At 39.9% G+C, this 72,089-nt stretch overlaps 2 protein-coding genes across 3 annotated transcripts in view; one reads left to right on the top strand and one right to left on the bottom strand.

The window, feature by feature from the left end:
- LOC111600424 overlaps positions 1 to 21,145 on the top strand; it is a 23,852-nt gene extending 2,707 nt beyond the window's left edge. The window contains exons 1-5 of one of the 2 annotated variants that reach the window (XM_023316508.2): positions 16,411 to 16,490; positions 16,558 to 19,464; positions 19,521 to 19,658; positions 20,224 to 20,431; positions 20,491 to 21,145. In XM_023316508.2, coding sequence (XP_023172276.2) covers positions 16,488 to 16,490; positions 16,558 to 19,464; positions 19,521 to 19,658; positions 20,224 to 20,431; positions 20,491 to 20,801 — 3,567 coding nt within the window. In that variant the 5' untranslated portion in view covers positions 16,411 to 16,487 and the 3' untranslated portion in view covers positions 20,802 to 21,145. Of the gene's footprint in view, positions 1 to 16,410; positions 16,491 to 16,557; positions 19,465 to 19,520; positions 19,659 to 20,223; positions 20,432 to 20,490 lie in introns of those variants that run through there. The other variant, XM_023316507.2, reaches the window with a different exon arrangement.
- A 2,680-nt stretch (positions 21,146 to 23,825) lies between these two features.
- On the bottom strand, positions 23,826 to 57,954 carry LOC111600412 (glycine, alanine and asparagine-rich protein-like). The gene is made up of 5 exons (XM_023316492.2): positions 57,592 to 57,954; positions 27,063 to 27,617; positions 26,696 to 26,896; positions 25,364 to 26,045; positions 23,826 to 24,316 (listed from the first exon to the last, which is right to left on the bottom strand). Exons 1-5 carry the CDS (start codon positions 57,628 to 57,630, stop codon positions 23,826 to 23,828), a joined length of 1,968 nt encoding a protein of 655 aa, XP_023172260.2. The 5' UTR covers positions 57,631 to 57,954.
- Between the last annotated feature and the right edge of the window lie 14,135 nt (positions 57,955 to 72,089).

Below are 72,089 nucleotides of genomic sequence, written 5' to 3'. Positions count from 1 at the left end.
GCAGCAGCAACAGCTCAATCATGCTGGGCCAGTCTCAACTAAATGTGAATCGAGTTCAAAGTAAAATCAAAACCGAGGGCTAAGCGCGCGAAGAGCTGCCTAATTGGCTTTGCGTCTGATTAGCGTTCAATTACTTGATTTATTTGTGGGCTTCAATTTGATGCATTGCAAAGCAATTGAAATCGATTTGACGCCATTTGATTTAGTGTGGCGCCTGTTAACGAACTTCAACTAACAAAACCGACGTCGTATCCATATACAATTTGTATAATTGGGCGCGTGGGCTAGTTGAACTACTCCAAAATTCTAGTTGCCAGGCAACTTTCATTTTTTAACACACAAATCCATTAACTGTTTGTCACAGCAGCAGCAGCAACAATTTATGTTTTCGATAAATATGCAACCAAAATATATTTGTATAAAAGATCTCTCGATTGACCCACTTTCCACATAACAACAACAGCAACAAAACCTGCTAGAATGACAAGCTCCGCTCTGCAACAACACACGCGCAAAAAAATATATAAAAAAATAAAGAAACAACAAAATCAAAAGAAATTACAACTTGAAATTCATACAATAAATCGCAAACAGGTTGAAGGGCCTGTCAAGCGCGTATCTCGCAGATACAAAGATACACAAAAGTATCTTAAGCCAGTTGCCGCTGCCTGCAGCACTGATTTCAATGTACCAACATAACTGCTGCTCATTATTATCATCATTATTTCTCTTATTATTATTATTGCCAGCAGCCAATTAAAGATGCTGAAGCTGCTCAGCCGTAAGCCTATTACAATGCTAATGGCATATAGTTGACATAGACCCAGATATTTATAGCCTGCATTTTATTTAGCTATTTCAAAAAGATGTCTTTAATTTCAAATTGCAGAAATTATAATAAAATAAATGTAATGTTTATTAATTGCGAGGCAGCTAGACTCATTATGCACTTACTAAAAGAATCCTAGGCTTTCTTAACTCTTCTTGGCTTCCTCGCTGCCAACTATTTAATTATATATTCACGCATCTCATACACAATCGAAAGTGAAAGCAAAAAATATTGAATATTGAGGAGTCAACAGAGATGTGTAAAAGCATTAACAAAAATTTAAATTAAGACGAGAAATTGAAAACAAAAAACACCAAAAAAAGACGCTAAAGCTATGCCAACTATTTGGCAGTGAGGCGACAGAAAAGCCACCGTAACATGGCAAACCAATTGGACGCTGGGAGAGCATTGGACATGGTTTAGATGATGGGCGACAGATGTTGCCTGGATTGTTGTAAGGCCTGAACAGTTGTTGGCCGTTGCTGGTCTGTTTGTCGGTGGCAATTTCTGTTTACACGACGCAAAAAGGCAACTGCAAACGCAGAGCTCACACACACACATGCACATACTTTGATATCAGGCACAAAATTAAGAAATACCAAAAACAAAAAGGCAAAAGCATCGCATAAAAGAAACTCCAGCGTCAGCCGACAGCCACCAGCCGACTTGGTCTTTAAACTGTGACCAGTTCCTGTACGTGGACAAAAGGAAGATGATGATGTGGCTAAAAGAAAAAAAAAATTAAATAAAAATACGAATTTTATTTTTCTTGTTTACCAAAAACTTTGCAATGGGTTGTTGCCTGTTGTAATCGCAGGCCGTTGCCGTTGCTGTTGCTGTTGCCACAGCCAGCTTATGTCAATAGACAGAGATAGAGACAGCGACAGCGGCAGAGGCAGAGGAAGAGGCATAGACAGACGGCAGCAATCTGGTCTGACACGTTTTTCTTTGCAACTTGGCAACTACCAAAGTCTCCTATTGGAAAATTGTGCAAGCCAAATAAGGCAAACGAACAGCTGCACAAAAGGTTAAGGACAATGTCCAGCAAAAGAGTTCAGCTAGAGCAGAAACAATCTGAAGAAAAGCCAAAAATGAAACTAATACAAAGCAAGCTATGACAGCAACACTCTGAATTTCTTAGAAGTTGAACACAATTAAAAATAATTCCAAAATAAAATAGAGAAAACATATATATATTAGCTTTCAATTAGTTTTGCTATAGCTGTATTATAAAGCAGTTAACTTTCGGCCTCTCTTTGCGCTTCTCATAAATCAAATATACAGAAATACAAAATTAACTGTCTAGAAAATATATATAACTTGTCATTACAATAAAGATAAAGTCAATATAGCCTCTAACAGTCCATCATTAACTATGAAATTTACCTATCTATATTTACAAAAGTAGAAGCTAATTCAATGAAAGTCCCCTCTCACACAGCCACTCTCAAGCGTCCAGCAATGATTTCCTCATTTATAACTCGTCTCCCTCAATTATTAAGCCATTATGATCTCTGATCTACAACCTGTATTAGTTACGCCCATATTTATATTAAAATATCTATATATATATAAAGACACACATAAATTGTGAGCGAAAAATTTCACATGGCCTGTGGTTGGGGCAGCTCATTAATGCTTCTACTTTGGGGGCAGCTTTTGGACGCTGGGAAAAGAAAGTAAAAGGGTCTGCGACATAACTCATCGCTGGTTATTGACAGGTTGCACGGCGACGCTTTTTCTCTACCCGCGTCTCCGTCTCTTCATCTTCATTTAATTTTGTTTTTTGTTTTTTTTTTTTTTTTTTTTTTGCCATCTTCTTTGGCATTTTCAACAAATTTGTTGCGAGTGCATCATTAATATTGGAGGCTGGGGCTCAAAAACCAAATGAGTTTTGCCATCTTTTCGCCCAGGTCCAATTGGACGATGCACGATGTGCCGCGGAGGGGAGCTGATGAATGCCGCAATTAGTGCTGCAATGTGCAGTAAATATATCAGAGTGCAAATTTTACCCAGCAGCGAGCGCAGCAAGGCAAGTGTCAACTTCCGCATTACTCATACGCCATGTGAAACGGGTTTTCATTTGCAGTTGTTGTAGTTGCTGCATCTTCTCGCCATAACTCAACACAAATATGGCCAAAAAGTCAAACGATCCTCGTCGCCGGTCACGTAAGCGTTCGACCAAGCCCACAGACCCAGACGATGCTGCTGCTGCAGTTGCTTCTCTGTGGCATGCAGCAACTGGTTGCACTTTCGTTTTTGTTGTTGCTGCTGGGTGAAAATGAAGAAGCGTTTGTTGCTGTTGCTGCTGCCGCTGCTGCTGCGAGAGAGTTCCAAAACAAGATTCAAGCAATGCGGCCTCAAAGATCTGGCTGGGTCGGTCGCTTGGGTTGGTTGGCCTGCCTCGAAGATGTTGCAAGCCAGCGCAGCAGTTGCATAATTTGTTTTTGTTTTTCTACAACTGCCTAACATGGCAAGCTGCTATTGCTGCTGCTGCTGCTGCTGCTGTTGTTGTTGTTGTTGTTAGTGGGTGTCCAAGCAGTTGCAAAAGCCAGTCTATCGATTTGCACTTTGAATTCGCGCCAAACAATTATTTAATGACATTTTTGCGGTCTTTGACGTTAAAAACATAATAAAGATTTCAATAAAAAAGAAAGCTTTCAGCAAGCTACAATAGAAAAAGAAAAGCGTTAATTTTTAAATAATTTGTAGAGCTTATGCAATAGTTAGATGAATATTAAATATATTAGAAATAACTTCATAATCTGTGCCTGATATAATCTCAGAAATAAGCCCATAAAACTTAAGCTGATAATTGATATTGATCGATTTTTCAGCCAAGCTTCGAGCTATCGCAAAACACAAAACTTTCATTATAAAATAATGCAAAAATATTGCACGAATTGAGGTAATTGAAAAAAAAAACTGAAAGGTGAAAGGTTATTTGAGTAGATATTCAAATATCCAAATTATGTAGCTGGCTAATGGATGTTGTTCGATTGCTGCAGAGGGGGTGGCCAAGAGAGTTACTCAAATTATTCGTAGCACTCGCAAATTTCTACTCTACATTTCGTAAAAGTTGCTTTGGAGCTTTTAAGCGATTTTCACTTCGATGAAATCGAAAGCCGAACTCATATTTTGTCGGCTTGCATGCTCAGCTGATGCACTCAAATGCGCAGCAAAAACAAATTAAAATGTGTTATTCGCCAACTGTGGAAAATGCAAGAAGCCAACAGGGAATGGAAATGAAAATGGAAATGGGAATGGGCATGGGCATGGAATGGTTGTTGTACAGTGAAACAACAAATAACTAAACCCCACACAGAAGAAAAGCTTCTGCGCCGCACAAACTCAGCGAAGCTTGCAAAAAAAGTGTTTTTCTGCCAGCTGAAAACTGAAAGTGGAAGAAAAACCAAGACAAACACAGAGGCTGCAGCTGGAGTAGGAGTCGTAGTTGTAGCTGTAGCTGGGGCTGCAGCGAGGGCAAGGAATGGTAGCTGCTGTCAGTTGGTCGCCAGTTGGGCACAGTCTGCTCTGGCCGCAGTCTAGTGTGAAGTGGGTTACAAATGTTGGCTGGGTGGAACAGCCAGGCAGGCGCCAACTGCAAGCGAGCGGGTGCTTTGACTTCTGCGTCGGCGCAGCCGTGAAATGGGCGCTCAACATGTGTACCCAGTGCTAAAGCACACAGTTACATCAGACTTTTTAGTAAATATGATAATTGTACTTCAACATAAACTTAGAGTGGCGAAGTCAGCTTTGCAGTTCGGCTGGACAAATGTTATGCAAAGATACACGTGATGCAAGAGTAGAAAAGCAAAAGACTTGAGCTAAGGATGGGACTTAGGGGACTGCTAGATCCAATGCAAACCTAAAGAAAGTGAGACCTGCAGAACGCAAGAAACACAGATAGATACAACTGGAATGACAGCTTTACAGATACGTGAATCAATGTGAGTGCTTCAGGCACAACGTTGAAGAATGCATTTCAGTGTTAAGAAAAGGCAGAAGCTGACGTAAACAAAGAAAAGACTTGAGTGCAATAATTATGGGCAGATAAGGCTAGGCATTCTAGACAAGCATTAAGTTGAGCCAGCACACAACTATCTATTACTCCAATCACAACTTCCCAGTTGCCCATGAAATTGTGCAGTTTCCCATGAGAAATTTCAACTGAGGCAGGCATTCTGTCCAATCATAACAGTCAATTTGCTAAACAGTTCGCTTGCTGGCCCGGCCCACACGGGTTATTAACCCGTTTAACAATGGTCAGTTCGCTCGTCGAGTGCGATGACAAAGTCGCGTCGTTCAGGCAATTGTTAAAAACTGTCACGAAATGCGCAAAAATGCGAAAGTTTACTGACTTCGAGGCATAAGCTTTGACTGCTTTGACTTATGCAGTGCATTTCCACTTACTGCCGTTGCCATTGTGACTATGGTCAGGCCACAAAGCCGAGACATCTACAAAACAAAACTAATTTGCATGTCGGGGGACAGCTCTTAATAGCGTTTCGCGGAAAAACGACGCAAGTGCAGAGTTTGCGTGACCAGCAGCCAGACACGAGAGCCACAGCAGCAGCAATTCCAACAACAGAGTTGAACAGAAGCGGCTTTAGGAGCCTGCCTGGTTAATTAGGCTGTCGATATGATCTGAAAATGACTTAATTGTTGAGCTTTGGCAAATAGTGTAAAAAAAATATATATATAAATGAAAACGAAAAGAATTCTGTTTCGTGTTGTCAGATTTCGACTTTTACCTTGCGCACTGCTAACCTATAAATTATGAATTCCACCTGAAGAAATATGCACACAAAAGTTTTCATTTCATTTCGGCAAACAATGGAGGAGCTGCAATTGACACAGAGTCAGCCAGCTCCAGGCGGGCGGCCGAGCGGCCCGAGGCTTGAAAAATGCAATCGCATGTTCAAATGCATTCAACACGAGGCACAGTCAAAGCAACTAAAAAAACTTCAACTGCGGCTAATGCTAATGTGTAATTAATGCATTAAAATGAAATTTCAAGAAAGATCTAAACCGTAAAGTTGCAATTTAGGTATGCGAGCTGCGGTTTTGGCTGAGCGACTGGAATGCTTGAGTAAGAGTTGGAAACAAAGTAAATGTTGCAGCCGGGAAGAGCCAAGAGACTACTTTGCTTTGCTTTTATGTCTGATAAATGTATATAACTTTATAATCATATCGTGGCATTTATATATATATATAAATTTTCATCTATAAAATTGAAGCAACTATGGAAGATCTAATGAGCCAACTGGCTAAGCTTTACTTTTGTGTCTATCAAATATATATTTATATATATCTTTAAGCTTTAGTTTCATATCTGACAAATATATATATATCTTTAAGCTTCACATTTATATGTATGAGATATACACATGCATCTATAAAATTCAAGTAGCTATTTAAGATCTGAAGACCTTTTATCTCAGCAATGTAAATATTAATATAAAGAAAGGTCACTAGTATTCAAGACAGCTTATAACAGTAGTAGTAGTAGCTATATATTGCAATAATTTGTCTTGAAAAGTCTGCCCAAATCTATCGATTCACATTCTTTGACTTTTGCGCACATTCAGCTCTCTCGCCACAAATCCCACACAAATGATTCAGCCTCAAAGTCAACTCAATATATGAAATTTCTAGTTATTCGTAAAGCTCGACAAAGGTCAAGTTTGCAACTCATCTGAACAAATATTGTTGTATAGCTCAGCATATAGAGACGAGGCTTATTTGTGACCCATATTCAATATTGGACGTGGCGTTGATTGCAATCGAACGCCTCAATTGAAGTGACAGCCCGTGAGATGAGTGGACAAATAATCAGCATTGAATATCTTTGAATACAAAAGTAAATACGACTGCACGTACTATATAAATAATACATATATTTTTGCTTTTTGCAAAGATTGTAGAAAGAAAAAAAAGCAAACATTAAAATAATGCTTAAGAGTTATGCAAAAGGCTTCGCAGACAAATGCGCTAAACTAGACAAAAGACTGTATAACTTATTGTGATGAGAGTTGAGAGTTTGGGCGTGTTGGCTGTGTCTGTCAATGAAACTATATTTAAAGTTATGAAATTTGAATTTCTGTCGGCGCCAGATGAATGCAAAATGTGCGCCGAGGCAGCGCACTGAAAGCGTAATTGTTGACGGTTCTCTTAACTTGGCCATTGTGTTTACGTTTTTGGCCAACGCTCCAGCCCAAACTCGAGCGCGAAAGTGAGGCATATAAATCTTGGCCAACTGTCTGCTTCAAACAACTGAAGCTGCACAAAAGACCAACTGCAGATACTTCGTACAACTGGCCAGCTGAAGATACAGATACAGATACACACGCGAGACACGCAACGTCGCGTACTGCGTGCGCTAAATTTATTGAATTGGAAAGTAAAATTGCAGTTAATTTTTTGTATATATCTATTTAAATTTATTTCTACAAATATATTAACCGCGGCTCTAATGTGCGCCCAGCACGCAATTTGTCTTGCCATAATTATGGGTATTTTTAAAGGTTATTATTTATTATTTATTATTTATTATTATTATCATTATCATTATTGTTTTTAGTTGTTATTTGTGGGCTGTTGACTTGCAAATTGTAAGCGTGTGTTGTTTCTGTGGCTGTTGCTTTTGCTATTGTTGCAATTGAGTGTTTGCTTGTCAGCTTGATGAAGTGTTAGATCTTTTATGATGTTTCAATAAGTGCTGAGTTGAATTAAGCAATAATAACTGGGCGGAAAAACAGCTTGAGGATATTTGTGAGCCACTCTGTACTTTTTTGTGGTGGTTTGAATTGTTTGCTAACAGTTAAACTGAATAATTTTAAGCAAGTCGACACCTTAATTAACTTCTCTGTTAAGCTTTGCTTATATACACATCTTTAACTCTGACAAAATTGCATTCAGCTTATCAATATAACTATTTTATATGCATTTCCTCATCTCTTCTATTTTTTATGTTTTAAATCAATATTCTATATATATCATATATCAATTTATATATATATATATATATATATGTATTTGACCTAATTACAGTGTTATGTCTTATTGATCTACTACAGAAACCTACTTATGCATATGCACTTATCTCATTGATTTCAGTATAACTTCTCTTTCTTTCTTTATTTCTCTGTCTCTCTCTTTCTTTATCTGCCTCTCCTTCTCTCACTTTCTTGCAACTATAGCCTCGTAGATGGCGGCTTAGCTGCTATACGAGGCTCTCAGCATCCAATGTAGTTTCTTTAGTTGTACAGTGGTTTAGTGGGTACAGCTCTGTGTACCTGTTGCGGTGCTCCATGCTGTCTTCTAAAGCCAATATGAAGGTACGGAATGGCATCCCAGTTGTCAGTACTTGTCCAATTTACGTTCGAATACTTTGAAGAGTAGTTGCCAGTACTCTAATAATCTGTCGATACGAAAATCACAGAGACCAACGTTTGGCTGGCAATAAATTGAGGCAACTTCTATCGCACCAATGGATGCAGGCAGACTACTAACTGAGATCTGCATTGTTGCACTAGAAAATGAATAATGTTGTGTGCGCTATTGTTGCATATTTGTTTAGTGGGGTACTCATGAGTTTCTGATGTTAACATGAACTCAATGTTCTTTTTTTATTTGCGTGATTTTAGTACTGGAGTAAAGGCCTTCAAAGCAAACTCTTTATGCCTTGTCCTCCTTAAGCTGTTAGCAGCGAAACTCCAATTCAAACTTTGCCAAATGCTCTATAACGATTATGATCTTTGAGTTAATACTGCAATATCTTTTCGACTTTGTATAATGAGATAAGACTTTGCGTTGATACTGATCAAACGATCTAGAGAACAGAGTCAATTCTTATTAAAATTCTCTAACTAAACATAAATATGTAAACTCTAATTTTTTGTATGCTTTAGTTTGCTTAGATCACCTTTATGAACTTTCTAACTAGCTGAACTCTTGCACTGCGGTACTTCCCCTCTTCCTCACTCTCTCTCCCTTTGTTTACTTCTTTTTCTTAATATATCCGCTAATCAAAAGCCGTTTCTTTCATGTTTTCCTTCACAGCTTAGTTAATAACTCTTTCTCCAAGACGAAATCATCTCAAGCAGACTTGAAGTAAACAATTGCAATTAACCATTTGAACATTTAAATTAACTGGCACATAAACCTCGATTTTCACATGCAGCTTAAGCCTGACCAACAAAGCCAAAAAAGTGGGTTTATTTAAATTACAATTGCTGAAAAGCTGAAGCGCTCAGACAGATACAAAGTCGACGCTAATGATAGCATAAATCTCGCGTGGCTCGTAAAGTGTCGGAGTGTGTGTCAAATTAGGCATGCCACACACTAGACACTAGAGATATGCAGGTAGCAGCAGCTAGTGGCCACAACAGCAGCAACAGCAACAGCAGCAGCAGCAGCACCAGCAGCGCGGCGCGTAGGTGTTGTCAGGAAACTGTTTGCAGCTCACTCTTGGCCATTGGCATTTTAGCCCAATTCCAGCTAATTTACATGCCACACATTCAATTAGTCTGCTCAATGCGCAACACACATTTCGCCTGCCACTTCTTGTGGCAAGCGTTAACGTTTCTGATTGCGTTAATTGCTAGCTGCAACATGTTGTTGTTGCCACAGGCAACACTTATGCAATCTGCATGCTGCACAGGTTGCGCCACAGCATTCGCATCTTCCAGATGCAAAAGTTGCCATTTACCAACTGCTGCAGCAACTGTTGCTCAAATTGAAGCCAATTTGACAAGCAAAACCAACTGTTGCTGCTGCTAGTTGAGCATCATTTTCCTTAAGTTTAACGGAATATATCTGACAGTTGATTGAAGCTATTCAAATAAACTCTGCAGCTAAACTGAGCAGGTTTTTATCTATATTCAAATGTGATTGATTAGACTGGAAATATTAAAAATAATAATATTTGAAACTAGAGATTCTAAGAAAGCTAACTTACTATTAAATAAATTTTATTTTTATTTTTAAATAAATTTGTATGGCTATATTCTTATAGATTTGGCCAATAAATACATTAGACCCAAACACCCTACCACAAATGATTTGAATGTAAAGCTTTTAGCTTAGGCAATCAATTGGCTTCCAGTATCAGCATAATTTCAGGAAACATATGTATTCAACACTCTAAGAAATGGCTAAGAAGTGCATTAAGCCATATCTAAACCTAACAAAAGTTGGCTTTCATAGTCTAAGCCACAGCATTGACTATTTTCTTAGCCACATTCTTTAGGCTTATTCCACTGCAGAGCTTCAATAAAAATAAGACCCAACTAAAATTGCTGGCACTACCTCAATTTTCACTTGTTGTTGTGAACAGAAGAAGAAGAAGAACAAGACAAATTGTGCTAATTTATAAACAGTTTTACGAGCATTTTCCTACTCTAGCATCGCTTGCACTGACGCGACGCGACGCGACGATAATATCAAGCACAACTTTTGACCAAGTTTCTTTTTCAAAGCGTTTGGTTAAATAACTTTTGTTGTAGTTGTAGTTGTTATTGCTATTGTTATTGTGGTGCTTACAATTGTTTCTGTTGCTGGCGGCAAATATCGTTGTTGCTGCTGTTTTTAGGGTGGCTTTCATGTGACCGACTGGCGTTGCGCCTCTTGGCTTAACTGGACGCAATTGTAGGTGTTGCTGAAAGGCATTTTTCGCTGCTGCTTCTTGCCCCTTTTTTAGCCAGAAAAATTTCAGTTAATTACACAATTTTATGTAAATTTCTCTTTCAGTTGCTGTTTCTGTGTCTGTTGTTGCTGTTGTTGTGCATTCTTTTTGTGCGGCCACGAATTAATTACTTATTTGCGTAGAGCGCAGACTATTTTGTAGGCAATTAAAATGCCTTTAGTTTCGGACAGGGCTTGGTTCGCTAACTGCAGCCATTTGTCGATACAAAAGTGAAAGGCCAATTGCCAAATCTTCAAGATTGGTCAACAGGCAACACCAAAAACCAAAGCAAACATCAAATGCTTATTATGCACATTTTTGATGCCGTGTGGCAACGGCCAATGAGGCGGCCAGTTTGCCAGTTCGCTTTGCCAATTGACAACAGATCTCAGGCTGCTGTTGGCTCTCGGCTGTCGTCGTTCTTTGCAGATCTCCATTTAAATGCATATTCATTGCAGATTCAATCAAAATGATGTGTGCACGATCTCTCAGTTAAGTTCGGGCTTTACGATCTGCGATAAGCCATTGAGTACAAGTTGAGTCACTGTGATTTAGATTAACAGCTATTACACAAGCTATCGAATGTGAGGTGGAATGAGAAAATGATTTTTCAACTCGCAGCTCACGTGCAATGAGAATGAGGTTGGCAGAGGTTTGTTGGTTTGATCCAATTGGATAGCACATAAAATATTAAGATTTGCGTGTATAATGGATAAAGCAATATAAAATGGAATTAGTAGCAAATGAGAGCAGAGTTTGTGTGTTAAGCTAGCAGAACTTTCAAGAAACATTTACTGCGCTCTCAAGAGGAAAAAGACCAATGGAATCGCCATGGAGTTACAATTGCAACAAGCAGCAACTGCAGATACAACATTCATTACAAATATCTATTTCAACTTCAGGTTGTTAGAATGTGCAAACGTGTGAATAAAATATCGAGAAAAGATTCACGAATGAAGCACAATAAGAGTGTCATAATCAAAGCAAGAGCATGAAGAAGCCTATGAAATATGTAGCCAGAATTTCATTAAAAAAATATATACGTGAGAACAAGAGTTAAGAAAAAATTTTGTTCATAAGCAGTAGATATACAAATTGAACGAGTTGTCATGGAAATACTTACCTAGCTGCAGCAGTTCATGCACGCCTTCAGCTACTAAACGTGACTGAGTTTAAGCACTTCGCATTGACAGACCCAATAAATCAGTTAGCTTCAATTATTATTAATAAATGGATTCAAATCTACAAGTACATGCGATGACAGCAGTCAACAAGCTTTATTCAGAGCAGCCAATTAGCAGGCCCAAAAAAATAATACAAAAAATGAACTCAATTTAGCACCAAACACACAAAAAATAAGCTCATTAATACTGACCAAAAAAAGAAATCGGTTCTAGCACTGACATGTGCATCTGTAGATTACAAAATATGTCTAGAAGGCAGCTGCGCAGCCTCAGCGCTAACTGAGCAGAAAGAACCTTGAAATCTCCGCGAGTGTCCAAAAATGCAGGCGCCCTAGAAAAAAGAGACCCCAAAAAAAGAGAAGAAATATAAAAACAGCTAAAAGTAGTCAAGTCAAGCGCCAAAGAAGTAAACAAAAATCCAATTCAGCACAGCGCAGTGCAATGTTAGGAGCGGGGCCTGTACAGGAAATACGAAAGGCAGCCGCCGCAGCAGCAGCAGCAACTAACGAGGCCAGCATTGGCTAGTCGCACAGTTTTTGGATGCCATTGGCCGACGGAGTTGACGACTTGTTGGCCTGCAACTGAAGTTTGCGTACCTGAAGTTTTTTTTAGCTCTAAGCCAAAAGCATTTACTCATGGCCCATTGCGCAACAATACCGTTAAGTGATTACTTTGAAGAATTTATGGCCAAGAGGCAATTAATTAAATAAGACAACATCCAGTGTGGACTTCTACCACTCTCCTGAGAGCTGAGGCGAGCTTAGAGATGTCTGAGAGCGCATTACGATTCTGATTAACATATAGCGCATTATAGCTCAACAAGTGTACGCAAATCACTTTCACTCCAAAGCCACAAAAGCGAGGCAGAAACAGAAACAAAAAAAACCGAAAAGAAATTTCGATTTTGAGATTTCGCTTTCGTTTGACCGACTTAACATTTTTGTTTCTGAGACTCATCTGGCGCGGCGTTAACTAAACAATTTCTGTGCTGTTGTTGTTTTTATTGTTTTTTATTGCCGATGTGTGATGCGAAATCAATTATGAGTTATTAACAAATTAGCCGAAGCTAAAGAGTCGTGTAACTGACAGTTATAACATTATGACTCCACGCCCTAATACGGACTAAGAAAAAATGTTTCTTTCAAACTTGTTTTCACTTCTTCTCTTGCGGCTACTTCTGCCGCGTTTTCTTCTACGTACACGTTCCCATCTTAATGTCTGATCTTTATTCATTAGCATAATGCTCATTTGATATGACAGCTCTAATATGCAACGCTTTCGTAATAAACAAAAAAAAAAACACCTTTTAGGGCTGGGCTTTACTTTCTTTGTTGTCCAAATAGTTATGTTATTTATCGACTTTAGTTATTAGGTAAATGTTATAGACTCAGCAGATAAATGTGTGAAAAGAAAAGTGAGCTTATGAAAGTTATGCTTTTCCTTGCGGTACTTTTCGACCTAACCTAACTTTATTCGTTGACCTTCGTAAAGATTTGAAAAGCGAAACTGATTGTAAAGTTGAAAGATATACAATAAACTAGATATATATAGTGGAAGCCTTTCTAACTAAATAGAGAAAGAGTATGTAATAAAATTAACCCATCAAGCTAAAGACAAAAAGATTTGCATGGATAGAAATAATTCAATTATCTCACATTTTTCTGATATCCCTTCAAAATGATCTCAGTGTCAGCATTCAGCTATCTTCTTTGTGTAATCACATACATTAATTATGATTTTTTAACAATTCGAAAATATTTACAAAAGAAATTAAAAATAAATCAAAAGCAACTTTTCCCTTACTCACGAAGATCCAACCAAAATGCGCTATAAATAATACGAATTAGAAATGAGACAAAAATCCATATAGAAGCAGATAATATTAGACAAAAGCTTTTATAAGCAGACAGACAAATGGCTAATTCGTTCGACCTCATGAAAATCCCAACTGCCAATCATTGAAATCAAATTTCACTCGAACAGACAATCAAAAATGTGAAGATTAATTGTCTTTTGGTTTTCGGACATGGCCACCGTTTTAGCTGATGCTCTGATCATTCGGTTAATTTCGAGAGACTCCAACACTTCTCTGATTGTCACACAATTGACACCTTCAGTCAAGCAACAACGGCCCACTACAAACCACATTGCAGCGCTAATGTGGGTCTCGTGTTGGCATGTGACAACCACAACGACCGACAACACAGTTACACCTGCCCCGGTATATAATATACAAGGCGCATGCGTAGCGCCCATTCATGAGACGGCCGGGCAGGGCAGGGCCGGGCACGGAGTGGAGAAATGAAAGCCGCTTTGCATGTGTGAGCCGTGAAATTAACATGTTTGCAACGTGTTCCATGCCCCATGAAATATGACGCAAAATTATGGAACCCTTTCAGTTGAGAGTTCATTGAGTCTGTACAAAGCCAGCGTCCGGCAAGTTTGGTTGGCTGATTACAGTGCCAATGCTTATGGGCACTTGATTGATGACTGATTGATTGATGTTTTCACCAGCTGTGCAATTTGTCAAAAAAAAAAAATATTTTAAATAAAAAAGCGAGGGAAACTTTTATGTCGAAAGCCAAAGAAAATCTTGAAAGAGATATCTTTTGTGTGAAAAATATATATATTTCATTTTTAGCAAAAACAGATGCCCGGAAAGTCATTGAACGCCAAGCCACAAGGTCTTGAACTCAATTTTAATAGATTAGCTTTCGGTTTCGGTTAATATCGACAATTGTAGACTTACTCAAGTCGATATCCAGTAAGAGCTCTCTAGTAAAAGAGTGCTGCCGTACCAGAAAAACTGAATTTCATGTATAAAATCATAGGAATAAGCTTTACAAAACTGTTCTCAGTTCAAGAAAAGAATCAAACTGGCGACAATCCGCAAAGTCCTTTGGAAATCCGATTCACTCAACAATTTTGTTCGGCTTCACAGCCATACAAAATAAAAGTGAGAAGCTGCTGCTGCTGTTGCTGCTGCAGTATGTGGGACTGTTGCATAATCAGCTAACGCGAATGGCAGCTTTGACGGCGGCGCCGATGATGAGCTGCATCATTAGCGTCAACAACATAATTACAAGTACTATGCGAAAAGAAAAAGCCACTGGGGCTAGCGTCGACGGGGAACAGTGGAATAAATAAAACTTTGAAAATCTTGCAGACGCATCCCAAATGTCGCAAGATAATGCAAAAGCCATAAGATTTATGGGCTCCGAGCAATGAAAATTATGCATGCTGCTAAGCATTTTATAAGTCTTTGTGTACCTCCTTATCCCTCAGCCAGCAAACACCTGCATACGCTGTCCGCTCATCTTCTCTGGTTGAATAACTGTTTATCTTCTTTTTTACTGCGTTTTGTTATGTCTCTCTTTGTGCCGCATCATTCCATTTTATTCCAATCCAACTGGAATGCGTGTGCGGTGCGTATGACAAGCATTTTAAAACTTACCTCAGACTGCTTAAGTTTTGTGGAAGATCCCAGGCGGCGCTTTACAATTGCAACAATTGAAAACAAAAGAAATGTTGGGTATTGCAACACAACTTTTTTCAGCAGCAGCAGAGCATCAATTGTGCGGAAGCAAATGGCGTCAATCAAATGTCTCAATTTGTAAACTGCGACGCAATTTGACGGCTGCTTCAAGATCTCTCTTTTGAATTTATCTTCAATCATAATTCCGACACACCTTGTTACATTATACACTCCCAGCTGATTATATCTTTATTATCTTACATTTATTATACTTAAAAATATCTTACCATTTCAATAACAAAACAAGCAAGCGCCCAGGACGATACTCTATCCTTAACGCAATAGTTATCGATAACTCAATATGCAACTCAAATTGGGTCAAGGCTAATAAGCTGATTAGATATATTGCAAGCAAGGTTAATTGGCAGAAATCATTCATATTGTATTTCTGACAAAGAAAATCTCACCCAATCAAATTTTAGTAATAATCAATTAATTATTTTGTCCACAATTTGTTTGTCAGACACACGAAAGGAGACAATTAAAACAAAAACATACCAACAATAGAATTGTGATCAGCATACGCCGTCACAGTGAATAGCATAGAACAAATAATGAGCGCAACTCGAATTGAGTGCGTCTTCGTCTACTCTTTCGATTTCGAAATTCGTAGTTCACTTGAATTGAGTGCGTGTTCGTGTGCTCCTCTTTCGATTTCGAAATTCGTATTTCCCTTGGTAAGCGGACAACTTTAATTGTTCTGCCTTTCGCTTGGTCTCTTTCTGTTTACAGTGGAATGCAAAAGAACGCAATAAATTTATTTACTATGACGTCACTTGCGTACTTTCGCCTTACTTTTGCTGTAATCCGGTTTAAGTAACATAATTGCGGACAAGTTCATGGCTTTGACTAGTTTTTTCTTCACTGACTTTGACTCTATTTTTTAAAGGACTCCACGGTCGACGCACTACTGTTGTTGTTGCTATCAAATATGGAGCAGACATTGGCCAACAAACAAAACTGGTTCATATGAACGATGTGGCGGTTGTTTTGTGGCGTTGAAGAGGGGAACCAGCCCACTTTTGATCAGTCAATGAATAATTTTCTGTTGCCAGTTTTCAATTTCGTTAGCGATAAATCTGGTTTTTGCTTTGGGAATTAATGTCGATAGCGAGTTATGTAACAACATGTAATACCGTTATTGTAAATGGTCATTACCCTATTTGTGTCATGTGTCTATGTTTGCTGCTGTTCATTTGATGCAAATTTATTTTTATTACCAACTCCTACAGAAAATAGCAACTATATGCCATGGTTAAGATATCTAATTTATTAAGCTAATATTTGCTCAACCTAATAAAATCATGCTTATTTCTTACAGCCGCCGCATCCGCATCCGCATCCCCATCCATTCCATAATGGCCATCGTCGTCAGCTGAATCTGCAGCAGCAATATAATCAACAGAACTTTGTGCAAGCTGGCGTGGAGCTACCCATTCCTCCGCAACAGCAGCATCGTCAGCAGCATACACACCATCATCATCACCACCCACAACAGCAGCAGCACCACATCCAGCAGCCACATCGCTTCTCGCAGCAATTCCCGCAGCAGCAACAAGTGCAACACCAGCAGCAACAGCAAACTCCTCACATTAATCAGCAGTTCCAGCGCTCCACGCAAACCCAACTGCAAACTGCGCCACAGTACCCGCAAGCACCACTGCAACAGCAACAGCAACAGCAGCAGCAGCAGCAACAGTTGCCCTCAACTGCCAGCAATCTTGACCTGCACCATCAGAACTTTTTGGATTTGCGCAACTATGCTAGCTCGCAGCAGCAACAGCAGCAGCAGCAGCCCCTGCGCCACAAGCAATTTCCTGACTCACGACTACAATCGACAGCATTTCCAGCTCAGGCTTATCAGCAGCAGCAACAGCAGCAGACACTGCCACAGCAACAGCAGCAATTTACTTACCAGCAACCCCAACAGTTTGGCCAACAGACCACACAGAAGCTACCCAGCCTAGCGCCCGTGCCCACTTTCCAGACGTTGCAGCAATCGTCGTTGAACTATCAGCAACAACAGCAGCAGCAGATACAGCAGCAGCAGCAGCAGCTACAGCAGTCACAACAGCAACAACTGCAGCAACCACAGCAGCAGCAACAGCAATATGCATTGACACCACAGCTGGGTCTGCCTTTGCCGCAAATCTTTAACAATCTGCCTTCGACAGCTTTTCCTGCTCAGCCCTCTCGTGAGACTTTCCAACAACAGCAGCAGCAACAGCAACAACAGTTCCCCCAACAACAACATCAGTTCATCAGCAATGGACCGCAGGCGCAGCCAGCCGATCAGGAATACAAACAGAAGTTGATACAGAAACACGAGCAATTCGTGGCGAAGCAGTACGAGAAGTCGCAGCACAAGGTGCGCCAACAGCACGAGGAGTTCGTTGCCAAGCAACATGCCATCAAGCAGCATGTTCTGCCCACCATCATTAGCCAGCATAACAACTATCCACCACAGCCACAGTATGTGCAACCGCCACGTGGCCGACCCGTTGCCCATCCCACGGAATACAACCAATTCAACAGCGCTCTGCAACAATATTACAAAGAGCATCCTACAACAACCACCACAACCACTACAACCACCACCACCACCACAGAGGCTAGCACCACGCCCAAGAAGAACATCTACTCCCAAGTCAAGGCGGAGCTGGGCAAGTATAGCACCACGAAGCTGGGCAGCAAAAAACCCGTGAAGACAATTGCACGCGAGGATCTGCTTAAGCAGCTGAAGGCGGCTTTGTCGGAGGCGCCTCAACAGCCACTGACCGGCAATAAGACGTACGATGAAATGGATCTGGTGCTGCCTAATGGTCAGCGTGTGCAGGTCATACGCACCACTGACCCAAACCTCGTGCAAGGACAACAGGCCTATTCTCAGGATCAGCTGCAGGCGCTGCTGGCACAGCAGGCGCTCGGCACGGAAGCCAAGCTTAGTCTCAGTGATGTGGCGCCAAGCAAGAGTAAGGATCTGGTGCTGCCCGGCGGTGGCAAGGTGCAAATCTTACGCTCACCCGATCCACAGGAATCAGATACGCTACCCACTCAAGCACTGCCCGGCGGAGTTGACTTATCCAGCCTGGCTGCACTGTACGGCGGTGGCGCTGGTGATATCCAGGGCGTGACAAACGGCGCCAACAGTATTGCCAGCTCAGCGGTCATCACCTCCGATTCGGATAGTCCACCCACACTAGAGGAGCTAGCGAAACGTGGTCTCATACCCGATGGCTATGAAATCGAGGGATTGAGCTCGGACTCTGGCAAAGCCACGCCAGCACCGCCCACAGCACCACCCAAGAAGAAGGCAACATATGTGTATCTGGAGGAGCAGGCCGATGGCAGCTTTAAGATCCAGGGCGTCAAGGCCAACGGCGAGAAGGAGACCAAGCAAACGGGCGCCGAGGTCGAGAGCATTCTGGAACGCATTCGCAGCGGAGAGATTAAGCTGCCTCCATCTGTCTATCGCTTGACACTACCCAACGATGAGGTCGTCGAGATTAAGAGCGGCAAGATTATACAGACCACCACTACGACAACGACGCGCGCACCACCCAGCACAACCACAGCTAGAATAGTCTATACAACGACCTCCACGACTCCAGCGCCCTTCGTCTCGAGGAACACGCCCAGCAATCATCGCCAGTATCATCCATCGCGCACATCCACCACAACCAGCACCACGCCCATCAGCACTACCATCACCACCAGTACGCCCTATACGCCCCGCTTCACGGGTCTCTATGAGAGCAGCAGCACTGCTAGCGCTGCTGCCGCCAGCTTGATACGCACCACGCCTGGACCCGTCTATCACGCTTCACCTGTCACTCAGTCACCGTATGTGGGCGGCGTCTCCACACATCTGCCGGTGGTAACGGAGCGTCTGTCGGACATTACGCAGACGCCAGAGCAACAGACGCCCCCACAATATGCCGATGCCTTAGTGCAGGAAACTGAGAATACAGAGAAGGCTGCCTCCACAGGTGGCGCGTCGGTGCTCTCGAACCCCAGTGAGGATCTGCTGCAGATACTCAAGAGCAATGGACTTTTCGCCATGGCCAAATATCTGCGTCAAAGCGGCCTGGACAGCATACTCAACGAAACGGGTCCCTATACGATCTTTGTGCCCACCGACAAGGCCTTCAAGAATCTGCTCGTCCAGCTTGGTGGACCCGAGCGGGCCGAGGAGAAGTTCCAATCGAATCCTCGACTGTTGAGTGGCGTAAGCGGTGCCTCAATCTAATCTGTTTGTATACTCACCTTTATTGCCCTTTGCAGCTGCTTTTGCATCACGTCATTCCTGGCGCCTTTGAGATCGCCACTTTGCAGGACGAGATGACGGGCGTGTCCTTGGCAGGCACACAGCTGCGCGTCAATCAGTATAATATGCACGATCAGGAGTGGAACGATGTTACTGTAAGCCTAAATTTAGATAATGAATCCCATTACTGGGATGGAAAGCCAGTCTGAAGAGTCGTGGGGCGAGAGCTTACAATTATGATATTACGATGAGATGATTTGCTGATAAACAGACAGAGAGATTGATTGATTGATGTACTCTTCACAGCCCCGATTGGCAGAGCTAACTGACTGAAAAGCAGGCTGAGTGATAAACCTTTTGGCCGTCAGATTGATTGATGTAAGCCATCATTCATAGCTGAAGCTTTAAGAGCAAGCGACTGGCCCAGCTTACAATAGCTCTACAATATGATTGACTGACTGAGTGATATGTAGAGGGACAGGCAGACGCAGGCAAACTGGCTGATAGAGTGGCTGAATGAGTCGCTGACAAACTGACATAACTGATAAAGTGATTGATGTTAGAGCTATAAGAGTAAGCCAATCGATGCTGTGTATAGGAATTTTCTCATATGACTAAATAATTGACTTATTGAAAAGGAGTTTTAGTCTTTTATTTAGCATGATAAAAACTTTTCATACATTAGAAATACATTTGCAATGTTTCCTCATTCCATTTTAGCTCACCACCATTAATGGAGCAATGGTTGTGCTGAACAAGAAGGACATTAAGATACCGCAGGGCGTGGCACATGCCGTGGATCGTGTTATGTTCCCCCTGCCCGTGGGCGATTTGCTGCAGACATTGCAATCGGATCGCGAGGGTCGCTTCTCGAACTTCCTAAAGATTTTGTACACCTCTGGCATGTCCGAGAAATTGCAAGGCAAGGGTAAGAACTATGGCACTTACGACGTAAAGTAATAGAAATTAATTAAACTTCCCTTGCAGGTGTCAAGACGTACACAGTCTTTGCGCCGGTGGACAAGAGCTTTAGCGAACTGGACTCCGATACGCTGGAGAAGCTGTACACAGACAAGGAGGCAGCCGAACAGTTCGCCATGAAGCACATTGTGCCCGGGGCACTCTTCTCGGCCGGCATGCGCTTCTATCAGGTGAAGGACTCGCTGTACACCGGCAAAACGGTTGTGCTGCAAAAGACCTCAGCTGGCAAGATCAAGGTGAACGATGCCCAGATGGTCACCTCCAACATACCAGCCACAAATGGTGTCATCCATGCATTGGACGGCGTGCTGGCGTAGAGAAGCTCGAGCCTGCGACTGCAGCCCCGCTTTGATAGTGGGCATTGGTTTTCTGTTGCAGCTTCTTAGTCGATTAAGTTTTTTTGCGTAATTTTTGTTTTGGTTGCGTCGACCAAACTTTTCGGGGGGTAATTTTCTTTGTAGTTTACATACGAATCAGCAGCAAATTGTTAGTGAAATCTTGCCACAAATATCGCGATCGTCTACAGAATTGGTGCAACAACAATAATAACAACAACGAAATATTAGCAGAAAACAAAAAGTTTTGGTGCTTCCATTAAGGTTATTTCTGTATTTTCTTCTTTCGCTTTCATAAACAGTCATTAAAAATAGAAATAGTTTAATTTAAGTGAAAGAGAAAAACGAACAAATACCAAGAGATGTGTGTACAAAAGTTATGTTTTGTTAAAAAACGCGAGGGGAGGAAAGAAAATGGGTTAAGATTAAGACAGTTTTTATATACATATCTAATTTATTGTTTGGTCGTGAAATCCAATCTAAAATTATTTACAATTAAGAATTCTAATTAAGACAATGCGAAGCGTTATATGTTTTATATAAGAAGTATATAAAAATAAATATTAAATATATATAAATGAGCATTTATTGTTTCAATCCGTTAAATGATTTATACAGTTTTGGGGCCACTTTGCGTTGGACTTGAGCATACGAAATAAGGTTTAGTGAAAACTGTGTCAAACTTAATTTCTACAGTTTGTTGTAATTGAACGAAGCTACGCTGCATTGTGTGAGGAGCAGTTGTGCTCACGATATCTCACACTTTAAGAGCAACTGAAAAATGCTAACTACAGTTATGGAGCTATTGCTAAATAGTTAAGGGACAACTGATAAATGCTAAATACAGTTACAGAACTATTGTTTAAAGACTAGCTGTAGGCAACGACAAGCAAAGTGACACACACAGTTGTGCGGCGACTGTTTAAAGTCTAGCAGCGAAAAATTTGCGGCAAATTGACCCCCGACCACATTGTGCTAAAGGTTTGAGTCACTGCTAAGTTGCACAGTTTGATGAGCACTGAAAGTGTATAAAGAAATTAAATAAATAGCAACAGGTGTTTGGTTTTTTAATATACATATAATTCTCATAAATTCTTTATTAAGTCGACTTTTAAAATGGTTTGGTTTTTGTTGGTTTTTTTTTTTGCTTTCGGACTTTCTTTTTAATTAGTTTAGTTTACTTTACTATGCAAATACCAATCCATTATTATAATAATTAATAAATTTTCGTTATTTTTGTTTTTTTTTTATTATAATTATCGTTCTTCTTTTTTGCGAACTGAATTCCCTTCGTTTCGTATAATTAATATTCATTTATTTGCTGATTAAATACCTTTTCTTTCCCTTCACTTCCTTTTTTTTTTGTATTTGATTTATATTATTAAATTCTATAATTTGCTTTGCATCTGGATCTTAAATTGTTTGGTTTTTCTTTAATTTTGAGTTGCTTCTTTTGTTTATTCGTATTGTTATTTTTACATGCACATTTATAGTTGCAAAAAACATTAATGGCTATTTTGTATTTAAATATTTTATTCTCGTATTTCATATGCATATTAAAAAATAAATTAATGTATTCATTTATTAGATATGGAAAATAATCAAGAAGTCAACAGCAATATGAAATCAGGTTTTTTGTTTACGTGAAAAAACCAAAATTCAAAACATAAAAAACTAAATGCTAAAAATTAATTTTACATTTATATATATTTTTTAATTTTTTATTTTTAATTATTTTTTTAATACACATATACCAACGTCTATGCCATGCCTCTTGCCTTATTTTTTTACACATATTTAATTTTTTCCTTTTTAATTTTTAGCTTAGTTTTTTGTTTTGTTTTGTTTTTGTATTAATTTCTGAAAGTATCACCCTGTGTTTTCTCATAGTTTCCCATATATTTTAAATAATGTTTTTTTTTCGTGTTTTGTTGCCTTAAAATGTGTTTTTTTTACTCTCTTTCTTTCTCTCTCTTTCTTTCTCTCTCTGCTGATACGCCTTAAAATTTACAACAATACTTCAACTTAATTACATACAATAAAATATTTTATTTATATTTTTTTTGTATTTTTTGTATTTATTTTTTAACAAATCGCGCACTTCAAAATGGGCCGGAAATTTCAGCTCTGTTTAGAGCATTCAAAATTGATTTAATTTTTTGTTAATAATTTTTCACTTTTCTAAAATCTCAACAAAAACTATGTGTGTGTGTGTGTGAGAATGTGTTTTGGGCGTGGCTATTGTAGTTTTACTTTTAGTAGACACTGTAGTTAGTTAATTTGTTGCTGATTTCTTAATTATTTTATTTCGTTTTTGTTTTAACAGTTTGAATTGCTTTTTAGTTCAAGCACTCGCTACAAATGTAGAACAAATAAATTGAAAATATTTAAAAATTTAAAAATGTATTTAAATACTTAAAAAATATATTTCTTTTGTTTTGTTTTTAATTTTCTATTAAGTGAGAAATTTGTGAATTTGTTTCGCGAGCTTTTGAACTAGAAAACAATTAAACAATTAAATTTGCTGCTTTGATAAATTGCCATATATACTGACTCGTAGTTTACGGTATTTTTGTGGTATTTTTGTTTTTGCTGGGTATTTCATTTGTTTACCGTTAATTCTATTTTGTAATATGCTGTACGTAGTTTGGAGGAAAAAACACTTAAAATGTTTGTTAAAAACGAACTTTTTGACTATTTTCTGATTTCTCTTCTGCTTCTGCTTCTTCTTCGTCTGCTTGTTGTTTTTTATATGTTTTCTGCATCTATGCTTTGACTATTTGTTTTTGCTTGCTAATTTGCTTAGTTGCTGTGTGTTGTTGTTGCTGTGTAATTCAATTAAAATTTAAATTTATATAGGAACAATCCAAACGCGCGCTACGCGTCGCTTGAATCTAGAAAGTGACCCACCAAGGCTAACGCCACCTGCACCACCTGCACCACCTACACCACCTGCAGCACCAGCAAGAGCAACGTGAGCGGCGCTTACCATGCTTGCTGCCACGCCTACTGCTGCTGCACCAGCAGCTGCTCCACCTGGTCGGCGGTGCGCAGCAGAAACGCTGCGCTCTCCCTATACGCAGAGATCACCTGACGAGCGGCGGTCACCTCGTTGGGGCTCAGCTTGTGTGGTAAAATGGGCGCCACACGTGAGCAATTGGCATCGCCAGATGCTGCTAGCAGCTGTTGCTGCTGCTGTTGTTGCTGCTGTTGTTGCTGCTGCTGCTGTTGCTGCTGTTGCTGTTGCTGCTGTTGCTGCTGCTGTTGTTGCTGTTGCTGCTGCTGCTGCTGCAACTGCTGCAGCTGCTGTGTGGCTGTGACCAGCGCATTGTTGTTGCTGGCATTGCTCAGCGTTGCCAGATTGGCGGCACTTAGCTGTGCGCTGACTGTGTTGCTGTTGATGTTGATGTTGTTGTTGTTGTTGCTGCTGATGCTGCTGGCCAGGCTGCTGCCAGCGCCCAGCGCCGTTGGCTTCATGGAGAGATCGGTGGGCGTGACTGCAAGCAGAAGATGAAGTGCAGGATGAGTTAGTGTTTTTCCCGAAGTGTGAGAAGTGTTGCTGAAAGCTGAAGCACAGCTTGAGAAAGGTGAATATTTCTGAGAACTTTTCTGTTAAAGTTTTTTTCATAACATTTTCTATATATGTTTTTACCTTCTATAGAAGAGTTTTAAATATATTCTTTAATCCTCAATTCTAAAGCTTCTAAAAGCTCAAGCTTTTGGCTTACCTTCTTCAAGTTGCGCTTGCTTTTTAGCTTTTGACGTAAGCTTAGTTTTCTAGCTTGCGATGCTTTTGCTAGCTCAGTACTTAGAGCTTTCAGATTAAGGCTATGTACTGCAACTTGTGAAGCTACTAGTATGATTCTAAGAGAGTTTTGTAGAGCTTTATGAGATAGTAATCAAAGTTACTGGAACTCTTTGCTCCATCTATATCTATCTATAAGAATATCTGTGATATCTAGATCTAGAAGCTTTTCGTAGTCATCTTTTCGGTAATTGACAATGACATGCCCAGCTTGTTGTTAAAAGCTTTAAGACGCTTTTAAATTAAAAAGTTTTAAACTATGTATAAATGAAGAGCTTTTAACTAGCTGACACCGTTATGAGAAGCTTGTTAAATGGAATTTAAGTATGTAAGCAAAATATAATTTGAAGTCAGATATTGTAAATATAAGTGAGACACCTAGAAGAGAAGCTTTTCGAAACTAACTTTAATGTACTTTCAATAACCTTGATTTTTGTATATAGTAAAAGATATTTTGCACTTATCTCACATCAATTGAATTTTGTTCTATTAGTAAAAGTATCTCAAGCTTTAAGATGAGAGCTTATATGTGCTTTCAACTTCTTTAAGCTCTATAAAAATAAATGTTGCCTCATTTTATTTTCATTTAAAGTTGCTGCTTTAGCTAATTCTTAAATTGGCCTTTCTAGACTCCTCCTCACTTTCACTTTACAATAATATTAATTAATAAACCTTAAGCTGGGCTCATTTAGTAAAAGGAAGAGTTATTTAAGCACAGTGCTTGGAGATGTATACTTACCATTACCCAGGCCGGCGACGCCCGGAAAATAGCCTGGGTAGCTGGGCGCACGGCCGGCTGCCACAGCCGCTGCCGCTGCAGCTGCCACAAAAGGCGAGGCCGCCGAGGGCGAGCTGAAGTCCGTGGTATAGGGGCTGCTGGAGGGCAGGCCGGCGCCATTCGATGCCCCAGCGCCGCCGTTGGCCAGCGCCAAGCCCGTTACGCTGGCGCCACCGACGCTCGCATTGGAGCTCAATGCCAGCGGAGAGCTGCGCGCCGAGCTCATGCCACCTGTACCGCCGCCAGCTGCACCGCTGGTGCTATTACCGCCTGCACTGCCGGCGCCCGCAATGTTGGCCGCCCCGCCGAACGCTCCGTCCGCATGCTCCGAGTTGGGCGTGGAGCGTGCAAAGCCGACGGCGCTCACAAAAGGTAGCGCAGCGGCGGCCGCGCTGCTCAGCCCAGCCGCATCGGCTGCGGTGCAGGTGACGGTCGCCGCATTGCTTGCGGATGTGGTGCTGGTACCAGCCACAGCTGCGGCAGCCGCTGCTGCGGCCACAACGCTGCCCGGCGCTGGCACCGCATGGGTGATGGGCTCCAGGCCAATGCGCATACGCTTCGCGTTCATCGATTCATTCTCACAGGCGATGGCCAGGATTTGCTCCGCCTGCACGGAGGTCAAGTGAGCGGGCGTCGGTCGAGTCTGTGCGCAGAAACAACAAATGTATGTTATAAATACAAACTCTTATAAATGTCAGCTATGACAGCCTTAGCTTGCCTCAACTCATCTGCGAGTTATATGAAAAAGGATTCATTATAAACTATGTTTACTTTACGTGAAGCGCTGCAATCACTTTGATCAGCCTAGTTCTTATAGTTCTCGAGCTATGCTCCAGAAACCTATTCATTTTAAGCTTGGTTATTTATTAATAGATTTCGAGATGGACTTAACTATGTTCTGTGGCTTAGAGAAACTTATTTCAAACTTTTTATTACAAATAATTATCATAACCATAGCAGATATTTAGAATCTAGCAAAGGCCTAAAAACTTTCTAAACTAAAGAAGTTTCTATTTCATCGTGAAGAGTCACGGGTCTGGTCTGAGCTGGAACTTAGCTTTTTAAAGGAATCAATTTAATATAATAAGCTGCAGACATAAAGAAAGTCGTCAGAATAAATGAACTTTAAGATGACCTAGCTGCTAATAGTGCTGATATAATTTGGAATGGTTGGGAAAAAGTTACAGATAGTTCTTATGAAGATCAGCTTTATCTTCTAGATATCTGTCTTCAGTCCTACACAATATACTCAATTATGAATCCATCCGAAGTCGAGGTCCTTTCATAACTTACCGTATTCTCCCAGCCGTCTCGTGTCTTCTTGTTGCGACGGCACGATTTGAGATAGGTGCGAATACGTTTGCGGGAACGATCGCTGAACTCGGGAAATTGTCGAGCGCACGAATCGATGATGGCTTGAATCTTCTCCTTTGGCTGCTTCGAGATGGGTATAATGCGATCCAGATTCTCGTCCACAAACAAACGGACAAACATCTGCAAGGCAAGTGGAGAGCATCATGAGTATTATTTATGAATTCGAGTATGTCGAAGGCCATACTCCATTGGCAACATTGGCAACGTTCGCTTTACATTCAACATGAGAGAGAGATGAGACGCGCTCTCTCTCCCTCGCCCTCTCTTACTCTCGCACTTTACTCACATTGAAGGCCTTGAGGCGCTCAGGATCGTGTGGGGTGGCCAGCTTCTCATCCAGTTTGTCATCGGAATCGTCTTCAGAAACCTCGTCCTCCTCCTTCTGCCCCGACGAGTTGGTCTCGTCCTGCGCTTCCATTGGCGACGGCGCATCCTGCCTGGGCACCGGCGACAGCGAGCTGTCCATTTTGCTGTTAGCCGCTGCAACCGCTGCCGCATTTTGGGCCAAAGCATTCTGGTACTGCGCCCAAAGGCCGCCCACAACGCTGAGGTCGGGCCCCTCGGTGCCATTGCGCACAGCCGTTGAGTTTTGGTAGTTCCAGGCGAGCAGCATTAGTTTAAGTTTGTCCGCATCCTTCATGAGGCCCGCGTAGGCCTCTGACTCGTTGGTTATGCCACCTCCACCACCGCCGCCGCCCAGGCTGCTGGCAATATCAACCAGTCCGGTGCCGGCACCGCCAACACCACTTCCAACGCCGCCGCCACCGCCGCCGCCGCCGCCTCCTACACCAACAAGGCTGCTGGTGTCGGTGCTTGTGGCCGGTGTTGCTGGTATGGTTTCCTATAGAATAAGAGCAGAAGTTGGGTTCGGTTACGGAATGTTGGATTGAGCACAAGTTCAATTTTGGAGAACTTTCAATGACCGCACAACAAAGTTTTTTGGGACAGCGTTCGATATACCAAAATCCCAATGATTAGTCGAGGTTTCTTCTCGACAGACCTCAAAGCTCGTTAGACCATTCAAAAGTATGCGCAAAAAGCGTCAAAGAAGCGACGCCCCTTTGCCGCCTCTGCCCTCTTCCTTTGCCCCGCACTTGCAGCAAAGTTTTTCTTGCCCAAGATGAAAGTCGAGCCGGGGTTTCTTTTTTTTTTATCCGACGGATTGATGTTTTCTTTTTTTTCCTTTCCGCAATGCTTGGCTTTTATGCTGCGCTGCAAATTAGTTGGCAGGATTTGCGAGAGGGTTGGGGCAGGGCAAGTTTTTGGGGTACGTCCTGAGTCTCTGTTATTTGTGGCCAACATTGCTCTAATGAAACATTTCGTTCGACTCCAAGACGTTGCTTCATCTCAGCTTACTCCCTCTCTCTCTCTCACTCACTCTGTCTCTTGCTTTCTTTCTTTCGGTTGTGGTTGCAGGACAGCGGTTGCCCGCATGTCCGTTGCTCAACGGCTTCGTAGGGGGTTCAGCTGCCAGCACAAATGAAGTTGAAGCATTGCCCGGGCAGAAAAAAAGGTAGTAGAGACGCAGTCCAAATGAAAATGAAGTTTGAACATGGTGCCTAATTAACATTCAGCTGGAGCCACACATCCCAGCGAAGTCAAAGAGTCTGATTATGCTAAGACTAAAAGGTGTGTGCATAGCGCCTTTTTATGTCTATTAGCTGAAAGCAGTTTGGCTCTAAGGCATTGAGGCTTCACTCAGACATCAGCTAAGCTATGCAAGGTCTATGCTTAGGAACTTCATTCAACTACATCATCATTTTATATTACCAAAGAGTGCCGACTAAGGAGCGTTCAATATGGATAAGAAGAGCAGAAACAAATATTTCTTTCTAAAGGTCTTAAAACTTCAAAGTCTCAACTAAGAAAATGTACTCAAAATAAAATTGAGAAAATTTTCCTTTATCAAAAGGCAGCTTGAACTAATTTTTTAAAGAATTTTTAACTCTTGATTCTCATTAAACCATTGATTAGCTGAGCAGTAGAGCTGCTGAAATAAATGTAGCTCAAAGGTCAAAGCCATTCAACTTTTTCCCAGGAATCAGTCGAGTTCCTTAGATGAGCTTTTCTTATAAAAAAAATGTATGTGAATTTCAGCAGAATTCCATAAGCAATTCTTAGCTTGAGTGCCTTTAGTATATCTCGTTCTTCAACATATGCTTTTACTACAACTAGTTCAATGGTGACAACTTTTCTTTATAGTTAATGAAGCCAAGGACTTCCTTCCGTACAACAAGAAAGCAACTGTTACCTAATAGAAAGTGATGCAACTTACTTAAAGCAACAACTCCCAAGTCAATTTTCTAATCAAACCAAAGGAAAACCAAATGGCAATTTGGATCTTGTCCACTGTCAAACGAAAATAGCCAACAGAGAAGTCGAAGATGCGCAACATGAGAGGCCAAACTAGTTGTACGTGGTGGCTATGGCAGGGAGAAGGTGACTTTTTTGTGAGAGTTTAGGTTAAGCTACGAATTCAAAGCTAGCTGGCAATTTCTTTCAGTTCAAGTTACCCTTTGCTTGAGGCATTGAAGAAACGACCACATGAATAAGAAGAAAACGTACAAATTTTCCATTAATTAAAACGGTACAAGAAAAGCAACTGGGGAGCTAAAATGGGATTGCAGATGGACGTGGAGGTGGTGAAGGTGGGGCTGGACAAAGTCAATGGACGAGAGCTGGCTGGACAGCTATGTAGGGCTGGGGTTAAATCTAGCAAAAGGAACCAAGCGACTGACATTTTTGTGAAGTTGAGCAACTCCGTCGGGAGTCTTTACAGGCGCACAGCTTGGACGAAGTCAATACATACATATATATATATACAAAGAGAGAGAGGGGGAGAGAGAGAGAGAGTGAGAGAGTGTTAGATGTGTGCTTCGGCTATGTACAAGTTTTTGGCTTAGGAGTTGGCTCAACTTTGGAGGCTGGCATTGACTTAAGCTGCTGAGCTGCTCCTAGGGCAACCTTGACTTTGACAGCAAGGGAAGGGAGGCGACGCGATATGCCAAGCAATTTGTTCTATGCTGTCAGCCCACTAGGCGTATGAGCAACACCTGCAAGACACACACACAAGCAACGAGTTAGACATAAATCCGAGCATTTATTTCGTAGAGTTGAGAGCGTCGCAACGAAGTCGCTTTTGAAGTTTTTGCTAGGCAGGCGTCTGGGCAGACAAATTGTAACCCTTTTACTGTAGCAGCTCCTCCACACACGCACACACGCACACACGTGCAGCTGCTTGTCATGCCTAATAAGTGAAATATGCGGGTTGTGGCATCTTGCAAGGAAAGCAAAAGACTTGAATTGGCAACGGGGGCTACAAAATACAAGTTCAATGCAAAGCTAGGCGGAAGCAGAGCTGGAAAGAGGGTAAAAGGTTTCACTTTTGGTGCTTATATGTGTTTGTTATTGTTGTCTGCTGCGCCTAAAAGCAGGCAACAGCCTCACACTACAACTACACAGCAACTACAATGCTGAAAAAGCCTCTAAGCACACGCATAATGAATTACCAACGACTCAAGAGCGAGACAGAGAGAGGGAGAGAGAGAGAGCGAGTGTTTGGGTGTGGGAGTGTGTGCCTGCCAACTGCCGATGACATATTTGTGCAGACTCAGAGACGCAGCGCCTAAAAGGCAGCTAAGAAAATTTGCGTTTAACTCATAAGTGCGTGAAAGGGTTGGCAACCCCTAGCCCAAGCGAACCCCCTGCCCTGGCAACTGCTAGCTATAAACTGAGCTGGAGCGGTTGCCTCTGTGCGCTGTCAAGAAAATTGTAGTTTAAATGAAATGGAAGTTGCTTTTATCAACGACGCCGGCAGCAGCCAGCAGAGGGAAGGCCTTGCTGCCAGGGGCTGGGGTTAGTTCGTGTGCATGTGTGAGCTTTCTTAGAAGTTGTCTGCCTGTCTGAGTGGGTCTGTGTCTGTGTATGTGTGGGTTGTCGTATATAAATTAAAATGCCTAAACATATGCATTAGTTTTTGTCTCAAGCTCAAGCTACGTATTGCTATCTCAGTCTTGGGGAGCTGCAAAGTTTTTGTGGTTACGGTATTGGCAGGAGGCAGTGGCACAGGCAGCTGGGCTGGGGGTTTTTCGGGGTTGACTGCTTTTGAGAGCAGCCCAGGGATGCCGGTGGGGAATTGCGGTGCAGCCCTGATGTCTGTCAGAGTCGGTCTAGCTCTTCAGCTCTGCCTGTGTGTGTGTGTGCGGCTGTGGGCTGGCAACTTAGTCTAATGAGAATTCGAAAACTTAACTACGCAATCGTGCTGAAGAAATTAAAAGAAATTGCTCAAGACAATATCAAATGATATAGATATACACATATTTATATACATAGAAGTCTGTATATGTATGTGTGCACAGACACTGTGTACAGTTTCAGCTCCAATTGTGAATGCAATCAAATAAATATTTACTTGAGTTGTTTCAACAGCGACCAAAAAGCAAAAAGTATTTGACTTATATTTTTTCCCAACGACGACAATTTATGGGCCATGGTCAAGTGTGGGAATTACATAAGCTGTGAGGAATATTGGGAATCAAGTAGGATTATTTATGGCTAAATTAGTGTGCGCAAAAGTAGATAGAAATGAAAGCATTTAAAAGTTGTCTAATAGAGCTCCTCTCTTCGAGTCTTTGCCTGGTATACATGGCCCTGTTGGGCCCTTACAATCTTAACAATAATTCAATTTGTGACCAATTGTTCAATATTCATATCTTTACTATATCTTAATATATCTTCAGTAAATACCAAACTGCTGCTCTGTTAAGCCAAGTCGGGTTGGAGCTTCTCTTTCTATCAGCCTAGTTCCCAGTTGCCAACTCGCTCAACTTTCTCTAAGTCTTGCTTTTAAGCCTTACTTCATCGGCTGCCCAACCTCTAGCTCTCATTTATTAAATCTTTTGCATCTTCTAAATGTTAAATTCCATTTGACCCCATTGTTTTGCTTAGACAAAGGTTGTTTAAGCAAAAAGCCAACTATTTTCATATGGTTGGCTCAATCAAATATCATTTTTGGGCACTGCTTCTAGGGCATCAATATGCACATAAATATTTACCCAACAGCATATCCATATGCATGTTTTCCATTTCAACTTTCAGTGTTCAGCACTGCGTCATTCGAATGCAGCTGCAGTCTCTAAGTGCATTATATGCATGTACTATATATATATATATATAACTATAATATATATTGTATATGCAAACATATATGTATATGCATATATATAGTAAAACATGTAGTCCCATTTACAATTGCCTCCAACAGGGCTGTGAACACCAAAACGCGAGCGTTGGTCAAAGCAATTACAAAAAAAATTTACTCTCAGGCGTTGTCCGCGGATGGGCAAAACATTTTTCTAGGGGCCAGTCAAAAACAACAGTAAAAAATGAAATAAACAAAATAGATTTTAATATATATATATATGTATATATATATTTGAATATATATACACACATATATTCATATAGAGTAAATGTGAGCTGGAAACAGACGCTGGGCAATGTCAAATTAGTTGGCAGTCATGTTAACAGCCATTAGCAAAGCGCAAGAGTTAAGAGTGGAGAGAGAGAAAGTGGAATGCATCGAGTGGGATTTAGAGGTTCTGTGAAAAAATATGCATAGGTAGACAGCTACAAAGCGCTGATGGAAACGTTGAAAATATGCGAATTCACAAATGATATTTTTACAGAGATAAAATGTGGCAAGAGTACATCAATAGCTGGCAAAGCTGCAGCTTGGAGAAGTAAAAGCGATGACAAAATGTAAAAAACCGCAGTTCTAGAGGAATCATCAGAGTGGGCTTAAAAGCAGGACACTCTCAAGTGATAAGCACTTCGATCGTATGGTTTATCTAGGTACCCAAAAAATATTTAATATTTATATCAGAAGCTGATAAGTTTCCCTTTAGGTAACCTGAATTTCCTCGCTTTATAAGACATTGTTCGGGTTGGATATTCAGAATGCCTTGAGCTTGTCTACCAGCATTATGATTCAAGCTCAAACTGGCAGCAGTAAGCAGAAGCTTAGCCAAGTTGGCTTAGCCAATTTATAAGTTGTCGAATGCTGCTAATAAGAACCTGAATAGCTATAATTATTATCATAATTATTACTAATATCTTAAACTAACACTTAAAACTTAAAGCTACATAAATTCCTGAGCTGAGATTGAGCTTCAGATACTCGTTGTTAACCATTAGACTATCTGACAAAGGTCACTTACACAATTGATCTATCTGGTACAGCTACTCATCTAAAAAGACGTGAACTAAGTGTTTGCAGAACTTGAAAATTAACAGAAAGACTTTAGAACACATTAATATATAAATAAAATACATATATTCAGTTGTAATGCAACTAGAAAATAGTTTTTAGCTCAAGCATCATAAGTCTTCCTTTCAAAATAATAAAAAGCGACACAGCCTAACCTTACTATGGTGTCTATATATAGAAACTATATAATTTGTTACCTTGAAATTATGTTAAACACTTAACAACTTCCTTGACAAAACAGACATTTACCACACACCCGCCCCGCGCTCACTCAAATTAGCGAGTGAACTTTGCATGTGGTCGAGAAGGAAAGCCATGGAACCTTCAACTAGAAACATAAAAATGCAATCCAATCCCAGTCGAAAGCCCATAAACCTAACCCCCATTGCTGTCTGGCCCGACCACATCATAAACTAATCAGCCAGACAAGGTGCGGTACACTCGAAAGCAAAGGCTAAGCGCGCTGCAGGCGTTGCCTAGTTGGACTCAATGTGAAGCGCCGCCAAACAAGAGTGGAACAACAGAAAAAACTTTTGCATTCTTTATGGGGGAGCAGGGCAAATAATATTCGCGTGCCAGCAAAAAAGAAGGAAGAGAGTGAGTGGAAGATATAAAGAGAGAGAGAGAGAGGATGAAAGAGGCGTAGTTACATCCCCTCGCCCTGCTCACCCATTGTTGCTGTGTGATTGAGTGGCATATAGCGTTAGTTACAGTGCCGCCCAAAAGTATGCGACGCTGAAACAATTACACGCCCGACTTAAGCTAGCTGCTCACGTGCTGTTTTGGCAAATAGAAAAAAAATATTGAAAATATATACATTAGCGCGTCGGGTGGTGGGTGGCCTGCCCTTTTATATAAATATTTGCAGTTTTTTGTGTATATTTTTTAGGGGTGTGTGGGAGAAGTCGCCTGCATAAACTGTAGCCTATGGACCGGCGTTTGGGTCAAAAATGGTAAACCAAAACATCATCAATGCTATCAAATGTAAAGTGAAACGCGGAGGGACGGCATAGGAGGGAGGCGCGTATAGTGGGGCCTGGTGTACATCGGTCCCATGTGGAATGGGGCACTGTATGAAGGGGCTAGCTGTGCACACTAAACCGTCCATTATATGCAGCACATTTCGGGGTTTTAGCAAATACTCTATGCCAGAGAATGAAAGCTATTTTAGCTTGTTTGCAGTTCAGATTGGAATGAAGTATATAAAAATAATATTTTATTTTTATAAAATATATATTATTTTTCTTTTTAAATTTTTGCCTTCAGATTTTCATTGAGATTATTTTTATAGAGATTAATAGACTTTTTATGTTTCTCTAAAAATATATTCCATTTTTTGTAAAATTTTTAAATATTTTTTTATCTTAACATTATTTAAAAATTTTTCGAATTTTCTGAAATCTTAAACGAAGAAAATGTTTCAAACTATATGTATAGATAACATTTTTTTCTATTTATTTTCAAGGTATTTTTATATTATTTTTTATGTATTAATAATAAATAAATAAATGAAAAAAACTAATTTATTTATTATTTTTAAGGGCATACTACTATAGGTTTTTATTAATTTTCTACCCTTTCTTGTTGATTTTCATTTTTTGTGCCGCCAATTGTTGTTGCACTTTGTCCATTTTCCGCTTGGCGGCAAGTATAAAACATAAAAATGAGTAGAAAACTACACACACACGCACACACACGCCCATACACACCCATTTAGAAGGGGCGTGTGCATACAAACGCCAACGCTTTTTAGTTGCAATGCAACAAACAGCAGCAGCAGCAGCAGCAGCAGTAAAGTTTCCCAGAACGCGGGCTTTGCATGGTGCTCGTGCGTGGGTTGTATCCTTGTAAAAAAGGCTAAGAAAAAAATTATAATGACGCATACGTGGCGTATGTGCAATGTGTCGTTGTCAGTGGTCAGTGTATACAGTGACATTTAGGTGCAAAATTATATGCGTAAGATTAGGCTAAGCAGAAGGGACCTCATTTGGATGACAGGGGCAGTGAAAATATTTCAGCTCAACTTAGCAGAAAGCTACAAATGAAGCTGAGGAAATTATGGAGAGATAAAGAGACTTGCGCAATATTTGGTTTATTAGTTAAATAAATTAAACTGTAAATAAATATTGTTTTTACATTTTTTTTTTGTATGAGAGAATCAGAATATATATGTATAATTTGATATATAAATTATAGCTGAGTTCACTAAGAGTATTTTTTTATATAATCTTAATGTTGCAACTTTAAGTGTTGCAGTTGGCATAATGTATTTAGTTTTCTAAGAGTATTGTTATTTATAAAAAGATTACGGTCATTAATTTCGTTTTCTCTCTGTCACTCACTTGGTTCTTTCGCTCTCAGAGCGCATCGACTTGATCTTGCTAAGCTGCCGCTTGCAGTTCGAGGGTATTACTAAAGAAATATCTCAAAGGTTCTTAATTGACTGTATCAAATAAATATAGTAGCGAACAACAAGTTGGCCAAAGTGTATTTTATCGTTGAGTACAAATTGGGCAAAGTCAATACGAACAATAAAAAGTGCAAAGTGAACATAAATTTTTTTAAATATCTTTGACTTCAAATCATAAAATGTAATTCAAATATTAATTAGTAGGGCTACATTTCTTGCATTTTCAATTTATTTTTTGCATTATATAAATATATATATATAATATATATATATATAATATATATAATATAAATATATATATAATAAACTTTAAAATAGTTGAAAGACTTGAATGATTTGAACACATCTGCATTGTCCTCAAGCTGTTCTTATTTGCTTTGCTATATTAAACATTTTTCCTGCTTTTTGCTGTAACATATGTCAAATATATCAACTACTTGTCACATATATACACCAGACACTTGTTTTATTATTTAATATTTGATTGCTCTACCAAACGCAATCTATAAAATAGCTGTTCTCATTATAAAAATCAAAGACATATTTCATTTGGCTGTTATGCGCATAAATACTCAACTTAATATGTTTCCTCCCCGGAGACATTATTAATATTTCAATCATCAAGTCAAATTTCGCGTCACACACAGAGATAAGCCCCCGCTACCGCCCCCGCCTCCCACTCTTTTATATAAATATTCATGTACGTATGTATGTATGGACGTACGTATTCATGTGAACTTTCCACCCTTCCAAAACAGAAATTGAAACATAATATTATCAGACATTGAGGCCCATTTCCTTCGTAACCGCAACAACTTTGCATGGCTCCTCGCTTGGCCACTTAACCGCAGTCCGCAACACCTACCCCCCCACCCTCTGCCCCCCCCCCCCCTGTGCAGTCCCTCGAAACCAGCTGTTGTGCGAGAGGTACGTAAAAAAGTCGAGGGTAGCAAAAAAAGAAGTACGCCTACAAGTATGTGAAGTTTTTGTTGCCATATGTTTCGGCCAAGGTCCATGGACCAGTAACGTAGCTTGGCCAACAAAAAAGGAGAAAAAAGCCACAACAACAACTGTAGAAACAACAGCAGCAGCAGCAGCAGCAACAAGCGCTCCAGACAGAGCGCGTTGTCTGCAATTTTTACGCACTTTTTGCACTTTTCATTTGTCAGCTGCAGCTTTTTATTTTTCACTCTTGTTGCTGTTGCATTTACAGCAACTGTGTGCAACATATAGGCCGCACATTTGGGGGCCGTTGTGCGTGCAAAAAAGAGAGAAAAAACACACGAGACACAAATGGCAATTGGTGCGCGCATATTTTTAAGGCGGAGCTTTTTTGGTCCTTTTTTCGCGCTGCACGCACAACACGACTCTCTCACTGGACGATGCCCCTATTCAATCACTGCGTGTGTATCGGCGTGTGTGTGAGTGTGTTTAAAAATATTACGCATACGCCGCGTGCAACAAACGAAGCGCTCAACACGCGACTGCAGCCGATGCCAAGCGAGGCGCGAGGCGCGGCTCGAGGGGGTGGCATTATTATCAATGAGGTAAAGCAGCAAAAAAAGTGGGCGCAACAAAAAAAAGGAGAAGCCGCGAGTCGCATATAACTCAGTCCACAGTGCGTGCAAAAAGTAGGCAACAGCAGCAACAACAACAGCAACAGCACATGTGTGGGCTGCAAGGGACTGGGGTTAGGGATGGGCTTGGGCTTGGGGTTCTGGTCAGGCAGCTGCATACAAGGAAATCTACTTACTCATCAGCCTCAGCGTCCGACCACGCCAGACATCACAATTAATGCCGACCGACACACACATACACACACACTCGCCCATTGAGAGTGTGAGTGCTTGTGGGTGGTTGCGGGGCCAGTTAATGCCACCCACTTTCGGGTGCGCTCTCGCAATAATTTTAACGACTGACAGCAACAAAAATTGCATTTTATTTTTACGTGGCAAAAGCGAGTTTTTGCTATTCATTTTAATTTTTCTATTTTTTTTACACTGCTGTTGTTGTTGCAACAAATCACTCATACGGCGCGTACGCATAATGTGCCGTTAGTCAATGCATTAGGCGCGAAGGGCAGCGAAGGGCGCACTGCCGCACTGGCAAATGCAAATGCAAATGCGTAAAATGTGTGGAGCCAAAAGCAGGCAAATGCGTTGGCAGCAAGTAGGCGGCATTTCTCTTCCATTTTTTTTTATAGTTATGTTCGTGAAGTAGGGCGTGGCAGGTTGAAATATACGTTGAGGGATTGCTGGCAATAGCTATGCTTAGTGCCTAAGCTGTTGTTGATTTGTTGGCAAGCAAAATGTTATATAAAGTTGAAGTGGGTGAGCTTGTAAGAGCTCAATCAAGAGTCAAGAGAAAATGTTTCCTTTTAAATTTGTTCAAAATTATTAATCAATATTAAATGAATTAAATGTGTATAATTTATGGTTAAACATTTTTCTTCTATGCATTTTTCATAGTATACGAGATATTCAAAATTATTTTAAAATCTTATTTTTTATTTTTGTTACTTTCTGTTCTGAGGAATCTTAAAATTTGTAAAACAATATTATTAGTAATTAATATATTTATTATATTTTATTATATTAAGTCCTGTTTGTTTAACATTTATATCTATTTATTCCCTCAAATAGCGTTTAAAAACCCCAGAAGCGTGTGACATTTGCCGTTTAAATAGTTTGGCCACACCTCATTGAGCTGATTGTTTACGGCCAAAATGAAGTCAAACATTAAAAGAAAACATCATAAGGTGTCTAAGCCACAAAATTTGGTTTAAACGCTCAGACTAGGGCAAAAGCTGCGCATTATGATAAAGAGGCGTACGAAATGGGAACAGCTTTACATATACAAATGCATAGGCACATACACACACATACAGAGAGTGCAGATGAGACACAAAGTGCCGTTGATCGCATAGCTGTTGCTGCAACATTGCATTTTGGCTCGTGCCAGGAACCCAACACCCGATTGTCTAGCTGCTGATGTTGCTGCCTGTTCACGCCTAAAGTGTGATGATATTTTCGCAAGCTCAAAACGACGGCACGCACACACACGGCGTATGCTTAATGCCTATCTGGTCAAGTGTAATAGGGTGGAACTAGGTAGAAGGGGCAGCGTTGGGGTTGGGGCACCCATGTGCCATATATTTCAGTTAACTGTGCAGTGCAATGTCGTCAGCAACAACAGCAACAACAACATCATCTACATCAAACTTCATGATGAGAATTCATATGCAAATCCAAAGCGCAAATCAGCGTTAGAGACTCCACGAGGAGTCCGAGTAAGCCAAGTACTCGTAGCATGTCCTGCTCGTCCTGCCGCCCCCAAAGTGCTGACAGATGAGACGCAAAACGAGCGACTGACAAGCAGCGTAGCAAGTGACTGCCAAGTGTCTCAACAATAAGCGCACAGTTTATGCTGGCCACAAAACCTCATCTTCTACAGCTTCATTTAATAAGCGCGCCGTGCCACGGCAATCCTTCCGTTATGTGAGCAAAGAAACCCATTGGAAAAATGCGCAATTCGTTTGTGTAGTATTTAATAAAAATATTTAATTGCTAAAAGTTTGCTTTGGAAAAAAATCATAGTAGTTTGTTTAAAAAATCAGTTCGAAAAAAAGAAAGAGGTACACTAAGAGAAAAGATTGAGATTTAAGCTGATTAAAATAAAATTAGTTTTTAAAATATTTCTTTAAAAAAATTGTTACCAAAAATATTTTTCTTTAGATTTCTTGAAGATGTTTAGACAATATATTTTTTAATTTTAAAAATATTTGGTAAGTTAAATATTTTCAGAACGAAATACTTATATTTACTTAATATTTTTATATATATTCTTAAAAAATGAGAAATATTATTTTCAAAACTAAAAGAAATCTTTGAAAAAAAAGCCTAAAAAATATATTTTGAGCTTGAAGCATTACGTTTATATATATTATCTCAGCAGAATTTAGAAATTTTCTTAATTTTAGAAGTTAAAAACAAGCTTGATTTGAAGTTAATTCAAGCTTATGAGTCACATAAAATATAAATGATTATATATCTGATTTTATTTATATATAACTCTGCCCATTAGCTCTCTCTTTTCATTCAGTGTACAATTTCTGTGCATTCGATAAGCATGGCAAAAAATTGCATATTTGTTATTTAAATAAAATGCGAAATTTTTTATAAAATATGTGCAAAAAATATATATATAAATATATATATATATACCCGTAAATAAATATATAAAAAAGATTTAATTGAAATAGAATATGGCTCAGGGCGTGGCGCTGATTTTTCTATGCCCCCTGCCACATGCATATTTTATGTGTGCGCTTACGTCGTGGATACGCAACGTGTGCAACAGTATTTCGGCTATTTTCTTTGCTTTTTTATATGGTATACCTATTTGATAAAATATGTATATTTATTTGTGTGTATAAAAAATTATTTGAATATGCAAATACAATATATATACATATATATATATATATATATATATATATATATATATATATATATATATATATATATATATATATATATATATATATTTAATTTTTTAAATTCATTTCTATTGTGCTTACTCCAAATTTTTCTTTACATGTAAATTTTGAATGGATTCTCAAAACAAAAATGCTGATACGTACGCTGCTTTATGAAGCTGACTGTATTGTACGGCGAGTGTGTGCTATCAAATATTTAACGCTTGAAATATTAAACAAACTAAAAATTTGCATCCAAAATATCATAACAAATACGTCAGCGAAATTAAACAAAATCTAAAAAATGATTAAAAATAACAAAAAATGAAAATACATATAAAAATGTATTTGTGTTTAAAATTGTTTTTTTTTTTTAATTTTGTGCATTGTTTTGGATCTCGCATTTGCTGCCGCTGATTGATGCGTTGCGCTGCCTTTGACAGTTTTTTGCCAGCCCGCGTACCAATAAATGTTTTTCATAAAAGCTAAACAATAGCTAACAAAATATATAAAATAAAATATGTATGTGGCATGTTACGTAGAAAACAGGTATTAAATCATGGAAATCTACCAAATATTTATGCTCGTAAAAAATAACAAATTAAATAATAGTGAAATGTCTTTAGAGAAGCTATTTGCAAATGAAACATTTCTATTTTTATTAAGTTAACAAATATATAAGCAAATAATGGGGGAAATAGTGCAGGCGCTAAGCTCGAATAGGATTGGGATTATTCTTGATATTTAATTGAGTATTTAGGAATTAATAAGATGAAAAATAAGTGAACAAATTACAGGAATAAAATATTACACATATGTCAAATATTTCATCATTTTTTTCCATACGATAAATAAATAAAAAATATTGTTTGACATATAAAATAATAATATTTTGTTCAACTTCAGTTTTAATTTCTTCTAATTCTTTAGGTTATATCAAAAAGGTTTTCGTTTAGCTTTATATATATTTTATATATAATAACTACACTCGCATATATATATATCCATTTATTATTTCCACCTCGCTTTTCGCCCCACTCCACAGAGTTTTGGAAGAAAAAAAGTCGTTAGAAAATCCTATTAAATGATAGGTTCTTCGACTTGCTAAGCAATGTGAAAAATCAAATTCAACTTTCACAGCAAGAGTCATGGACTTCAACTCATTGCAATCTGAAGCTAGGTCTGGGTGAGGGTTAGAAATATCCGCTAGCTACGACCCCCCTGAACCACCCGCATCTCCGCCCCACCATCAGCTCCAATCGAAACAAATCATAATCAAATCGAATTTCAGTTGATTTTCACTCCCAAAGACGGCGAGAGTCACAGCGAGTGGCCTCCAGTTGGCAGGGGCAGACTACTCATTGCCAGAGCTCCAGATAACGCTGTGTCGAGCCAAAGCCCCTGGTCAGGTGAGGAGGGAAAGCAGTGAGAAAGGGACTAAAAGCAAAGCGCAAACTGAGAAAAACAGAGAGGAAATAAAAGAAAAAGCACACATAAAATTGATGATAAACCGTTCCAAATAATATTTTTTTCGTCTTTTTGCCCGCTGGGGCAGTTTTTGAGGTGAGGCGTGGAGGTGTGGGGTGGGTGCTCGGATCCTGTTTGCTGGGCCAAGTTTAGGCGCACATCTTAGCCAAAGCCGCGTGGCAGAGCCAACTGGGTTGTGGCACAGGAAATGCTCAGCCAAAGTCTGAAGGCAAAATGATGAATTATTTGCTGCCTCTTTCGTTAGGCGTCAAAGTTGCGATTGCAAGGGGCGGAGATAAAGGGGCGAATTACTGCGCAAAAACATAAAAATAAAGTGGGGCGGGCCAGAGCTGACTGACTACCAAACAAACGTTTTAGAGGTGGACCCAAAAAAAAAAAACGCGTACCAAACCGTCCCCATTCCCTAAAGCCAAACGTTTTTGACACAATTTGTGCCACTGTCTGTGGGTGTTGCTGTCTCTCCAAGTGAGTGTATATGTGTGGACAGAGTTAGGTTGTGTCTGCTCTGCTGCTTGAATGATTTTTAAACGAGGCAAGAAATCCCAAAAGATGCGGCAACCGTTTTGTTGTTGGCATCGCTTCACGTGGGTTTTTCTCTTCGCTTTGCCTATATTCGCTCACATTTTTTATATTTCTTCCTTTCGACATTTTTTTTTTGTAAAAATGTGCGCCCCTTTTTATTTTTCGTGAAGCCCAGCTAGATAGTACAACAAACAGCTGGGAAGGGGGCGAAAACTTTTTTTGGCTAACAAAGCGCAGCAACCGTAGAGGCAGGCAGCAAAGGGTTGGGCGTCTCCGCTTCGAGGATGGGGTTTATCAGCGAATTGAACTTTTTTTGTGAAGTGGTGGACGCTACCAAAATGTTATGAAATTTTATGAATGCTCATTTCAAAGGCTTGCAGAGGAAATGGGCTGAAAAGAAATTGTAAGATTTCGATGGGCTTAGATTGAGGATTGAGAGCAAAAAATATGAAAAAGAACAACTATTTCTGAGGATGCCGCAAGGACTTTAATGAGAGCAGCAGGGCTATATAGAGAGGATATATAAGTAACTGATAGATTGATAGAGGCTATATAGAGCTGGCTTGGAAAGTGGGTAACCCATGAAGATTAGACCTGTATCTTCATGGGTTACCCACTTGATGATTGATGTTAAAGCTAATCCCATATGTCTGCTTATACAACTCTCGCAAGTTTCCCCTCGTAACTATTTTACAAGTTCTTAAACTAAAGTGTTAATATATATAAATATATATATTGTTCCTTTTTTAGATATTATAGCTCGTGTAGGACATCGTTTGCTCAGCCTTAATCCAATTTATTTTCCAGTCATTTTCAAATGCAATTTACGCCCGATGCTGAGTCAGTCAACTGCTCTCTTGACTAACTCGATGTCCGCACCGAAATAAAGCCAAGCCAAGCGAGGCGAAGCCAAGCCAAGCCAAGCCAGACCAGGCCAAAAGGCAAGCCCAAACCCAAAGTCCACATCCTTGCTGCTGTCGCCCCGTTCGCAATTTGATGGCCGGTGCCATCATAATCAACAACGCCTCAGACCCGGCCACACCTCCTGCACCTCCTACGCCTCAGACCCCAAGCCCTTGGCACAACAAACACGCGTCCCCGAAGCGCACTTGAGTTTTGCGAGCGCGCGCGTCAGAAAGTTGGCAGAGCACAAAATGCTCGAAACGGCTCCATTTCCCATTTTCCCTTCATATTTTCACCATTTTCCTCACATTTTCCTACCATTTCCCATGTCGTCGCTGGCGGTTTTACAACCTTCGCCGAGGCGAAAGTTGCGTTCGCTGGTCCCTTTTCATTTTTTCCTCTTCTTCTTCTCCTTTTTTCCAGCTCCCTCGAGGTGGGGCGGAACGTGGGTTAACACACCTTCATAATATGCCTGGCAGGGTCGTCGACGTTGGCGTCGGCTGCGTCTCGCGTTGGCGGCAACCTTCACAAACGGTAACAATTTCAATTTCTCTGACGCCTTATCGCGCCCTCGCACATATGTGTGGGTGTGTGGCTGTGTGTGCGTGTGTTTGTGTGTTTGTGTGTTGAGCCCTGCATCGAAACCCAAGCTAAAAACCCGCCAAAACTTTCCAGCTAAAAAGTTGCCGATTTGCGCTTGGGTGCAACAGCAGCAGGACGCCAGAGAGTGGGAGAGAGGCGTGCAGAGGGCGGTGGGTAAAGTGGGCAAAAAAAACAGCGAAATTATTACAAGTGTGGCGTAGGGGGTTGCCTCTGAGCCGGGCCTGGCGGCAGGGTCTGCGGCACAACAAAAATGCGTAGCAGATTAGCGATTTAGGGATGTGGAAAATTCATACGTCTGCCAGCCAAACTGCCAAACAGGCAAACAGCCAACAGCGAATGAGTGAAAAGGGTTCCTGGTTTCTGTTGCTGTTGCTGTTTCTGCAAAACCTCCGACTTGAAATACCCAACAACGGAATTGTTTTTCGAGAACTTCCAACGAGGCACGAAAAATGTTAAGCTGCAACTTCAACGCAACATTTCGACGCATTTAAATGGGCAAGACGAACGAACGAATCCCACAGACTACCCGCTCCACCCACCTTTGGCTGTGTGCCTGCTCCTCATAAAATGACGCTAAATTACACTGTGCTACAGACGTTCGTTTGGGTATGGACTGGTGTTATACGAAGAGAAGAGATCTGCAGACATTTAGGTGAGAGAGAGAGAGAGAGAGGTGCTGGCACTGAGAGCAGACAGTAAAACTATATTTTAAGAACTGAAATTGAAAGTAAAAGAAGAGCTAACTTAAAGAAGTCCGTCAGAGAGTAAGGAGAGTGCGAAACTATATATATAGAAGTCTTTAAGCTCTACTTGTAAGATATATAGAAGGATATGGAGAGTTAGAAAAAGATAGTAAGCCACAGATAGAGATCTTTATCATATATAAATGATTATGATATTTGCAGATGGAAAAAAAATTGATATTAAAAAACTAAATTATTTGTTTGTACACAACTCAAGGAAAACACTTTCATAATAATACAAAAATATATTATATAATAATATAATATATCATAAATGTTATATGTATATTACTCAATAGAATACTATTCAGCAGAATATGCTACAGTTTCAAGAAGTATTAAAAAGTAAAGCCAATGCTATTTATAGAAATTTGTTGAGTTTAACTTGTGATATTCGGTAGGCATTTGAAGTATCGCAAAAATTATAGAAACTGTATAAAATTATGATATAAATGCTTAAGAAACTGTTTAATATTTGTCAAAATTTATGTGGGATAAATTTCATAAATCTGATATCAAAATGAAGTCTTTTTGCAAAAAATTAAATTTGCTTAAATCATTTTTTCTTTTGAAGGAATATTTTATCACATATATATTTATATATATATAAATATACCCAAATTATGGTGCGCTGTGTTACGCGCCCTATCTGCAGCTGCATTTGCGTCCGCATCTGTGAGCTCTTAATGCCGCTTTGATTAAAAAATGCAGCACTTTTTTAATTTGTGGCAACTACAACGGCCCCTTGCACCCATCATCCTCAGGCAACACCTAACACTCAGCTGAGAGCGCCCTTCGCCCCCACTCTCCCTAGCTCTGGGCCAACTCACACTAACTAGAGACAAAGGCAGCCAATGATTGAAGTACGAGTATATCCCACATTTCAATTGCCTTCTGCCTAGCGCCCCAGTCAGGCTGGCTGACTGACTGACTGGCTGGCTGGCTGACAGACACTGTTTGCAGGGTGCAGCAGCAGTGCCCTCCCATTCTCGCTGGCAGCCCTTAATGCTGCTGCACTCGACTATAATTTTTATGTTACCATGCACTCGCCTACCAATTAAAATGTCTGCGCCCAGCTTCGGATGTGCTTATGTCGCTAATAAACCGTATTATTAAGTGCGTGGGTGGGTGGGTGCAAAGGGGCACTATGGCTGGGATCGGGGCTTAGGTGGTATGCTGACCACCCTTCTAACCAATGTATGTATGTGAGTGTGCAACGCGACAGCCACTTTCAACTTCCGCCGGCAAATGTATAATTCTATGCCACTGCAACTGGATATTTTTTCGTGCCTCCCCGAGCCTAGAAACCAACTGCACCCGACTCTCACCAGTAGTCCTCTGGCCCTCTCTCTCTCTCTCTCACTCTCTCTGTCTCTCTCTTACTCACCCACCTCGCTGCTCTGCCAGTTGCATGTAAATTAATTTTAAGCTGCTTACGCTAAGAGAGAGAACATTTTTCATTTCATTTTGAGCGCCTTTATGCGTTTATAAAGTGCGCCACGTACCAAGTTTTTGTGAGCATTTTTCAGCGTGACGCTATAAATAGGCCAAAAGAAAGCAAAACCAAAAACAAAACCCGTTTTCAAAGAAACAGTTAATAACACAAACTGCCCAAAATAATTGTTGTACTTACGCAGGCAAAGGAAATTCAAGGAAATTGTATATTTGTTTTTATATGCGGCTAATGTCAGTGCTTACCTGAAATGAGATTAGAAGTAATTGAAATGGGTTAGTTGAGTTATAGTACAAGCATTCAGAAGTAGTTAAAGATCTATTGTGGATAAGCACTATATATGTATGAGTATATATTCATGAAGAAATCACAGTGACATCTATACACACATATATACAAATTTAAAATACTCAAGCTACATGTAAGAGTTTCAATATTCTTAGCACTATTTCATTAAATATGTTGAGAAATTAATAAAATGAATAAAATATATGTAATTTGTTACATCTCAAAAGGCATCACATTTGCTTTAGATTTATATTGAGTTTCATTCAATATATTATTATTCAGAAATATTTAAAATTTTCTAAAAATAAATGGATATATTTATTTGTGATTGAAATTAATTCAAATTTTATACGCTTAATAAGCAAAAATATGATTGTAGAATTTTAGAAAAAATACAAAAGAAATATATATGTTTACAATATATATTAAACAACGTAAAACTTAGTTTCTGCTAAGAATACAAATTAAAAATAAAATTAAATATATTGTGTATATATTTTTATAATATAGAAACGTTTTAAAAATGTCAAGAAAATTTGAAAATGAAATATGATGAAAAGAATTGCTAATTTTTATTACAATTTCTACTATATATAACTTTGAATTATAGACATATATATGCATATTAATATAAAATAGTTTTGCTATATGTGGCCTATTGCCATATAGATTATAGCTAAAAACTAGCAGCCCTTCGGCAATGTCCAAATGCTCTACTTAGACTTAAGCAAGAATTCTCATTGCTTAATTGTTCAAATAATATATTTACTTAATTGTACATAAATATATATAAATTATATTTATAAATTGTTAATATTATAATAAATTATTAATATGCAATATTTTAATTACACAGAAAGAATATATTTGCCATATCAAGAGCAGTTAGTAATATGCCAATTAGATCTTTTTAGCCATATTCTCCTCAGTCTGCGCTTGTATCATTTGCCGTAAACACTAGTCAAGTTCATTACAAGAGCACTGTTTATAGTTCATACAGCTGATCTCTGAGCACCCGCATGCACTTCATATAATTCTGGCTTGCAGCTTTTTGCCTGCTTTCTAATTCATTATTATCGGCTGCTGCACCAGCGCCTCCGCCGGCGCCACGTTTATAGAGGTCAAAAGTAAGACAAACAAGCGGTCGGGGTCGCTGGTGCATTTGCTGGCTGCAGTGTGGCGGATTGGGCAGGGTCTCATGCTGATAAACTTTACCAGCCAGGCAGCGCGAGGGGCACAGAATTTATGTTGACTGTAGGCGAAACTTTTGCATTGAATTCGAGCGGGCCAAACAGATTCTGTGTGTGTGTTTTTTTTTCACGAAGCCCCCGCAGTCTCGTTTTTTATTTTGTGTGTGTTTTTTTTTTTTTTTGGCGACTAGTTTTTAGGGTTTTTATTCGAGCGAGGGAGGAGCAGAAGCTGGCAAAACAAAAGGATTTTGCAGCTAAAGCGTAGGGATTTTTAGTTAGTTGTTATTATTTTATATGCGACCCCCAACCGGGCTGGGTCCAAGTCCGAGTTGGAGTCCGAGTCCGAGTCCGAGTCTGAGCCTGAGACCGAGTCTCGGACATGCAACTTTTTGCAGCACAGAGAAACGTTGGGCACGGTAGCCAGGCAACGGAGGGGTTAAATAATGGCTGGGGTTGGGGTTAGGGCTGGGGTTGCGCTTGGGGTTTGAGTTGCTGCAGCGGTACAAAAGTTTTATATTTTTTTTATTTTTCACTCTATGCTGGAATGTGCGCCAAAGCATAATAATAAAAGCGAAAGGCAACGAAAGGAGTAACATGCTCGTTAGCCGAGGCCAGGATGATAACAGAGCAGCAGGAATGAAATAAAAAAACGAACGAAATATCGTTGAACGGAGCGAGTGGCAAGGAATAATCTAAAAAATGAAAACCCAAACGGAACGCAAGACAAACTTTGCCCGGCAGGCGTGGGTGCAAAATAAATGAGGAGCTAGCGTGGGGTTGCTAGATATAAGGATAGAGAGGGGCTGGGTACAGTACAGCTGAAGGACTCGACGCTGCCGGATGAGTGCCACGGGCTGAGCTCAAACTTAAAATGGACAAACGTGCAAAGGCAACTCGCAAGGCAGGCGGACAGGCGGGCAGCCGGGCAGGCATGAGCTACACTGATGAGCAAGGACTACGCTGGCGCAGGACACCAAGGGGGGCCGGGCGGCCGTGCATGGCAGCGGAGTGGATGGAACAGCAGCAGCGCGAAGCATCTGAAATATACTAATAAAAAGCGTTGCGGACGACGTCCGCGTGAACTAGTCCTTTAGTCCTCTCGGTACCCTAGTACTCTAGTCGCAAGCCCGCAAGCCCGCAACCCCTGCCCCAGAACACCCCACAGCCAAGTGACTCTTTGCGAGGGTGCCCTTCCGTTACGTTACGTTCCGTTTCTTGCCTTGCCCTGCCCTGCCCGTGTCCCTGTCGCTGTTCCAGCTTTTCATCCACACCCCAAAAAATTATGCGCCGAGTGGAAGGAGCTGTTGGTGGGCAAGAAAATTTTTGTATAAAAATTGCGCTGGCAAAGTAAGCAAAACGGGGCAGACAGTGACCGTACCAAGGGTAACCATCCACTCAGGCAGTGGGCTAGCGGGCAGCTGCTGAAGGGTTAGGTTAGCTCACGCTGCTTTTAGCTTGGCAGGGAACTCGCAGCAATCCCAACTGTCATCTGTGTGTGGGTAACAACAATGGGACAAGGCAAGGAAGATGACAAAATGCGGGGAAAAGTAATAGAAGGGAGACAAAAAGAGAGAGAGAGGGAAGAGAGAGTGTGGGGAAGAGAGCGAAGCAGGCGTGGGTGAGGGGCAGCTGGCAGCATCAAAGAAAACAGTCAAAGCAGGCAAGGCGAGGCAATACAGTGGTCAAAAAAATAAATGTATAGAGCAGTTATCGATAATATATCGAAAGTGTTGACTATGGTTGAGCTTCAAAGAATTATAGAAGATATATATAAATTATATCCAAGAGATTTTACGTAGGTTAAGTTAGGCATTTGTTAAAGTATCGATAGCAATTATAAATTAATCGATAACAAAATATTATATAATAGAATTTATTCTATGTTAGATATATGAAATAGGATAAGACGATAAACTCATAAATTATTATTAAAAATTAAATTTTCATAAAATTCCCTCTGTAACGAGGTCAATTGATGATTTGCTTCAGCTGGTCACATGGATATACATATATCTATCCATATCAGCCACATATTAATATTTAAACTATAAATATTTGCCAATTCATTCCATTGTTTGTCTCCAATGGCAACCACCTTGGCCGCTGGCAACCGGCAGCAGGCAGAGGTCCGATAGCCGACTTCATAGTAGAAAATACAGCGCATATTCTTGTTAAAGCGCCTGCAGAATAAAAAAATTCCTTCCATTTTCCTTCTATTTTATTTCTTGTTTTTTTTTTTGGATGAGCTCTAAAAAGGGGGCTGTTTGCTGGGTGTGAGTGTGGTCTACGCCCATGCTTCACAAGAGCGTTGAAAGGGTACAAGACAGCGTCCTCGCTGAAATGTTGCTGACTTGAGCTAGTTGCCAGAGCTGGGGTCCGATGAGTACAACGTCGACGACGACGATGGTGCCGTCGAGGCTGACTACTGCGATGCTTGAGTAATTCAATAGCAGGGCGTAGGAATCCAACAGCAACAACTACCCCTAGAGTCAGGGAAAAGTTGCTGGCGCACGCTACGTGGCGTATTTCATTAGCAGTTTGCTGATAGTGGGCGCAAGTAGATTGAAGTGGGCATGGAAGGTACTGGGGTACTTAGATAGCGAGCTTGGAGGGGTTGCAACTGGGGCACTCAATAGCTAATTTAGCTGTAGGCTGAACCCGAGCTGGGAATATAACATCAGCCCCTTGCCAACTGTAGGTGTGACTTAAGTGTTAAAGCAAAAGTAAATTGTATATTTGATGAGACGCGACAAGCTCTGATTGAGTTTTAATATATTTCGAATGGTCTTCTACGAAAATATTCCATGGAAGTTTTTTCCTAGATCCTCAACGGCAAATGAACAGGAATTACCCTAGGCTAGATTCTTAACAACCCTCAAACTATCTTTAGTAGTACGAGTTTCACCTCATGTGCATAAGGATATACTAAAAGATAGCTTAGTCTTAAAAGAACGCTAGGAACCCTCGGCAATTTGAGTAACTTTCATAATACCTTCCCCCTTCAAGGATCTATATTATGAATACTGCTTAGTAGCTATGCCAATTGATATCACAGTCCAAGCGGCACCTCTGCTGCAGAAGCTTGCAGTAGAGATGGGAGTTTTCTGCAACCCTTTGGCTGCTGAATGCTCTTCATTATCTCACTTACTCATATATATGTATACATAAATAATATAATTTCTTTTTTTTTGCAATATTTTGTGCCTTGCCAGAGTCCTCGAGGAATGTTGGCTGCAAAGTTCTCTAATTTGTGTGTGTTGAGCTTCTGGTGTCCGAGCGGACGAGCTGTGAAAGGCGGGGACCAGTGAGCTGTAGTCGAAAAGGAAGTCGCAACCGGAAACCTTTTTTTTTCTATGTTGCTGCTGCTGCTGTTGCCAGCTATCCAGGGACTGTAAGGCAAGACGATGTGGCTGCTTGGAGGTGGGTAACAGGCATCAGGCATCGCTGTGAATCAGCATCAGGCAGCATTGAAGACGTTGCTCAAGCCCCAAAGATAAGGCCTCTGGCCAAAAACTCAGCCAAAGGAATAGGGAGACAGTAAAAAGGAAAAAAGCGGAGAGGAAAAGGAAAAGGGGGCGAGGCAGACAAGAGGAAAAAAACGTAGCTTCAACAATGAAGGCCAACGTTTTAGCTAAGCGAAAAGTTGGCTCCAATAGCTGGCTGTGGCTCGGTTTGGGATTGAAAGCACAAGAAGATGAATCGTTTTGTGTTGGCGTTTTGAGCATTCGAGTGGGCGACCATTAGTTGAAGGTGGGGCAGGCAGAATGTTTGTGCTAGGGGTTTAGATTGGGTTTGGGGTTTAGCTTGCTTTTGTGTGCCAAGAAAAAGCGACGGAAGGTTGGGCGACAACGTCCGCGCACTGTCGCTAGCAATAAGCTTTAGATGAGGCAAGAAGTTGTGAATTGGTTTGGGTTAGCAAGCGAAGGACATTCGGGCTGGTGACGCCCTCAAGTGTGTGCAGCAGCAGCTACACATCAATCGTGTGGCCAAGGCTGGACTCTCTTTATATATACTAATATATAAACCTTAGCTTTTAGCTGGGCGTTGCTCTGGGGATAAGGCTTAAGAGGAAGGGATTCTTCGTTTTCATTAAGCTAAAAAAAAAGTTGTGGACTGGGTTCCTGGTTGAGCGACGTAATAAAAGTAAAATGCGTCTGATGAACAGCGCACAAAGGCAGAAAGCATAAAAATTTGTTGGCTTTGCCTACGCTTTGGGCCCGTAGCTCATCAGCTAAATCCTGCAACGCCCCCGCACCGCACAAAAAACGAACGTATAATGAAGGGTAAGCAGCACTGGCACAAGAAAGCGGTTAGAGAAGCTGATCGGGAGCCAGGGGGAGTGCAGTGCAGGGCACAACTTGCTACAAAACTGACATGGGTTTCATTTGTATGCTGCCTGCTGGCGACAGTGGCAAACGGCAGGGGTAGAGGATAAAGAGAGGGACGGCAGGGCAGGACTTGAGCCCGACCCAGCTGGCACATGTGTGTGTTCCTGCACCCCTTTAAGATGTCTCGTACGCTGCCTGGCACTAAAAAGCATCACAAACTAACTAAATGCGAAGGCAAGTGTGTGTGCATGTGTGTGTGTGTGTGTATTGTTGGTGTGGTGGCTTTTAAGCAAACGTCTTTCACAAGTGAAAGGCCTGGAGGGCATGGCAGTGGATTGAATGTGGGTGGAGGCTGTGGCAGCCATCATCGGGGGAAAAGCCAAAAATGTAACCTAAAACTGCAAGAAAATTAACCAAAAATACTAAGCCAAAGTCGAAGACACTTACACACACGCACACAGATACACACACATGTGTGGCTGAGGTTGTGCCTATGAAAAGCGTAGCATAGAATTTGGAAGCGAACTATGGGAAAGGCGGGCAGCGCCCAAGTGCATAGAGCCTTTGACTTGGCAACATGGCAAGACAGCCAACAAACTTGGCAGCAAGGTGAGGCGCCTGTAGCTGGCCCCCTCCAACGCTCAAAACCCAATGCAAGCTCCCTGCCCTGCCTCTCTCTCTCCCTCTCGCTCTCTTCCTCTGTCTCTCTGTAGAAACTTTTGGCATTGTTTTTGTGTGTGCCTCCGAAAGAGTGTGAGAGCTGTGTGTGTGTGTGTGTGTGTGTGTGTGTATTGGAGGCGGCGTCGCTTGTCGGGCTTGCTTTTTGTGATGTGGGATTTCAGAATGTATGTGTGGCTGTGTGTGCGTATTAAGACTGGGGCTGAGCTAAGTCTGTGCCCGCCTCTAACTCAGTTTTCGCAGCAACTTTGATTGTGGCTGTAGCTGAAATACATTTCTGCTTGCCACAGCTGCAGCTCCTTCATTTTGGCCAAGATGGAGTTCAGTTCAGCTGCCAATGTGTGTGTGCGCGTGTGTGTGCATGTGGGTGGGTGTGCTGGGCCACCTAGGTTTGTCTGTTTTGCGCTTGACAGTACGTAAAGACGTTCCTTGGCAGGTTTTTCGTGAGCATGGAGTCGGCTGCTGCTTTCTATATAAAAGTGGGAATATGTTTCGAGGGCTAAGGAGTGGGAAGGACTTTGAGCTGATGGCTGCTATTTATATGGATGTATGTGTTTCGGTGTGTGTGCGTGTGTGAATGGCCGTGGGCGCATTGGGGAGCTTCTATGGCAAGCCCAGAAGCAAGTGCTGAGCTACACCTGGAGAAATGGCACAGCATGTCTTGAGAATGGGTATGGAGTTGTGATGCTGAAAACCAGTTAATAGCATTGATAAATTGCCAGTACAAATGCTTAGAGATTATGATCGATATATATATATTTATCGATATACTGAGTTATCGATATTTATATTTCTATACATATGTTGAATGTCATCGAAATATTTGAATTTAGCGGATTATCTAATTTTCAATTGTTGAAACCTTTCAAATTGTCGATATATTTTGTTATCGATATATATCAATATATAGACATATGTATATGTCTGTGAAACAACAGATTCTTAGCTAACTATGGTAAAAAATTATAGACGTAAATATAATTCCTAAATAAATAAAAAAATATTATTAATGGAATATGATCGATAGTTGCTATCGTCTTTTGAATGCCAGCAGAACACATTTCCAGACCAAGTTCTTAAAGCTAAGATTATATCCATCAGAAAAATATGACTCACTTCATAAGAAATATTACTTCGCTTGAAAGTTTTAGATCTTTTAGATTATAGTTACCACAAAGATATGTTACATTTGATAAGACATATAATAACTTTCATTAAAAGTTATCGAAGTGCTCACTTAGTCGCTTAAATTCACAAACTTACAAATTCAAGATTTGCAATTTTTAGTGAACTTCAATTTGAAAAGTTGAAAAGTTAATCACAGACTTTGAATAGATGCCATAATTATAGGGCTATCATGTCTGACTGCCGGCTCGTATGCCCCAAGAAACAAAGTCTCAACCCTCTCAAGCGCGCCAGCCACCCTCCCCTGCATCAAGTGTATCAACTCATTCTCTCAGTGTCTGTGGCATCAGCCAAAATGTAACCCGTCGAGCTTGTCGCTTGCCCTCAGCCAAAGTCGTCCTCATCTCTGGAAGGGGATATTGTCTTCTTCTTGCTCGACGCCCTTACCCATTGCCTGGGAGGTAACTCGGCAAATGTCTTCGTCGGTTTTCTTGTCATCTATTTCTATTTTCGATGCTTTGGATGAGCAGATGAGGGTCTTGGGCTGTCTTACTTGTCTGTTTGTATGATGTGATGCTCGCTGCAGCCTCCCAGCCCCAAGTCCCTGATCTATTCATGTGTGGAAGCCATGTGTGTGTGTGTGTGTGTGTGGGTATTGGTGTGTGCAAAAAACCGTAAGCAATTTTCCGTAACATCTATCCAAACTAGAGAAAGGAAGATGGAGAATGGCCCAAGACAGTGAAGTCGAAAGACGCTGTCGCAAAACCTGCAGCTCCTGCTATATCTCCTTCCACTTCTTCGCCTTTCAATACCCGCCCACTTCCTGGCTACGCTGCCCATGCCCGTACCCGTGCTCGTGCCCGTGTCCTGGTCCGGGTATTAGTCCCTGGTCTTGGTCCTGGTCCGGGCTCCTGTCGACGACATTGACTGGTTCCCTCGTCTGCTTCGATTCGCCTGGCACGTTGTTGTCTGCCTGCCTGCGACACTAATGCTGAGATGTGTAACCATCAGGCTGCAGCTCGCATCCAAAGTTTGTGTGCCCGCCCCACCCCGAAACTGGTGAGCTGGGGTGCTCAAGAGAGCCCAACCCTAAACCCAATCGCCTGGCAACGTCAGCGTCACCAAAATCATGTTTGATTACAGCTGAACAGCATAGCAAGATACACTCATAGAAATGAAAAGAAAATAGCAAAAAAATCACATTTTCCCCAGTGAAGAATGGAATTCCTATAGCAGGCTTAGCACATTAAAGAAAAGACACAAGAAAACTTGGAGTGAATCATATTTGGATAATATATATAAATATAATTTTAATGGAATTTTTAATAACAACTTTTAAGCTGTATTAACTGCGTTATTTTTTTCAGTGTAGGCCCAGCACTTTGACTCCATTTGTGGATTGCAGAAAGTTATTTTGGTGCAACTCTTCTGCCTGCTGCCTTTAAGTTTTGTGTCGATTTAGCTAGGTACAAATTAAACCGAAAGACGCTTTCGACACGATGTCCTGCGGCGGCTTATGTGCGCTTAAGCGCAAAGCTTGACCATACACTCACACACACACACACACACGCACACACTCATACTCCATTTCTCATGCACACGCCCTCACACACATCCCTTTACAGTCCCTGCCCTCGTTTGGCTTGAAGTTGCCTTTGACCCACACACCCCAACACACACTCACACAAACACGCACACACTCCACTATTTATATACAAATGCCGCTGACTATGTACAAAATTCGATGCTTTTGTTGCTGGACGGGTTTGGGGGCTCGTCTTGGCAGCCCCTTCATAGCCAAGCCCCACCCCCTAACCTGGCCCACCCATATTTGCAATAAACAAACAAGCAAAACATTTTTTCATAGGTGTTACGCATTTTAGATGCCCTAACAACAAATTCAAATGACTTATAATAATTGCAAAAATATCTAAAATAATTTTAGAACTTTGAATTAAGAAAGTATTTTCCATAGAATTTTTTTCAAATATTTTAAGCAATTATTTTTAAAAATTATATGCAAATAGTTTATAATATTAAATAATAGTTGTTTTATTTTAATATTGAGAAGTAAATAAATTTCTTTTTATTTTTTTCATTACTTCTAAAAATTCAATAAGAAACCATGGCTAAATCGACTAACTGTTATCTTAATCATCGACTCACATCCATAAATATATCATTGCTGTATCTCAAATATTATAGTTAGCTTTACAATACAATATTTGTATTGAAGTCATCCTCATTTTTACTTCAACTGTTCTCATACCCTCACATTTCTATACCCTACTTAATCGAAGTGTTTCGCACTCGCAAAGCATCTAGAATAGTTGGTATACCCTCGCTTGAGGTTAGCGCATAAGCAGCCCCATAGAAACTTGACTGGGTGCTGGACAGTCTTTGGACTTTGCGGGCATGTGTGTGAGTGTGTGTGTGTGTATGGGTTACATATATCGTTTGCGGGAGATTTTTGGGTGAGCGTCGCGGAGTCGGGGGCGGGCACATAGCGCGGCATTTGGCTCAAGAAGCTTTACTTCTTTTGTGGCGGCAACGCTGGCGCCCAAGTTCCACCAGCAGCAGCAACAACAACAATACCCTCTCTTTGCAATAGCAACCCGTCGGGCATTTGGCGTTGGCAGCGCCTTCGTCTTCGTTCCACTGCCCGCGTCTTCGTCATTTGATGAATTACCGTGCAGGGCAAAATGTGCGCCCTTTGGAGAGAGGGGCGCATGTGTGTGTGTATGTGTATGAGGTGTGAGTGCTTTTGGGCTGCAGACACCCATTGCCACAACCATCACACACACACACGCAAACATACACTCACACCCGCCAACTCATTTCGCGCTTCTATATACTCAATACACACACCAACACATGCATACATACTCGTATATCATTAGTGTGTGTGCCCCCATGTCTAGGCGCCATTTCATCCAAATCGGCATTATGAGCAGGTTTTCTTATGCGGCTGCTGCTGCTGCTGCGGCTCTACCCACGCGGCGTATTAGTAATATTTTGTGCAACTGTCTACGATGATTTCTTTTCGATTTCATCTTCTTCTTTTTGTGGTAGACAAAAGGTAGGCAGGGCACAGGTAACTACCAAACTAGCGAATGAGTTTTTCTAGTGAGAATGCCCTAAATTGATTTTCTATGTGTCTCAGAGTGAAGGCAGCTGAGGGGGAGGGCGGCGTGTGGTTCGTGGTGCGTGCTGCTAGCTTAAGTAGCAATATTACAGCTAATACATAAGGTGAGAAAATATGATGATGCCATAGAAAGCTTAGTTTATGTGTTTAGAGTTTATTTATCTGAAATAATGTGATTATCTAACACTGAGGGCAAATCAAGTGAAAGTGCAAATGTTGGCCAATTAAGCTCCGTCAAAAATTAGAGTTCAAAGTGAGTTCCCTTTATGGGCAGTGACCCAGTGAACTCTGAGTGTGGTCAGTGGGAGTGAGGCTAAATCTCGATTAATGAAAAGGCAGCATTATATCAAGATAAGAACATATTTGTATGGGTATTTTGTGCACTAATTTTAAGCTATAGTAAATTTAATTTTATTTCTTGATATCTATTTAAAGGGCAAGCAAATAATTTAAAATTTATATAAAAAATTAAAATCCTTGACATATTAAACAAATCAGTATTTAAATAAAATATATAGAAAAAGAAATGATGGGAATTTATAATTATTCATTTGTTCAGATTAACAAATCTGGGACTAAGTTGAGGCAGTTTGAGTGGAAGCTGATAATAGCTTATTAATAAGTCAAGCTTGTTTCATATAACAATAGTTATATATCCATAAGAAGAACGTGAGATAAATATCTTACAATTATCATTTGATATTCAGAATTGTAATTTGGCACTCGTTCAATTCAAAATGTATTCGAACAAACTTCTATCTAAATAATATAAAATATATATTTCCAATAATTTCTACTATCATAAAAGAGAACATAAACATAAATATCATCTAACACTTTACAGAACCAAGCGTGGCAATCATTACAAAAAAGGACATGTTGCGCTTCGCTCTTCAAAGGCGAATCTGTTGCGCCTTTGAAGGCTTAAAGTGTGCAGAGCAAAGCGAATGCATTTCAAAAGAAAAGAAAATATATATTTGTGAAATATAAATACATATTCCAAGAATCGAGCAAATAATATTGTTATTGAACTATCTTCTATTGGTAGTATTATAGGGAAGAGCAAATTTCAGAGAAGAACTCATTAAAATATGGGAGATTTGCATTGCTGAAATTGCCAATTGATTTCCGCAATTTGTTTTTTTTTTTATTCTCAGCTTTTGTCAGCTGATTGAGCTGGTGTTGGAAACTCACCTTGTGCAGCAACACCGAGGCTTTTCTTTTAGATGCCATCTTTGTGCTGGTGGTGGCACCGCCGCCAGCACCTCCGCCACCGCCACCGGTTGCCGATGCGGTACGTGTCGATGTTTTTGGTGTTTTTCTCGGATTTTTCGGAATTTTGGCAAATTTTTTGATTGCCTGCTGTGTGTAAGGAAATTGACCAAAAACTAAATAATCGAATTGACGCAAACGTTGCCAAAACTCGATGATATCAAAGTTGCAATGCAGCAGGCAACTATTATTATTATCTTTAGCACTAAACACTTTACACTTTTATCGCAATTTTCCGGCTGAAAAGTGTATGAGAATATCCAGAAATTTTTGGCGCAATTTTACTTTGGCTTTTCTTCTTGTATTCAGCTTGACACTTTTTAGGAATTGTTTTATAGATTGAAAAGTAATTTAAATACTTATATCCTTTCTCTTTCTCTTTTGTTTTTGGTTTTAACTTTATTTAATTATATTTATTTTTATTTGTTTTTGGTTCGCGGCGAATGCAACAAGCGAACGCTTTTTGGCACACTAAACGCTAACGGTTGTTTTGTGACAATTCTGTTTGAGATTTGTTCTCAGGAGTTTAGAGCGCTCTACCAGAGGCGAACCAAACACGACGAAAGCCAACTGCTGACTGACCAAAACAGAGACAGACAAATGCGTTTTCTAGCGCTAGCGCCAGCGACGCCGACAGCGACAGCATGAGAGAGCGAGAGCTTAAGCCAGCCTGAGAGCAATGACAGAGAGAGCTAGACAGAACGAGGGAGAGAGAGAGAGAGAGAGAGAGCGCTTGGAACATGCGCTTATGCGAGGCGAATTGAATGTGGGACGCCGCCAAAAAGCACATGGAGAACGCGGAACGTGCGTGTGGAAGGCAAATGCCAAAAAGTGTGCAACACAATGTGCTCGAACGGGCAACGGGCAATGGGCAATGGGCGAGCATACAGTGCGTGGTCGAGTCGAGGGATATGAGTACAAAAACAGAGAAACGCCGATAACGGCAACTGCGGCGTCAACGAACCAACGCGACGGCTGAGCAGCCCAGAGTACGGGGCAGCTGGCAGAGGGGCAGAGAGGTTTGGCTTTGGAGTAACAGCGGATGGCGACGGCAGATGAGTTGACAAACAGCTGAGTGCCGAGTTTTGTGAATGGTTTGGGTGGCTACTGGGCCAGCGGGGTGAGGCTGCAGGATTGAGGGTATTGCAGGGTGTGAGGTGTTGCTGCTGAATGGGTTTGAGGCATGGTGTTTGCTTTTTTTTGTTCGTGTGGAACGGGTCGAAGAGGGGGAAATGGCAATTATTTTTGTTGCTTTTTTTGCGCGTCGCCAACAAAAATGCAACAGCAACAACAGCTAGAGAGAGTGACAGAGAGAAGGAAGTATAGAGTGAGAGAGCGAGCGAGCGAGAGAGCGCACATTGGCTTTGTTGGTGTGGGTAGGATTGTAAGCACTGTGGTGTGAGTAAGAGTATGAGCGTTGTTGTTGTTGTTGTTGCTTTTGTCTTTCGCCGGCATGGCGAAAAAAAAGGCCGGTTGGGATCGGTCGGTTCGTCGTTTGGTTTACGGACGGCGCGGTTTGTGTAGGTCGCTCTGTTTGTGTGTGTGTGTCTGTATATGTGTGACTGCTAGTGTTAGTGTGAGTGCAAGTGGAAAGGGCTGCGGGTGCTCGTCGGCGTTTCGGATATGAAAAACGCACAAAAAATAAAGCATGCTTTGCGGCATTTTGGGTTGGGCTGGGTTGAGTTTGGACCTGATGGGGGTTGGGTGCTTGGTAAAGTTGGCAGACCAGAGTTGGGAGCTTGAAAAATAAATGAGAAAAATATACGACGAGCCGGCAACGTTGTTGCTGTACCGTCATACCGTTGGCAGGGACAACCCAACCATGGGAGTGGGCGGGGGCAGTGCGACTCGCTCTGTGCGTGTGCCGAGAGCAGGGGGCAGTGCACAGTGCGAGCGAGCGAATGAGCGCCAGAGGGAGGGCATGAAGGTTGGTGCGAAAGTGGACAACGTTGTTGTCGCTTGTCTGCCGTGTGTGCGCGCAAGGGGAGGTAGCGCGAGGGGGCTATGCGTTGGCCAGCGTAAAGTTTTTGAAAGGAATAAAGCGAAAAAAAGCGACGGGCAAATTCAGTCTCTTTGTTTTTCTTCTTTTGTAATTTTTATTTTTTTTTTTTTTTCATTTTTGTGAGCTCGCGCTGTTGGCGTGAGTGCAAAAAGGGTCAAGAGCGCTTGGGCTACGGCTACCTTTAGCCAAAGAAATTGTTTAGCCAGAGGCTTGAGGTTGGGCATTTGGGTGAATCGAGCGTTGTGCGTGTTTATTGAGCGTACCCCCCTACGCTCAAGTTCAATATTGCAGCCCCGTCGCTGTTTCAACATTTTTTGAGGTTTGCCTTCAGAGTGAGTCGCCATCGTCATCGTCGTCGTCATCGTCGCGCCGATCATAAAACTCGACAGATTTTTGTTTTTCTTCGACAACAGTGGAGACGCGGGGTTTGAAAGGTTGTGTGTCATCGTTTGTTGTTTCTTGGGGTTTGAGTACTGTCTGGGGTGGCTAGTCCAAAAATAAAAACCAAAAGAGGAACGTGACGGCTTCTTTATCCTGTTGGCTCTTGATTTGCGTTCAGTTTATTGTCTTTATCATTGCGATTTATGCAACGCATTCCTCGCAATTCTTTGATATGTTAAGGGTATGAAGTAGAAATGAAAGGAACAGTTATGAAATATGAGAAGGTATACATTTTCCCCTATTAGGGTCTTCAAATATACATAATAATACATAAAAGTTTTAAACAAGATAAACATATAAATTATGTAGAATATTCCAATTGGAACTTTAAGTTAAATTGTAAAGATATTAGAAATCTATATATATTTAATATATATATTTTTATATTATTTCGTAATCTATAAGCGTATCTACAATTTTTTTTTCAATTATTTTAAAATATTTTTTAATATTTTCATCCATTTTTGTTAAGATTCATTCATAATGATTATTAAGATTTTTTTAAAACAAAATAAATACTTAAGATATATATTTTGGAAATAAGAATTTTTTTATTCTTTTCTGTTTGCTTCTACATTTATTTCATTCAAAATATTATTGAAATTTAAAATAAAAAAAGATCTATTAATTTGCTCAAATCTAAAATTTTTATATACATATCATCATAAAGAACAAAACAAGCTGAAAATGAATTCTTATTCGGCAAATATTTTGGAAATTCCTTGGGTACTTTTCTGTCTTCCACTCTTTGACTCTGTCTATGGATTTTCGGGTTTCCTCTTCAGCTAAAGACACTCAACTCAGAGACCGCAATGCAAACTTTCTCGCTCCAATTCCCCAAAAATGTGCCCAAAACGCATGAGCCACAAAAGTGCACCCACACCAAGCAAGCAATAAAAAAATAGAATTAAAAAGGAAAAGCCGAAACCGAACACAATTCAACTAACAAAAACTGGGAACGGGAAACGCTTTCAAGCGTCGATTGGACTGTCAGTTATTTGATGATTGTCTACTGAGTTTTTCTGCTGCTTTGCTTTCATGGTTTTTGTCTTCGTCACGCCAAACTGACCAAAATAGCTGAAAGAAGGGGAGGGGCAGAGTAGGGGGAGGGTTTGCTAGTACAGGCAACTAAAATTAGAAGGAAATCGTTTTGGGGGCGCAGCCCAATCAAAAAATGTTAAAAACCGAAAAAAAAATTAAGTGGATGGGTCGAAGCCCAACGAGAGCCTTATACAGTTAGCTCTTGGGGGTTGGGTATTTGTGGAGTGGTAACATGATTCGCATCTTTAGCGTTCAATATGTCAATAGCTCTGGCGACTGCGAATTGCCTGCAGTCGCAGCATCCAAAACGTCCTGTCAGTGGCAATTTAAGCTTGACGCAGCCTTTGTTTATCATTTCGTTTAGCAGCGTGGGAGGGTGGGACACGGCTTAGCTGATTCTTATAGTCATAATGGCTATCATCGTGCATGTGTGTCAACAATGATTCGCACAGCATTCAACACGTGCTAGCCCGCAAAAGGCGGCCACAACAACAATAGCGACAGCAACAGCAACAATAACAACAACAAAGACCGCAAGGACAATATGATGTGTGGATGACGAGGCCTCCAGACGATGTCTACAACTTGCCAGCCAAATTGACGGCGCTCAACGAACTTCCAAGTTTCAAATAACAATTGAATGGAATGCATATGTATATAGTATAAATACACTTGCAGAAATATTTTGCGGTTGAAGCTGAAAGCACTAAATCCATGACTTTGAGACTCTGATGACTATGAGTGGAGTAAAAATAATTCAATTTCTAATTTATTTTCATTTTGAATATTCATAAATTCAATTTGAAACAGTTCTATGTGGAACAAAAAATGATGAAGAAAATATTATATATATATATATATAATTATGTATATATAATAATATATATATATATATATCTGGGTAAATTGTAGTATGTCTTAAAAGCAAACTTTGCACTTTGATTTACAATTAGAAAATTCGAAACTTCAAACTTGTCTTTGCCAAAGTTTGCTAAAGTATTAACAGCACTTTTTGCTCAGTGTATTGCATATTAATACAGCCTACATATGAGTGTGTGTGTGTGTGTTTGCGTGGGTATTTGTGTTTAGCATTTGCAAGTCAAAGTGTTCAAGTTGAGAAGGCCAATTGGCTAATATATAATTAAAGCTCGCTAAGTTGACTCCGCAACGCTTTTGGCCACTGGCCTAAGACACGAAACTGTTGCATTGGGCGTCAAGTGTATTAATATGCAATATATATATCATTTCATATACATATAACACGCATCTTGTGGGCTTCGCCATAATTAGGTTAATGAATATGCTCAGTGGCTAATGAGCCAGACAATTGATTTGTTAAGATAATATTATGCATTTAAACGCTAAATGGAAGCATTTGGTAAATGGAAACTCGCAAAATGTGGATTCGTTTGCTGTGCATTTAATAGATATTCTTGTTAATTATCGATTAATTACAAAGCAGCTTAAAGTAGCAGCTTTGAATGGTGTTATGAAAGCGTTATTCAATTACGCAATTGAAAGTGAAATGATAATCACTCGAAAGGGCTTTATGTTGGCATTAAGCATAGCCTTAGCACTCATATGTAGCTTAGGCTTTGATGGCAGAGCTTGATTGGCTTCTAAGCTGAGTAGATTTGTATTAATTTATATGCATCAATGCTTAAATAGTAATGAAAATTTGTAGAATTAAGGAATCTGGATTCTCTGTTCGATCAACTAAAATAGGCTAACCAAATTGAATGAACTTTTGAAATTAAAACTTAATTAGACTAAAATTCTCAAGGTGCTTTGTCCAGGTAACTTATTAGCAAAAAATAAAGATTTTTTGAAAGAAACAGTTGGACTTTCAAATACGAGAAATTTTTTCAAGCCGCTCTTTAATTGCCACAAGAAAGTGAACCTTCTGAATGTCTGGAAAGGCCGATATTTCTGTCTATTTTGATTTTATATTGTAGCTCAATAAGTCAAATTTATAGTACTTTTTTTGACTGTCTAATGTATGCATAAGCTTTAATGTTTAAAGTAGGCAATAAGGGATCACACTTTGTATAGAAATGTCTCTTTGAACGAGCTTTATGCTGGGGATTGAGTCTCAGTATTCATAACTGAAAATCAAAAAATTTTTAATTTTAAATTTTTCAACTACAACTATAAACTCAATCAGTTTTTATATCAGTTCGTATGTATCTATCAACCTTTATTGATTAATATTTGAACCTAATTCTTTATATGTGACATCTACCTGTCTGTTTTCATATCAATCTAGCTATCTATCTGTTTTAACCATATTTAACCAAATTGAAATTCTATAGGAGAGATGATTCTATATTTTATATAGATGAAATAGATATATTTAGTGGTATGGATGGATAATTCTATATGTAATATATGGAAGATAATATGTAGAGATGATAGAATATTTCTGAATATTTTATATAAAGAATAGGCAGAATTATGGATGGGAAAGGAAATTATATATTTTAGACAGATCTCAGATATAGAATTATCGATAGCTTATATCATTTTAAACTTTATATAGCTGGCACAGTTAGACTCTTCAATTATATAGAAAATATCATTATCTTTTTTCAAAGCTGTTATAACGTATATGCCAAAACACTCAAAAGCATAGAACTAGGTAGAATTCTCTTTAGCATGTATTCCTCAAAGACTGAAGCCTTTATTAACACTTTAAATATATATAAAATCATGATAATTATAATACGAAGAAGTTGTCGAATATTAAACTTAACAAAGGCTAAATAAATTTCACTTTTCCATATATGTTTATTTGTAATAGTATATTTTTTATCTAAAATTTCCTCAAACATTATTTTATGCCATATTGTGAATTCGATATAGCAAAAAGAAATTTTCATAAAATGCATATAAATTATATTGGAAATGTATTAAGCAAATGCGCGCTTCAATTGAGCGTTATATAAAATTGATTTTCCATGCAAAGAAGTGTTGAAAAAATAATAAGCCCACGTCCCAGAATCGCAATGTAAACATCGTAAATCTTGCAACGCTATATACAAATATATAGATATATACATATATAGTTGTATGTTTTTCCAGATACATGCAATATAAATTCAAGTGATTTTTTGTTGCAACAAAATTAGTTGCATAAAATCCAAAAACTATTTCATCAAAAATGCATAAATGCGAACACGCAAAACGTCGCATAAAAATAAAATTAATGCAATATTTATAGAGCATAAAAAACATATAAAATATACACTATATACATATATGTATATAATATGTGTAAAATAAATAATACATAAAATATTTATATAAATTTGCAAAAATGCGCAGCTGAAGTGTAGAAAAAAGAGGGGCATAAAATGCGCAGCCGCCTCTATTTTGAAATATCAGCGTGGAGGGAAGGGGTGGGGTGTGCAACTACACTCCATGCCACCACACACATAAGCATATACATATATATATATATGTAATGTCAGACATTTGCTGTATATGTATATTTTTTATTATTGCTGTAGGCGGCCAAAACTAATGTAAAAACGAAAACAAAAACAAAATGGTTAGTAATATGGCAAAAAAATTGAAATGTGACAAGCCCAAAGCGTGGCTGGGCCCATGCACTGCCTGTGGTTAGAGTCGCAGGGTGTTGCAAGTGCAACAACTGCCACTGCAACTGCAGCCAATTCAATTAAAAATCTGCCACTTAAGCTTTAAAGGGTATGAGTGGCAGCAGCATGGAGGCTGGTGGCCTGGCGCATGGTGCCACATGGCAACCAAACATGACAAAGAAACCAGGCATGGCAAATGGAATGCAAAATGTTACAAATTACAAAGCATTTCCATAGAGTATAGAGGCAACACTGAATGCTGTGCAATAAACAGATCAGAGTTATTAGACATGAAGGCAGAAGACATCTGATTTTGGATGATAACTGGGACCAGATCCCTTAAAGCTAATAAGAGATTTATATAGCGTATTGAATTGAATATAGTAAACTTTAAGAGGTAATCGTCATGGATAACCAAATCACAAAATTAATAATAATGCAGAGAGGAAGTCAAAGAAAAATAAAACTTAAATTTAAACGAGACTCCAATTAACATAACTGAAAACGAGCTAAAAATTAGATACTAAAATGAGATGAGAAGAGATGAAAATAGTTCTCATTGGGTCAACATTATGAGCAATGTTGTTTTATTTAAAAAAAAATATATCTATATATACATAAAAAATGTAAATTGAATATCTTTTCAAGTATATATATATATATATATATAGCCAATATCTGACAAATAAAAAAAAACTGTTGCAGTTCTCTGTGTCAGCCCTGGCAATTGCAGCTTAACAGGAAACTAAATAGCGCACAGCCGCACACCTACAAACAAATAAAAAACAAAATAAACGCATACCTATGCAAAACTGCATTCCACACACACACACACAGAGAGAGAGTTGCATTTATTGTATATAGAACATTTTATTTGAATTTTTGTCTTTTTTCGTTGCTTGCATTTTGTCTATTTTTTGCGCTTGACCAAATGCAGCGACAACTTCAACAACATGTGTGTGTGCGTGTGTATGTCTGTGTGTGTTTATAATAAATAATAAAGTATACACACCCACGCATATGCATGCCACCCCGGCAGCCCCGTTCCCCTTTTTTTTTGATGTTGCACAAAAAACTCTCGTTGAATTTTGCGCACATTTTACGCCTGATCGAAATATTTTGCGCCAGCGGCCAGTTCCCTACAGAAAAAAGTCAAAGGCACCCACACACAGCCCCCACACGCACACACCAAATCCCTATGCAACCCCCGTTTAGCTAGGCCCCTTGTCCGCCTATTCAGAAACTTTTATTGTGTCCCAATGTTTTTTCTGCTTTGACGCGCGCTCCAAAAATTGGCAACGCTTTACGGCTGCACATGGCCCATAAACTGCAGCAGGCTAGGTGTGGGGGCAGGGGGTGAGTTGGCTACAATGGGAGGAGGGGGGGCATGCCAGCTTTTCTGTATGTGCGGGGCATCCAGCTTAGTGCACTGTTATGGTTATGACTGTGGCATGATAGCTCATAGCGCTTGCCCGCGTTTTCCTATTGGCTGCATTTGTTTGTTTTGGCCACTTGTGCCGCCACGCCCCCTGGCCGCTGGCCCCTCGCGCCCGCCTGCAATTTGTAGCTCATTGAGGTAGGTTAAGCTAGTGAAAAACCCAGCAAAAATGCATTCGTGTTCACGTGCGCATTATGTATTTGCTATACCTCATAGATTTGGTTAATCAGCTAAAGTTCGCTCTGTGGGTGTGGTCTATAATCGGGTTGTTGTTTTTTCTATTTGTTTTTTGTTTTTTGTTGTATTTACAGAGCGCTTAATTTTTGATATTGTTGCTCCAAAACTGAAGTTCAGAACTCAAACTGTTCTTTAAACTAATTTTTGTTATAGGAAAGTTAAAAATGCTTATGCAAATGTTAACTGCATCAATATGGCATCGATCATTAGGATCTTAAATCATTTAAATAAATTCAACAATTTAAAAATATTTGAAATTTAATTTAAGCTAAAAATTTGACAGATGGCTTCAGCTTAACGTAGGCTTAGAAAGCTTTATAGATAGAATATTTCGATATATCATATTTTAGCTGGTATTTTAGAGCTCTTCAGAAACAGTTTTATAATAATTTAAGTTTTAAATAAAAAACTTTATTAACCACACGTAATCAGCTAGAAAGTATAGCAGATGAAATTACTCAAAATAGTCTAAGACTCATAAATATAAAATATATAAACATAATAATATAAAATATTTTGAAACATATTTTGAATACCATTGTTAAAGAATTTTTTTCAAAAACAAAACTTGAAGAAAATGAAAATAGTTTTAAGAAATCAGATGTATATAAGTAAGTTAATATATATATAAACTCTGCAATTAAATTTTGGATATGCAATGAAATTATTAATTCATATTTAAAATACTTTTAGTGTAGTTTGATCATTATTATATATATAAACTCTGCAATTAAATTTTGGATATGCAATGAAATTATCAATTCATATTTTAAAAAATTTTAGTGTAGTTTGATCGTTATTTTAACTTGCACCATTTATATAGAGTTAATCTAGAATGTCGCACAATATATCAGATAAAAATGTATTCTAGACATATTCTACTTTCATGAAAGCTGTCCACATTCAGATCAAAATTCTAATTGATAATAGCAAAAACAATAGCTTCAAAGAACAAAGAACATTTGCTTGTCGCTATTGTTGACATTCCTTAGAGTATTGCACTAATAAAATCTGGGCATTTCTCAGGCATAATCCTGTTTTTTTTTCTTCTTCCAATACCCAGCTGATGCATTTCGAGTACATTGAACTTTGGGCAACTTTGAAAGGATAATGCTCTGCTTTGATTTGCATGTCGACCGCAGCATATATGCCCATACATGGTTTCTGCTTGATTTCCTGCACCCACTGCAATTTTCTTAATAAATTATTATAAATTCTCAACTTTTGCCCTCTGTGTGAGTGTGTGACTCAACGTTGATTATGTGAGTTGCCATATACATATATTTGGCAATATGCAGTGGCATTGCATCGTATTAGCTGCTTATTTGCTGATATGTATATGTCTAATGTGCATGAATTAGTAGGAGTTCGTCGTTTTTACTGCTCAACGGCAATTGCAATTTTAATGCAGCCAAACAGTGCCTGCCAAAAGTATACAATCAATGGCCAATCAAAAGTTGCAGAGAGCCGCAGCCGAGTCCCCAAGCCCCTTTGGCTACTTAGGAGCACTTTAATAACACATATATTAAAATTTTAGTTATTCATGTAAGTCTCCAACGGGTTGACAAAAGGCAGCATGAAAATTGCAAAATATACGAGCCAACAAAAATATATATATCGAAATATATACAAACATAAATATATATGAATATATATATATATGCTTCTATATACATAGGCTGAGACGAGCTCACATATTTGCAGAAAATTTTAAGAAAATGCAGCAGCAACAAATTTCTGGCCAAGACAACGCAATGCACATTCTCAACAGGTGCGAGCGAGAGCCAAAGAGTGTGGGAGCAGTGCAGAAGTCTTAAGAAAATTGCACAAGAAGTTGCTGCAGCTGCAGTTGCACAGTAGCAGCAGCAGCAGCAGCACTTGCAATTGCATTCACAATCAAGTCTGAGTTGTGTGTGGGGCCTCGGTGCGTATGCGTAATGCGCTGCTCAAAAACTATGAAGCAAAGCACCCAATCCCTGATCTTAGACGAAAACCAACTAAACAGCTCGAAATGCCCGTCAGTACACTTGGAAAAAGGAGCAAAAAAATTTAGATAGCGGCATTAAATTTCAATAAAGAAGTGTTTTGAAGTTAACAAGGGTTAAATTGGGTATGAATTCTAGCTGAATGAAAGTGTAGAAAATTGCTCATCTAAAACATTAGCAAGTCATTATTAAGAAAAATGCAAAAATATATAACTATTATATACTTCATATTAGCATTTTAGAAAATTTTAACAAATTTTAACAAACAATTTTCATAAATAAAAAAATTAAAAATTATTCAATATTTAAAAATATATTCAATATTTAAATGAATAATAGATTAATGGCAATTTGAAATGATTTAAAAAAATAAACATATATATTCCTTTAAATAGCAAATATCAATTTATATCATTGCTTTCCTTTAATTAATTTAAATATAAATATAATTAAAATAAAATAAAATATATTTTTTTAATAGAAAAAACATATAAAATTGTTAATAATTGTATTTGAGAAATGAATATTATATATTTTAATAAAATACGAATTTCAAAATATATAGATATTAAGAAGATATATAGAATTTTTTATATACATTCATATACATTTTATATATTTTGTATATTCTCATATTACGAGATATAGATATATAGATATAAAATGACTATAGAAGTTACTCCGTATATATTCTGTAATTTTTTCATATTATATTATGCTACTTTTTATATATATTTTATATATTTTCATCTATTATAAACCTTTTCCCAACTCATGTATTTATCCTTTCATAAGCTAAATTCTCTGCCACATTTTCTCGAAGTGCCTTTGCTCGACTTGCACCTCCAAGTATCTTAGGAGAGTGGGTTAACAGAGGATGCTGTTGGGAGTTGGCTCTCTGTTTACTTGACATTAAGTGCATAGAAAACTTATTATTGCAGGCTCTGACAAGTACAAAAAACAACAACAAAAGCAACAACAATAAGAGCAATAGAAACAACAAGCACAGCAAGCAGATAAGCAAGCAGAAGCATATAAATAGATATGTATATAGATTTTTGGGCATATAATAATGAAGTATGAGGGCAGACAATGTGCACTTTTTGAGAGTGTGTTTGCATGGCTGTATATGTGTGTGTGTGTGTAAGCTGCAGATTTTCATTAAATTTTAAGATGCCTCAGCAGGCGATGCATGCGACGCCTGTAAGTATGCAATGCATTTTTGTTGTGCACCCAGAGAGCTCTTATATAAAGTATAAAGAGAGAGAGAGAGAGAGAAACAGAGAGAGAGAGAGATAGAGGCATGTGGCTTGGCGCCTAAGCATATATGCCTCGATACTGGACAAAGGCCCAAGAAAACTCACACTAGGCATTTTGCAAGCATCATAAATTTTGTTGGGATAGGCTGCAGACGCCAGGCCAGGCCAGACCAGGCCAGAAAGTGGGCTGCAGTTGGGAAATGGGGCTGGGGGCATAAAATGCATTTTGTAACGCACAGCAGGCAGGTTGACTGCAATGTCAGAGCACTGAGTACGTGGCTATTGTATGGTCGGGGGATTTCTATTTGTCTCGCTTTTCGCAGGGGTTGCAGACATCGACGACGACGACGACGACGACGACAACGACTTAGTGCCTCAGTTTAGCCACCCACACGTATGCCCCCTCGCAGCACTCGTCGACGCAGCTGTTGATGCTACTGCTGCTGCTGCTGCTGCTTCTGTCGTATTCCTTGTCGTCTTTAATGCATTATTTTGTGTGGCAACACTCAGCGGTAATAACCCGAAGATAAAACCGCCCCGCCAGCGCCCACAACACACTCACACACACACACACACACTCAAGGTGTGAGTAAATGTTGTGCGTGCTGATGTGTGTGTGCCTTTGTTTAAAGCATTTTCGGTCTATAGTTCATGTGGGAGTATGTGTGGTTGTGTGTGTGCGTGTGTGCACTTTGCTTTGTGGGCAAAGTCGAGCTTGATTAAAATTGATTGAAGCAAATAAATGCAATTGGATTTTTATAATCATTGCAAAGTGTCTCAAATTATTGCGAATGCATTCAGGCACACATTTTCACTGAGCGATCTCTAATTGCTTGATGTGAACATTTGATGTCTGGTTATGTCACTGATAGTTATAGTTACGATATGTGGAAGGCCAAGAAAGTTATTAGACGCACCTTAAGGACTTATTAATTAACAAGTCTTACTTTCTTAAGCTTATAGAAAGCCTCTTGAGCAGTTAAAGAAAACTTAATTTTCTTTTTACACAGCTTTAACTCTTAGTCTACTTTTAAATAACTCAACAAAGTCAAGTCTCAGCCAATGAACTATGTGAAACTCTTAAAAGATCTTAGCTAACTTCCTCTATCTAAATATTTTAAGGATGCTTAATCTATTAGAGTATTTAGCAAGGAATTCTTAGCCCAATAATAGCTTTAGCTCATTATGAATAGTTAAGAAGATATTCTAAATTGCATTCATTTAAAGACTTTTTTAAAAGGATTTTCATATCAAAAATGTTAATGACATATTCAATTGCTTCTTTGATTTCGTTTTACAATTTAAATTTGTATATGAAGTGACTGAAGAATCTTTTAATGAAACTATATATCTGAGAACATGAAGCACTTCAGCCAAAAGCCTTTCAGCCTTCATGTTAAGGCTGCACTGACAACTGTAGCAACTGTTCTAGATACACATATATAGCCTTTCATTATATGACAGGACTGCCATCAAGATCTTTAACTCTAACTAACCATCTACTATGAACAACCTATCAATCTAAAACATTTTCAAAATATTATAGATTCTTAAAGCAACTCCCTCTTGCCCAAAGTTCTGGCTCTTTTTAAAGCCAACTTCGTCGCAAAGTGGACAAAAAAAAAAAGTAGAGTAATTCACATCGACATGAGGGCGCAATAGATGGAGTTACATTTGCCACAAAAAATAATATTCCAAGACATATTCCCGCACGAGAGAGCTTGAGTTTGCCAGGCGACAGGACATGAAAGCGGACACCAGGATGGGACAGGACGGGACACATGCGCTTGGTTTGTGGCAATGGCGGCGCACCTAAAACCCATCAAATCTAATCTCCTAGCGACTGCTTATGCTGTTGCTATAGCTGGACCCGCAACTCGGTTGCTAAGAGCTGCCCCCCACCCGCGCTGCTCCTTTTCAGTTCCCTCTTAGCACCAAAAATGAAACGGACATCTTGCAGCAAAAGCTGCGCTCTAGTCCAGAACGAAAATTGATGACCAGCTAGGGCAGCTGCCGAGGGTCCTGAACTAGGCAGGCAGGCAGGCAGGCAGTCAGGGAAGCCGACTCTGAGATGGGGCGTCGGAGCAGGGGCACTGTGCTGGGTGTTGGTCATTGGCGCTGCAGCCAAAAGAAGTAATTCATCTTATTTTTTCCACGTTGCTTTCGCTTTGGTTGCTGCTCAAGACGCCCACATGAGTCAGTGGCTGCCAAGGATACGCCAAAAGGATAATGAAAGCAGCAACGGCAAAAGTTTTGCACAAAAAAAATGAGAAGAAAACTCAATGCGAAGGCGAAGGCAAGGCACAAGTAGAGGGACCAAATAACCAGGACCCAAGAACCCCAAGCGCTGAACTTAAGTGAACTCAAACAAAAGGCGCAGGCGGCGGCCCCCACAGAGCCTTTTGCGCAAAAAGAAAG

Source organism: Drosophila hydei, unplaced genomic scaffold (genome assembly GCF_003285905.1).
Source record: "Drosophila hydei strain 15085-1641.00,03,60 unplaced genomic scaffold, DhydRS2 tig00008124-arrow-arrow-pilon, whole genome shotgun sequence".
NCBI lineage: Eukaryota > Metazoa > Arthropoda > Insecta > Diptera > Drosophilidae > Drosophila > Drosophila hydei.
Note: the sequence above shows the minus strand (reverse complement) of the source record. Positions and strands in the feature narration are given on the sequence as shown.

Bases quoted from the DNA above. Each gene is read 5' to 3' on its own strand.
- LOC111600412 (XM_023316492.2), bottom strand. From the start codon at position 57,630: ATGGCATCTAAAAGAAAAGCCTCGGTGTTGCTGCACAAG. The intron at 26,897-27,062 runs GTGAGTAAAGTG...CTTGCCTTGCAG, and splicing joins AGCGCCTCAAGGCCTTCAAT to ATGTTTGTCCGTTTGTTTGT. The intron at 24,317-25,363 runs GTAAGTATACAT...TTCTGCTTGCAG, and splicing joins CGTCGCCGGCCTGGGTAATG to TCACGCCCACCGATCTCTCC.